Source organism: Lathyrus oleraceus, chromosome 4 (assembly GCF_024323335.1).
Source record: "Lathyrus oleraceus cultivar Zhongwan6 chromosome 4, CAAS_Psat_ZW6_1.0, whole genome shotgun sequence".
Taxonomy (NCBI): Eukaryota; Viridiplantae; Streptophyta; class Magnoliopsida; order Fabales; family Fabaceae; genus Lathyrus; species Lathyrus oleraceus.
Window position 1 is genome coordinate 320,583,016 of NC_066582.1, and position 72,089 is coordinate 320,655,104.

The window sequence follows — 72,089 nt, forward strand, 5'->3', positions numbered from 1 at the left end:
AGATTGTTCAAGTCACTCTTCTTGAAGAGTAATTTTCTTTGTTTATTCATGCATATCCAAGTCTTACGCTCCACCCAGGGCGTAACGACTCATTGTAGGGCCCGTCTATGTGACACTTGCATTTTTTTATCATAAATAAAAGACGTCTTTTCGCATTCAAATATTTCGTTCCTTGTCTTTCTATTTTTGCAGTTTTTCAAAGAAAAAAAAATAATAATAAAAAAAAATGGCAATGTTTTGTTTAGTTTCCATATTTTTTTCACACTCATAAGCACATACCATCACTCATGCAGATGCACATCACCGGATCCTATTGATAACGGTTCTGCTATGGCTCGCTTCGACTTTGAAAATCCAATCTTTCAAGCTGAAGAAGAGGATGATGAAGATTGTGAACTCCCTGAAGAACTTGCCAGGTTGTTGAAACAAGAGGAAAGGGTTATTCAACCGCATCAAGAGTTTGTTGAAGTGATTAATCTCGGCACCGAAGACGCCAAGAGAGAAATCAAGATAGGGGCTGCTTTAGAAGACAATGTGAAGAAAGGGCTGATTGAATTGCTGCAAGAATACATTGACATCTTCGCCTGGTCTTATCAGGACATGCCTGGGCTGGACACAGACATCGTGGTACACCGCTTGCCTCTCAAAGAAGGTTGTCCTCCGGTCAAGCAGAAGCTCAGAAGAACAAGACCAGAGATGGCTGTCAAGATAAAGGAAGAAGTGCAAAAGCAGTTGGATGCAGGGTTTCTAGCAGTCACCAATTATCCGCCATGGGTTGCAAACATCGTCCCAGTACCTAAGAAGGATGGAAAGGTACGGATGTGTGTCGACTACCGGGATCTGAACAGAGCTAGCCCTAAAGATGATTTCCCATTACCTCACATCGACGTTTTGGTGGATAATACAGCTCAGTTCTCGGTATTCTCCTTCATGGATGGCTTTTCTGGCTATAACCAAATCAAGATGGCACCAGAAGACATGGAAAAGACAACTTTCATAACCCCGTGGGGCACCTTCTGCTACAAGGTGATGCCGTTTGGTCTGAAAAATGCCGGAGCAACATATCAACGAGCTATGGTAACTCTGTTCCATGATATGATTCATCATGAAATCGAGGTTTATGTTGATGATATGATTGCCAAATCTCAGACAGAAGAAGAACATTTGTTGAATTTGCAGAAACTGTTTGAGCGTTTGAGGAAATTCAAACTGAGACTTAATCCGAACAAGTGCACTTTCGGGGTGAGATCGGGAAAATTGCTGGGTTTTATTGTTAGCGAAAAAGGGATTGAGGTGGATCCCGACAAAGTAAAAGCGATACAGGAAATGCCTGAGCCAAGAACAGAGAAGCAAGTCCGTAGTTTCTTAGGGAGGTTGAACTACATTGCAAGGTTCATCTCTCACCTAACAACCACGTGTGAGCCAATTTTCAAATTGCTGAGGAAAGATCAGGCTATCGGGTGGAATGAAGATTGTCAAAGGGCTTTTGAGAAGATAAAAGAGTATTTACAGAAACCTCCAATCCTTATACCTCCAATTCCTGGGAGACCTCTGATAATGTACCTATCAGTGACTGAGAACTCGATGGGGTGTGTATTGGGACAGCATGACGAGTCTGGTCGAAAAGAGCATGCCATATACTACCTTAGCAAAAAGTTTACCGACTGTGAAATCAAATATTCGCAGCTTGAGAAAACTTGCTGTGCTTTGGCCTGGGCTGCTCGCCGACTGAGGCAGTATATGTTGAACCATACTACCTTGTTGATTTCTAAGATGGATCCAGTGAAATACATATTCGAGAAGCCAGCTCTCACCGGAAGGGTCGCTCGTTGGCAAATGATTTTAACAGAGTATGATATTCAGTACACGTCACAGAAGGCCATCAAAGGGAGTATTCTGTCAGACTACCTTGCCGAGCAACCGATTGATGATTATGAGCCAATGAAGTTTGAATTCCCTGATGAAGACATCATGTTCCTCAAGATGAAAGACTGTGAAGAGCCAGTTGTTGAGGAGGGACCTGATCCAAACGAAAAGTGGACTTTGTTGTTTGATGGGGCTGTCAATACTAGAGGAAGTGGAATTGGTGCTGTCATTACAACTCCGAAAGGTGCCCACATACCTTTCACCGCTCGTTTGACTTTTGAGTGCACAAATAATGAAGCTGAGTACGAGGCCTGTATCTTGGGCATTGAGCAAGCCATTGATCTGAGAATCAAGACTCTGGACATCTTCGGAGATTCAGCTCTGGTGATTAATCAAGTGAATGGTGATTGGAATACTCTCCAGCCCACTCTGGTCCCCTACAGAGATTACACGAGAAGACTGTTGACTTTCTTCACAACGGTAAAATTGTATCATATACCTCGTGATGAGAACCAGATGGCAGACGCACTTGCTACTCTATCCTCCATGATCAAGGTAATTCGTTGGAACCATGCTCCCAGGATCGATGTGATGCGCCTTGACAGGGCCGCGTATGTGTTTGCTGCTGAACTGGTAGTCGATGACAAGCCCTGGTATCACGATATCAAGTGCTTTCTGAAGAATCAAGAGTACCCTGCAGGGGCATCCAACAATGACAGAAAGACTTTGAGAAGATTGGCAGGCAGTTTCTTCTTGAACAAAGACGATGTGTTGTATAAGAGGAACTTCGACATGGTTTTGCTCAGATGTGTGGACAGACACGAGGCGGACATGTTAATGCAGGAAGTTCATGAAGGTTCCTTCGGTACTCATGCCGGTGGACATGCGATGGCTAAGAAATTGTTGAGAGCGGGTTATTATTGGATGACCATGGAATCAGATTGTTTCAAGTATGCTCGGAAGTGTCATAAATGCCAGATTTATGCTGATAAGGTGCATGTACCGCCGAATCCTCTGAATGTGATGTCTTCGCCGTGGCCGTTTGCCATGTGGGGTATTGACATGATTGGAAAGATTGAGCCGACTGCTTCCAATGGGCATCGCTTCATCCTTGTTGCCATCGACTATTTCACCAAATGGGTCGAAGCAGCGTCATTTGCGAATGTCACCAGACATGTGGTTGCCCGTTTCATCAAGAAAGAAATTATTTGTCGCTATGGGATTCCCGAAAGAATCATTACTGATAATGGTTCTAATCTCAACAACAAAATGATGAAGGAGTTGTGTCAGAACTTCAACATTCAGCATCACAATTCTTCCCCTTACCGCCCTAAGATGAACGGCGCTGTTGAGGCGGCAAATAAGAACATAAAGAAGATTGTGCAGAAGATGGTCGTTACGTACAGAGATTGGCATGAGATGCTACCCTTCGCCTTGCATGGGTACCGCACTTCAGTACGTACATCGACAGGGGCAACCCCTTACTCCCTTGTGTATGGTATGGAAGCGGTCCTACCTGTTGAAGTGGAGATTCCTTCTCTAAGAGTCCTGTTGGATGTCAAGTTAGATGAAGCTGAATGGATTCGGACAAGGTTCAATGAGTTGAGTCTTATCGAAGAGAAGCGAATGGCAGCCATTTGTCATGGGCAGTTGTATCAGAGTCGGATGAAGAGAGCTTTTGATCAGAAGGTGCGTCCTCGTTGTTTCCAAGTCGGAGATTTAGTGTTGAAAAGGATCCTTCCTCCTCAGACAGATCACAGGGGCAAGTGGACTCCTAACTACGATGGACCGTATATTGTCACCAAGGTTTTTGATGGTGGGGCCCTAATGCTTGCAACTATGGAGGGCGAAGACTTCGCTTCCCCTGTGAACTCAGACGCAGTTAAAAAATACTTCGCATAAAATAGACCCGCTGGACAGTAAAAAGAATAGTCCAGGCAAAAATGGGCATCCCGGCGAACCAAGAAAATGGAAAGGTTCGGGCAAAAATTAGGGACAAAAATAAAAAAAAGATTGTACACCCGGTAAGTTGAAAACCTGAAAAGGCAACTTAGGCAAAAATGGGTATCCCGGTGGATCGAAAACCCGAAAAGGGCGATCCAGGCAAAAGTTAGGGATTAAGCGAATGACTGCGTTCTGAGTAGCTCTGAATCTCATCTCGTGCCAATGACTGGAAATTTTTGAAGGATAGGAAACAGTCCAATCACTCTTTCAGAAAGCTGATCATCTGGAGGATCTTGAAGACGGGCAAGTCATAGCAGAATTGGAACCCAATAGAAATCCACTTCACATTGCCATTAGATTAATTTTTGTTTTATCTATTGTGCGATTACCTCTTTCCAGGGATTGCTTCTTAATGTAAATGCCTATTTAGAGGCCATTCAATCAATAAAATCATGTTATTCAGTATATCTCTGTTTTCATTTTCATTTTACTGTTTTGTTTGCGAAAATGACGTCCGAATTTTTGATAAACATTGCATCATGACACATAAGGGCTTTACAGGTACATGCTCAGTAAACATTTAAAATTGCTGTAAATTTTGAGTGCTTTGGATCGTCTATTCAGAACAGATACCCTCGGGGCATTTCCTTAAAATCCCCTTGCAGACGATCGTGAATATCTTCCCCAGTGAAGTCGCCAACAGACAAATTCGGTGTCTTATCCCTGCAGAGCTGATCAGAGCGTTGGATTCTTCAATCCCCAGCAGTTTCTCACCACCGTACTTCCCCAAGCGGTTGTTTCAGGACATACACTCCCCAGTAGAGTTGACAGTGCCAGACTATATATCCCCAGCGGAGTTGACAGCGCCAGACTGTATCTTTCCAGCAGAAGTGGCTGCTCCTTAGAGTTCGATGCCAGATCGATAGTCCCAATGCCAGATCCATGGGTTCTTTTCTTGAAGCAGAACCTCGGTACCGTATCAGTGTTTGCTCCCCCTGCTGAGTCATCTCTCGCAAATCGTGGTTGCCAAAACCATTGTAGCTTTCCTCAGCAGCAGGCTTCCAATGCCATTCTTTCCCCGATCAGAGTCTCGGTATGGCCAGAACACCGCATGGCTAGTCATCTCCCCACAGAGTTCTTTGCGCTGTGCATCTCCAACAGCCTTGCCAGAGCCCAGAAGATGGTGATCGTTTCCCCAGCAGATCCCCTTGCCTCGGCTTGGCATTCTACCCAGCATTTCGCATCCCTGCATGTAGAATCATATTGCATTGCATCCTTCCAAATCGCGTAGCATTTCCATTTTCATGGAGCATTACGCCATTGAAAAATTCAAACATATGCATGTAAACATAAAACATTCTCGGTATCCCAAGTGATAAGCTAGAAGTTGTTTCCAGTACTCAGACTGAAGATTGTTCATGACTTAACTTTGTGTCATTGGCCCAGGCGCCGCCTCTATTATCATTCCCTATTTCTGCCGATGCTGACAGGCATGAAGTTTTCCGGTATCCAGACCGAAGTGGCGTTCAGGCCAGTTTTCCGGTATCCAGACCGAAGTGGCGTTCAGGCCAGTTTTCCGGTATCCAGACCGAAGTGGCGTTCAGGCCAGTTTTCCGGTATCCAGACCGAAGTGGCGTTCAGGCCAGTTTTCCGGTGTCCAGACCGAAGTGGCATTCAGGCCAGTTTTCCGGTATCCAGACCGAAGTGGCGTTCAGGCCAGTTTTCCGGTGTCCAGACCGAAGTGGCGTTCAGGCCAGTTTTCCGGTATCCAGACCGAAGTGGCATTCAGGTCAGTTTTCCGATATTCAGATCGAAGTCCTTTCCAGTATTCAGACTGATGAGCGACATTCCGGCCATGGTTATTTCTGTGTTACCATTTATTTTGGTATGCAAGTTAGCATTCTTTATTCAGACTGACTCTCACCGTACCAGACGGATTCTTCTTTCAAGACCACCTCTTTGCCGATTCTGACAGACATTGTTACTTCATTTCACTTCAGTGCAAATTTTTTGGGCTTTTATTGTATTCAATCCCTTGATACCTCGAAAGCACGAAAGCAGCTGTCATCTTCCTTCCGGGTCTCCAGTTGATTGAATAGGGGCAGCTGTAATACCCCAAAATTTACCCTTCAGTTTTTCCAAAAAAAAAAAGAAAAAAAGAAAAAATAAATAAATAATTAAAATATAACAAATTTTGGGTCTCCCTCATTCCAAGCCCACAAGTCCACGAAAATCAGCTATAAATATAAGAGTTTCAGTAGGGTTTCAGACACTTGGAAATTCCCTGAGAAATAGACTTGGAGTTCACGTGGAGTTTCAAACCTAGGAACTACTCTGCAGCAACCTTCGGGCAGCCCTGAGAAGTTCATTCCGCCTCGCGCAAACCCTAAACGTTACTTCGCCAATCCGGCCTTGCCTTCCAATTTTAACAGGTCTCTCATCAGGTATGCCTCTGTTCCTATTACTCTATGCCTCGGGTTGAATACTGAATATATGAGGTAACCTCAGGCTTGGCCCTCAGGGTTATATTTGTGTATGAATATGTGATTTATGCCTTGACTGTTTAACAATTTCGTTTATGAGGTGAATGCCATAGGATCTGGAATCTTTAACATCGTGCAGGTACCAATGGAAAATCCAAATCCCGCAGGTGCTCGCTAGCCGCTTCGCTAGGCGAGCACGCAGCGAAGCTTCGTTAGGCTTTCGCTAGGCGAAGCAGTCGCGAATGTGACAGTATCTGCTTTTATTCCGTTTTGTTCTAACCTGTTCTTTGTGTTGCCATGGCCTTGTTATCTTTTGATTTCATCCTGCTTGCCTAACCCCTTTTGTTGAGTTTTTGTGAGGGCTCACATATTCTCGCAGGGATACCCTCCGGAGGTTTATTCCGATTTCCCGTACTGATTGGTTTTCTTTGATGGCATCAGCTTGGGAGAATCTCAGGGTCGCTTATCCTTTAATTGCTGTAACTTCGGATCTTGATCCGTGTGGTATTTTACTTCTTCCCTTTTATTTCTACTGTTTCTTAGCTGGAAGACCTCGATAGGAGGCAATGTTTGAGCCCCTTGGTGGCATTTTTTCTATTTCAAGATATATGTTTTGTGTGATGTGATTGTTTCCCCATAGGATGTGAGGCTTCGCATAGTCTCCCGTTTGCAATGCCAATTTAGGTAGCACTGTTCCTCCGCCTAGGACTTCCTCTTTGCATGCGCGTTCCTACAACGCAAACAAAACCTAAAACCCAAAGCAACACGTTTACTCCTTCTACTACAGGCGAGTAAGTCTCCAAAGGTCGAGCATCCGGTAGATTGCGTAGTAACGTTGTTCATCCCGTAACATAATCCATAACCCCGTAGTTAGTCGAACTACGGCTTGCTCTGATTCTCATTCCAGATGAGATACGTAGGCATAAGACGCGATGTCTTAGCGAGCACAATTACCCCCAACCCATAGGTCAGCCGAGCTACGAAGACTCTGATTCTCATATTCAGATGAGATACGTATGCAGTGGATGCGACATCCGCGCGAGTCATTTCTCTTAACCTTTTAGTAAACAGCACAAGATAAACTCACACCCTTTAGACAAGAACTACAAAAGTGGATCCCGTAGAGTACTACGGATGCGTAGGGGTGCTAATACCTTCCCTTCGCATAACCGACTCCCGAACCCAAGATTTGGTTGCGAGACCTTGTCTTTTTCTTTCCTATTTTCAGGTTTACTTCGAGCGTTTCCTTTCCCTCCTTTGGGATAAATAACGCACGGTGGCGACTCTCCTGTCTTTTTTCTTCGCCGGTTGTCTTTTTTCGCACTGTATTTTTTCAGGTTGCGACAAGTATAAAGTTATGTTATATTATTATATATATTATTGATATTATTGTATTAAATTTATAATAAATTTTTAAATTATTTATTTTAATAAGTTGTAAATATATTATGTGACCTATATAAAATTTGATTTTATATTATTAATTTATTTAATCAACAGTTCAATCATAGGTTTTACCAATTTGAATTTTAAACCGAATATATTTCATCGGTTCGATCTCCGATCCAACTTTTTAAAACATTGATATAAACAATTATTTCTTCATCACTATTTTTTGAAATGGGGTGATTTATAATGGTGTTTGATCATAAAAATTTTAAATTTCTATTTTATTTTTTATTTGCTATGATAACTATTTATTTGTAGTTTGATATTAGTTTTTTTTTGTGTATTTAACTTTATTGCACAATTTTGTATCAGTCCCCATTTGAATTCTACGTTACTTCTTTTCCTCTGAAACATAGTCATTGAATAACCAAACAAATGTATTAGTCCTTATTTAACTTTTATAAACATCTTTTTATCTAATAACAAACAAACAAATATTAAAATGTATATCATAAAAAATTAACCTTACCTCAAATTTGATGCACAAGTCTCAGATAGCTGGGATGCCTACTTACTTCTTGATCTTGAATTTCAGCCTTATCTCCAATCTGATGCACAAGTATAGGCCTTCGACAACTCCTAAAGCTTCCGCATACTTCACAAAACTCCCGGCCTTGCTCCATCTCTTTAAAAAATTCAAAAACAAATCACAATGGTGTGTATAACCACATGAGAACTCAGTCAAAAGAAGAAGTTTAATAGATGACGAAGATCTAGTAAAAAACGCAGCTTAACCGACTCCCTTTTTTTACCAGCACTTAGTACTCCAAGACATAAAAATATATGAAATGAGATAATTTAACGCCGCTTTGGCCTTCTCTTACCAGTGGCATTTTAAAGATGTCTGTTGAATCACATTCTATGACAATACCAAATAAACATCAGTTAACACCCAAGGATAAGCCATGAAACTAAATGAAGAACTAGGCCAACCATGAAGTAAGGCTCTTGCCTAATATATGATCAGGGGTAATGTCGTTTACTGAACAGAGCTCAATTTAGCAGAGGAGATTCTTACAAAAATCACATATAGTAATAGCTCCCGATGAAATCCTGTCACAACAAGCTATCCAAAATCTTTCATCTTGAATAAACATAAACCCCAAAGCTTCCAAAGACCATATATTCTGCTAATAATATTAGTTAACAAAGGCAGTTCACAACGATTAGCTCAAGAGAAGGTCGTCCGTTTCTTACATGAAGCTACAAGTGTAATTCTCCAAACCAAATGACAGGTTGCAGGAATAAAGTGATTTCACCAAGCTATTCCAAATTCCTCCACCTACAGAAAATCATGCCCATAATGCTGAGAAAATAGAACAGTAGCCATTTGCATCATTATGAAATACAACAGTAGCCGTTTGCAGATATTATGTGTTATATGCAAGAAAAAAATCCCATGTTTTATCACAAAGCAGACTGCAAAGTATCTAACAAAAGTAGAGGCTATTATGCCTACCACGGGTTCAAAGCTAACTGTAGAGAATGTGTGATTGGGCCTAACTCAACCCTATAAAACCGGTTGGTAAAATGAGGATTGCCTCCATTTATAAACACATGTTCAGGCCATATATTTTCCGATGTGGGACTCTTAACACACCCCCTCACGCCCAGGACTGGACATCTGGAGCGTGGAAATAAATGGTGGGTGGCCCGATAGCGGAAACCATAGAAGGTGGTCCACCGGATCTTAAACCAGGCTCTGATACCATGTAGAGAATGTGTGATTGGGCCTAACTCAACCCTACAAAACCGGTTGGTAGAGTGAGGACTGCCTCCATTTATAAACACATGTTCAGGCCATATATTGTCCGATGTGGGACTCTTAACACTAACCTACATTTCTAGGTTATCGCCGCTGTAACACCCACAGATGAAAACTCAAAGGATCTAACAAAAGTAGAGGCTAAGTATCAAATCAAACAAAGACTGAAATGTAAAGAGTCTTCGTAGATATGACAAAATTAATGCATAGCAACAATAGGGAGTATGCACCACAACCTACAAAAAGATGATGATTCATTGGAACAAATTTCCCATACAATTTGCAATGACATGTACTCATATGAAATGACACAATTTCGGCCTCCACTAAATATAAAGGAGTCCTTCGGCCGGCCAACTGTAACGAAGAGGATAACTTCTTAGGAGGAGTATCATAATCATAAATAAATAAATAAATAAATAAACACAAAAAGAAGAATATAGCAAAACAGACACATCTTAGTCAAGAAAGAGATGGACATTTCTTCAAAACACTTGCATAGGATGCCTATGTTCCAAATCAAGTGTATATTTAACAACAAGAAAATGACCAGTTATCTTGCAAAGGTTCAAATTCCACGAAATTCATAGCCTTTCTCCAATGAATCAAGCAAAATGTTCAAGACATTCATCTAGTTCCCACAGTACATATTCCAAGTCACGCCTACCAGAAACTCATCAAGAAATAGATAAAACAAGATTTTAATATATATAAGTAAACATGAAGAAGCGATAGTCATAGTAGAGATCACCAGATGAAAGTACAATAACAACGACAATAACCAATCGCAACTCAACTAGGCTCCCCTTTAAGTCATGTTCTTGTTCCAGTTGCAGACTCTTAAAGGGATACCCATATGGGAGAGATGATTTTTAGTTTCATAGCTTATCTCCCATGAAACATCCAGTAGAATGTCCGCGACAATCATCTACAACGACGATAGCGAGAAAACAAGACCTTAATATATACAAAGAAACATGAAGAATTAATAGTCATAGTAGAGATCACTAAATGAAAGTACAACAACAACAACAACAACCAATTGCAACCTCTTGTGCTCAATTAAGCTCCACTTATGCCAAGTTCTTACACCAATTGCAGATTCTGTGAGGGACACCCATATGGAAGAAAAGTTCAGTTTGAGCCATTTATATCAGATATGACAAAACTAAAAATGAATAAGAAAAAAAGAAATTATAACAAAAAAAGTGGCCAAATTAAAGCATAAAAACATAGTCTGCAAACCTTCCATCCAGCCTACAAGATCTTGTACTCAATATGAAACATCACAAATAAAGTTCAAGCTAATATAGAAGAGCTTTAACATCACAATTATTTGCTAAGTATCAACAAAAAAGACTGAAATATGAAGTCATTCTTAGTAGAGAGCTGACCAAATAAAAGCATAAGAACACAATCTGCAAAACTTCCATCCCATCTACAAGGTCTTGTATTCAATATGCAACCTAATTTAGAAGAGCCGTTAGGCTAGTGTAACGAAGAGTATGTCATTTGAAGAGTATAAATGCAAAAGAATATCATTTTACCTAACCAACTTGTCCCAATCATCAAAACAAACAACTCCTAACCAAGTTCTCCATTTTTATCGGAACTATGCTTTCTTCTCCATTGCATTAAACCAAACAGAGCACAAAAATAAAAATAGTGAAGGCTGAATCATTGAAGATATTTGATTAAAACGAACTCTCCTTTCTTCTCCATTGCATCAAGTATCTCCAAACATTTTATGCAAACTTCATTGTGCAAAACTCTAAACATTCTAGACATTCATACTTCACTCTACAAAACAAACGCACGTCTCAATTATCCACGAGAGAGCGAACATGACTAATTAATCCAATGTTTTAAACTAAAGCATCTCCTTCATAATGTTAACCATAACTTTCAAATACCACGGTACATTCATAGCATCTCTCACCTGTAAAACAAAAAGCAAAATGTCCTTGATAAATCTGGCCACAGCTTCCACAATATATATCGCCCTGTGACACGAAAAAGGAAGTCATGAAGAAATCAAGAAAACTAGATTTTGAATAAAGAAATCATGGAGAAACGTAAAGAATTTATGGCCAAAGTAGAGATCACCAGATGAAATACAACAGTAGCCATTTGGAGATTATGTGTTATACGCAGGAAAGAAATTGCATGTTTTATCACAAAGCAGAATGCAAAGTATGTGAACCTAGTATGCCTAACACATGTTCCAAAGCTAACCTACATTTATAGGCCATCTCCGCTGTAACATCCACTGATGAAAACTCAAAGGATCTGACAAAAGTAGAGGCTAACTATCAAATCAAACAAAGACTGAAATGTAAAGAGTCTTCGGATGATGATTCATTGGAACAAATTTCCCATCCATTTTGTAATGTCATGTACTCATATGAAATGACACAAATTTGGCCGCCTCCAAAAATAAAGAAGTCCTTCGGGAGCCAACTGTAACAAAGAGGCTATCTTCTTTGGAGTATCATAATCATAAATAAAAAATAACAACAAAAACACAACAAAAAAAAGAATATAGCAAAACAGACACATCTTAGTCAAGAAAGAGTTGAACATGTACTACATAACAACAAATACTAAAGCACCCCTAATACTGGCATTGCTTCTGCAATACACAAAAATCAACATTCAATCATTACACTCGCATAGGACAACTATATTTCGAATCAAGTGTACATTTAACGAAAAAATGACCTGTTAAACGCAAATATTAAAATTCCACGAAATACAGAGCCTTTCTCCAATGAATCAAGCAAAATGTCTATGACAATCACCTAAGCAGTTCTCAATGTACATATTCCATGTGACCCCTATCAACTCATCAAGAAAACGAGAAAGCAAGATCTTAATATATACAAGTAAACATGAAGAATCAATAGTCGTATTAGAGATCACCAGATGAAAGTACAATCACAACGACAAAAACCAATTGCAACATCTTCTGCTCAACTAGGCTCCACTTTAAGTCAAGTTCTTGCTCCAGTTGCAGACTCTTTGAGGGATACCCATATGGGAGAATTGATTTTTAGTTTCATAAATAATCATGTATGCTAAGGTTCCTCAAGTTCCTCAGATACATGTGTGTAAAAAAGATTATCTCTGGTTGATATGGTAAGGGACTCTTCCAGCATAACCAGAAGTCCTCTTTTGAACCCGGACCTAAGCATGCAGCAGCATTAAATCCCCTAGCCCTAGACATGCAGCAGTGTTTATTCTCTTGAAGGAGAGCTTTGCAGCATAATGGTCCTCCTTGGCTCGTGGGTTAGTTTTACATAAAAAAGTTATCCCCGGGATGAGTGAGAAAGTCTGAAAATCTAAGGACAAACTTTCATAGAAGAATTAGAAGGAATGATACAAAATTGTTCAAATTTGCTGAGTATCAATAAAAAATACTGAAATATGAAGTCATTCTAAGTAGAGAGCTGACCAAATTAAAGCATAAGAACACAGCCTGCAAAACTACCATCGAGTCTATAAGATCCAGTACTCAATATGAAACATCACAATTTAAGCTTCAACCTAATATAGAAAAGTTTTAATATCACAATTTTTTGCTGAGTATCAACAAAAAAGAATGAAATATGAAGTCATTAGTAGACAACTGACCAAATTAAAGCATAAGAACACAGTCTGCAAAACTTCCATTCCGTCTACAAGATCTTGTACTCAATATGAAACATGCTGCAAAACAGATTGAATATGTCTCTCAATTATCAAAATCATGAAACATATCCAAAAAAAAGTGATACAAATAATCTTGTATGCTAAGTCAGACTATAACTTAGGTTCCTCAAGTTCCTCAGATACATGTATGTAAAAAAGATTATCCCTAGTTGATATGGTAAGGGACTCTGCCAGCTTAACCAGAAGTCCTCGTTTGAACCCGGCCATAAGCATGCAGCAGTGTTAAATCTCTTGAAGGAAAGCTTTGCAGCATAATGGTACTCCCCGGCTCGTGGGTTAATTCTACCAAAAAACTTTATCCACAGGATAAATGAGAAAGTCTGAAAATCTAAGGACAAACTTTCATAGAAGAATTAGAAGGAATGATACAAAAACGTTCAAATTACAGCTCAGTCGGCCAAACATGATGATTCACGTCTCCTTGGCACCCCCGTCATCTCCAATATATCCAAATTCAGGCTGCAATCCAAACACATGCATTAATCAACCCCAAATGATAAATGTATAGATATAAATTTTACTGTGACTAATACTAAAAAATAAAGACGTTTGATTTATCTATCCTGGAGTTTTTCTTAGTTTGTGTCCATAATCCACAAAGATGGAAGGAAGTAAGAAAGTAATGTCTATGATTCATCTATGAATGTTTTGTTATCATTACAAAAACTGAACGCTGAAATTAATGTCATATAAAGATGGAAGAATGGATAACATCTCAATGTTACCACCAGAGTGGTTGCCAAAGCTCCGAGGAATATAAATGTACATCTTCTCTTTTCTTAAGGATTTCTTATAGCTAATGCTCTTCCCTTTCAGTACATTTGTCTTCGTCATCATCAACGAACATCTTGTTCACGTGTGCAAGAAAGTCTCTGATAGTTGGGATGCCTACTTCTTCATTTTGAATATTAGCCTTAATACTTTGCAGCAACCTTCAAAAAACTCTAGACGCCTTGCTTCAACTTCAAAGGTTCCATCTCTTTAAAAAAAATCAAAAACAAATCACAATGGTATGTATAACCACATAATAGAAGACGAGAACTAGGAAAAAAAGCAGTTTAATAGACGGACAGATATCTAGTAAAAAAAAGGCAGCTTAATCAAATCTCATTTTTTACCAGCACTTAATACTCCACTAAGACATAAAAATATATGAAATGAGATAATTTTGACCTTTTCCCTTACCAATGGCATTTTAAAGACGGCCAATTGCTGTAGATTCACATTAAATGAAATTACCAAATAAGTATATGTTAACACTCTAGGAACTAAATGAAGAACTAAGTCAACCATGACAAAAGGCTCGTCACGCTGTTTACTTAACAGAGCTCAATTTAGCAAAGGAGATTCTTACAAACATCACACACCGTAATAGCTCCTCCTGGTGAAATCATGTCGCAAAGAGCTATCAAAAATCTTTCAGCTTGAATAGGGAATGCTTATATAAATCCCAAAGCTCCCAAACACCATATATACTGCTAATAGCATTGTAAGTAACCACAAAGAGAAATCACAGTGAACAAACATGTGCATGATAACATGAGTTAACAAAGGCAGTTTTAGCTACAGAGCAAAGTTCGTACCAAGCTCGATGCATTGTAAGTAAGCACAAAGAGAAATTATTTTTAAATAAAGATAGAAATTAAGTAAACAGTTATGTTATATTATTATATATATTATTGATATTATTGTACTAAATTTATAATAAATTTTTAAATTATTTATTTTAATAAGTTGTAAATATATTATGTGACATATATAAAATTTGATTTCATATTATTAATTTATTTAATAAACGGCTTGATCATAGATTTTACCAATTTGAATTTTAAACCGAATATATTTCACCGGTTCGATCTCCGATCCAACTTTTTAAAACATTGATATAAACAATTCTTTCTTCATCACTATTTTTTGAAATGATGTGATTTTTTATGGTGTTTGTTCATAAAAAATTTAAATTTCTATTTTTTTTTATTTTCTATGATAACTATTTATTTGTAGTTTGATACTGATTTTTTTTGTGTATTTAACTTTATTGAACAATTTTGTATCAGTCATCATTTGAATTCTCCGTTACTTCTTTTCCACTGAAACATAGTCATTGAATAAACCAAACAAATGTATTAGTCCTTATTTAACTTTTATAAACATTTTTTTATCTAATAACAAACAAACAAATATGAAAATGTATATCATAAAATTTAACCTTACCTCAAATTTGATGCACAAGTCTCAGATAGCTGGCATGCCTACTTACTTCTTGATCTTGAATTTTAGCTTTATCTCCAATTTGATGGACAAGTATAGGCCTTCAACAACTCTTAAAACTTCCGCATACTTCACAAAACTCCAGGCCTTGCTCCATCTCTTTACAAAAATTCAAAAATAAATCACAATGGTGTGTATAACCACATGAGAACTCAGTCAAAAAAAGCAGTTTAATAAATGACGGAGATCTAGTAAAAAACGCAGCTTAACCGACTCCCTTTTTTTACCAGCACTTAGTACTCCAAGACATAAAAATATATGAAATGAGATGATATAGAAATGAGATAATTTAACGCCGCTTTGGCCTTCCCTTACCAGTGGCATTTTAAAGATGTCTGTTGAATCACATTCTATGACAATACCAAATAAACATCAGTTAACACTCTAAAATAAGCCATGAAACTAAATGAAGAACTAGGCCAACCATGAAGTAAGGCTCTTGCCTAATATATGATCAGGGGTAATGCCGTTTACTGAACATGCTCAATTTAGCAGAGGAGATTCTTACCAAAATCACATAGAGTAATAGCTCCTGATGAAATCATCTCACAACAAGCTATCCAAAATCTTTCATCTTGAATAGACATAAACCCCAAAGCTTCCAAAGACCATATACTATGCTAATAACATTAGTTAACAAAGGCTGTTCACAACGATTAGCTCAATAGAAGGTCGTCCGTTTCTTACATGAAGCTACAAGTGTAATTCTCCAAACCAAATGACAGGTCGCAGGAATAAAGTGATTTCACCAAGCTATTCCAAATTCCTCCATCTACAAAAATCATGCTCATTATGCTGAGAAAATAGAACAGTAGCCATTTGCATTATTATGAAATACAACAGTAACCATTTGCAGATATTATTAGTTATCTGCAAGAAAGAAATCCCATGTTTTATCACAAAGCAGAATGCAAAGTATGTGAACCTATTATGCCTACCACGGGTTCCAAAGCTAACCTACATTTCTAGGCTATCGCCGCTGTAACATCCACAATGAAAACCCAAAGAATCTGACAAAAGTAGAGGCTAAGTATCAAATCAAACAAGGACTGAAATGTAAAGAGTCTTCGTAGATATGACAAAATTAATGCAGAGCAACAGTAGGGAGAATGCACCACGACCTACAAAAAGATAATGATTCATTGGAACAAATTTCCCATCCAATTTGCAATGACATGTACTATGAAATGACACAATTCCGGCCTCCTCTAAATATAAAGGAGTCCTTCGGCCGGCCAACTGTAACGAAGAGGATAACTTCTTAGGAGGAGTATCATAATCATAAATAAAAAATAAATAAAAAAACACAACAGAAAAAGAAGAATATAGCAAAACAGACACATCTTAGACAAGAAAGAGATGGACGTTTCTTCAAAACACTTGCATAGGATGCCTAGTTCCAAATCAAGTGTATATTTAACAAAAAAAATGACCTGTTATCTTGCAAAGGTTCAAATTCCACGAAATTCATAGCCTTTCTCCAATGAATCAAGCAAAATGTCCAAGACATTCATCTAAGCAGTTCCCACAGTACATATTCCATGTGACGCCTACCAGAAACTCACCAAGAAATAGAGAAACAAGATCTTAATATATACAAGTAAACATGAAGAATCGATAGTCATAGTAGAGATCACCATATGAAAGTACAATAACAACGACATAACCAATCGCAGCTCAACTAGGCCCCCCTTTAAGTCATGTTCTTGCTCCAATTACAGACTCTTTGAGGGATACCCATATGGGAGAGATTATTATTAGTTTCATAGCTTATCTCCCATGAAACATCCAGTAGAATGTCCGCGACAATCATCTACAACGACGATAGCGAAAAAAAAGACCTTAATATATACAAAGAAACATGAAAAATTAATAGTCATAGTAGAGATCACTAAATGAAAGTACAACAACAACAACAACCAATTGCAACCTCTTGTGCTTAATTAGGCTCCACTTATGCCGAGTTCTTACACCAATTGCAGATTCTGTGAGGGACACACATATGGAAGAAAAGTTCAGTTTTAGCCTTTTATATCAGATATGACAAGAATAAAAATGAATAAGAAAAAAAGAAATTATAACAAAAAAAGTGGCAAATCAACAAAACAAAAAGGTGCAAAAATACTGCAGAATTCCTTATCCTCGAGATAGAATTGTATTCTAGAATATGGCATGGTTTCTTGTATGCCTCCATCTAAAACAAGACACACCATTAGAGGACCTCTCTGCCTGCAGCTATAATGTGAACCTACCCCTGCCACATTTGTAAACATCTAGAGTCCAGACACAAAAGACTAAGGATCTGACAAAAGGAGATGTTGTGTATCAAAGTCAAATTAAGATTGTAATGTGAATAGTATTAGTAGAGATGACCAAAATAGGGTGTAGCAACAAAGTATAAACATTGCCAACAAAAGATGAGGATTCATTAGAACAAATTTCCATCTAACTCGAGAGATCATGTAATGATAATTATGGTTTCATCCTAAGACAGAAGAGTCTTTGGGCCACTGCAATGTATCATAATCATCATTAATCACAAATAAAAACATCATAACAGAACAACATAGAAAACATCTCCCACAAAAGTTAATTTCTCCCCAACCAACCAATCAACATAACAAACACTTATCTTGTAATAAAATCCTCAACTTGGGAAAAGAAAAAAAGTAATTCCATAGTCTTGTATGCTAAGTCAGACTATAACTCAAGTTCCTCGTGTATAGACACGTACAAAAGCTGCGTTACGTGAAGAAATACAAAAATCAACATCATCTTGAAAGAAAAAAAAAAAGATTAACCCCAAGATGAAGGAGAGAGTATAAAAATTTAAGCACAAACTTGCATAATAGAAGAATTAGAAGGAATGATGCAGAAATGTTCAAACTTATGTTTAGATCACCAAATTAAGGATAACAGCATAATATTCAGTCAGCCAAACATGATGCCTTGTTAATTAGTTCACACCGCAGAGGCACTCATCTCCAATATCTCCAAATTCAAACTGCAAACCAAATGCGTGCATTTCTGAACACCAAATGATACATATATAGATATATTTGCTGTGACATATACTAAAAGATAAAGACTTAATAAAGAATTTTGATTTATCTATCCTGGAGTTGTTCTCTGTTCATGTCCATTGTATAAGACTCATGGAAGAAATTTGATTCGTCAATCAGGAGACTCTAATAATCAAGACCTCTAAACTAACTGCAAAACGGAGTGGATGTGTCTCAATCATCAAAATAATTATGTAAAAATTCTCATGGATCCTTAAAGAAGATTAAAGAGAGGTGATTGTGTGAAGTACTTGATGTCTACACTTTGAGAAAAGCAGACGTCTCAATTTAGCCAAGAAAGAGGTTCAGATGTACTAAATAAGCATAAATGCTGAAGCTCTCCTAATACCTGTATTCCTTCTGCAAAATACAAAAAAACAGCATTACCTCATTACTCTCTCCCTGAATCATCAAATGTACAAAATACAATATTCTAATCAGTTTTCACAGTAAATATTCTATATGACGTCTACAAGGAACTCGAAAAGAAATTAGAAAACTAGACCTTAGTAGATATTTTGTGAGGGATACCCATGTATGGGATAGATGATTTATAGTTTCATAATTTCTCTTCTATGAAACATCAACCAAAATGTCCTCCATAAATATCTAAGAAGTTTTCATAATACATATTCCATGGGACGCGTAAACTCACGAAGAAACCGAGAAAACAAGACCATAATATATTCAAGGAAACATGAAGAATTAATAGTAGAGTAGAGTTCACCATATGAAAGTACAACAACACAACCAATTGCAATCTCTTCTGCTCAAATAGGCTCCCCTTATGCCAAGTTCTTGCACCAGTTGCAGATTCACTGAGGGATACCCATATAGGAGACGAATTTTAGTTTTAGTCTTATATATCACAAATGCAAAGAATAAAAATGAAAAAAGATAAAAGAAATTACAACAAAGGAAGTGGAAAATCAACAAAACAAAAAATATGCAAAACATAAACTACAGAATTCCTTATACTTGGGATAGAGATTTCTCTAGAATTAGGTAAGGTTTTTGTATATGCCTCCAACTAAAACAGGACACACCATTAGAGGTCCAGTATCCCAAATACCAAAATATATTATATGTAACTAATATATTCAATGTTCTTTCCGAAAGCTCATCAAAATCAAATAAAGATTGAAATTAACGATCTGAGAACAGGTGTCGATAAAGAGAGTATATGGCCTACAAAACATGAGGATCCATTGGAACAAGTTTCTATTCAACTCACAGAGATAATGTAATGATAATTTGGGTTTCATCCTAATACAGAAGACAAGTCTTTGGGCCACTTAAACAGAGAGGATATCCTTTTAGGAGTATGAATCATAATCATAATCATCATAAATCACAAATAAAAACATCATAACAAAAGATTATAGAAAACCTATCCAAACAAAGTTAAGTTCTCCCGACCAACCACTCATCATAACAAACAACACATATCTTGTAAAAAACTCCTGAACTTGGGAAGGGAAAAAAGCAATTCCATAATCTTGTATGCTAAGTCAGACTGTAACATCATGCTCCTCGTGTAGACACACACAAAAGCTTCATTACCTGAAGAAACACTAGCACGTAAGTAAAAAAAAAAAATTTTCTCCAGGATGAATGAGAAAGTGTGAAAATCTAAGCACAAGCTTGCAAAGAAGAATCAGAAGGAATGATGCAAAAATATTCAAATCTAAGTTTAGATCACCAAATTAAGCACAGCAACAGAATATACAACCCAGCCAGAGAATATACAACCCAGCCAGCCAAACGTGATGCTTCAGGTTTCCTTGACACCTTGTTAATTAGTTCAAGCAGAGGCACTCATCTCCAATATCTCCAAATTCAGACTGCAAACCAAACACATGCATTACTTGTACTCATACCAAATGAGACATGTACATTACATATATATTTTACCGTAACATATACTAAAAAAATAAGACAAAGAAGAATATTGGTTTATCTATCCTGGAGTTGTTCTCTGTCCTTGTCCATTGTATCAAGAGTCATGAAAGAAATTTGATTTGTCTAATGGGTAAACTCTAATTCCTCTTAACATGCTGCAAAATAGATTAAATGTGTCTCTCAGTTACCAAAATCATGAAACACATCCAAAAATAATGATACAAATAATCTTGTATGCTAAGTCAGAATATAACTCAGGTTCCTCAAGTTCCTCAGACACATTTATGTAAAAAAGATTATCCCTGGTTGATATGGTAATGGACTCTTCCAGCTTAACCAGAAGTCCTCGATTGAACCCGGCCCTAAGCATGCAACAATGTTGAATCTCCCAGTCCTAGACATGCAGAGTGATAAATTTCTTGAAGGAGAGCTTTGCAGCATAATGGTCCTCCCCGGCTCGTGGGTTTGTTCTAACAAAAAAAGTTATCCCCAGGATGAATGAGAAAATCTGAAAATCTAAGGACAAACTTTGAGAGAAGAATTAGAAGGAATGATACATGTATAGATATAAATTTTACTGTGACAAATACTACAAAATAAAGACGTTTAATTTATCTATCCTGGAGTGGTTCTCAGTTCGTGTCCATAATCCACAAAGATGCAAGGAAATAAGCAAGTAATATCTATGATTCAACTATAAATGTTCTGTAATCATTAAAAATATTGAACACTGAAATTAATGTTATATAAAGATGGAAGAATGGATAACATCTCAATCTTACCACCAGAGTGGCAGCCAAAGCTCCCAGGAATATAAATGTACATCTTTTCTTTTCTTAAGAAAGATTTATTATAGCTAATGCTCTTCTCTTTTAGTTTGTCATCAATTTTAGTACATTTGTCTTCGTCATCGTCAACGAACATCTTGATCACACCATGCAAGAAAGTCTCTAATAGTTGGGATGCCTACTTCTTGATCTTGAATTTTAGCCTTAAAGCTCTAGACGCCTTGCTTCAACTTCAAAGGTTCCATCTCATTAAAAAAAATCAAAAACAAATTACAATGGTGTGTATAACCACATAATAGAAGACGAGAACTAGGAAAAAAAGCAGTTTAATAGACGGACAGGTATCTAGTAAGAAAAAAGGCAGCTTAATAGACTCTCATTTTTTACCAGCACTTAGACAAAAATATATGAAATGAGATAATATATATATGAGATAATTTTGACCTTTTCCCTTACCAATGGCATTTTAAAGACGGGCGACTGCTGTTGAATCACATTATATGACATAACCAAATAAGTATCAGTTAACAATGTCAGAACTAAATGAAGAACTAAGTCAACCATGATGAAAGGCTCGTCACGCCGTTTACTAAACAGAGCTCAATTTGGCAGAGGAGATTCTTACAAAAATCACAAACTGCAATACTACCTGTTCCTGGTACAAAAAACACAAACTCCAATGCTAACAGGAAGAGGACAAATATTCCCAATCCCAAAACAAACACATTGTAAGAAAGCGACTCGATTTATCCCAAGGTTGAACAGAAAGTATGCTAACCTCTGCTTACCCCAGGCCACAGAACACCACAAATACATAGACTCTCCTCTGTAACACACACCAAGAAAATTCAAAGGATCGTATTTACATATTTGCTAAGTATCAATAAAAAAGACTGAAATATGAAGTCATTCTTAGTAGAGAGCTGACCAAATTAAAGCATAAGAACACAATCAATTAGACTTCCATCCAATCTACAAGATCTTGTACTTAATATGAAATGTCACAATTTAAGCTTCAACCTAATATAGAAGAGCCGTTAGGCCAGTGTAACGAAGAGGATGTCATTTTAATTATAAATGCAAAAGAATATTATTTTACCTAACCAACTTGTCCCAATCACCGAAACAAACAACTCCTAAAATTTCCTCATTTTAGGAAGGACAGAGTTTCCCTAGAATCTTGTATGCTCTAAACCAGAGTAAAATTCATGTTACGAATATGGTGAAACAAAAATACAAAACTGGAAGAATTGTGTATCATAGAAAATGCATAATTTTATCCCAAAGATGATAGGAATGTGTATGATGAAACAAAAATACTGAACCCTAAAGAGTTCCTAATCTGAGTAGAGTCATCAAACTAAAACACATCGACATATCATTATGGCTCACATGTCCTTGCCCATGTAACATTTACTCTGCCAACAACATCAAAAAATTAAACAAATAATCTCTTCTGCAATAACAAAGGAAAATAACAAATCAAGAAAAGTAAGCTCTCATAACCAATATAGAAATACTAAAACAAGAAGAATTTACTATAGGTCATCAAATCAAAGACAAGGCTCTATGCCAAGAAGAACAAATGCGGCATAAAATTAGGTTTGCAATTCAGTTTGTGTTCTATAAACAGAGCCCAAAAATAAAAATAGTAAAGGATAGATCATTGAAGAAATCTGACATATCAGGACTCTCTTGTCCATCGTATGAAGTATATCCCCAAGCATTTGTTCAATGATCCAAGAAAGAGATTGAGATGTACTGCAAAAAAACGACAGTCAAATTCTAAACACAAAAATTAACGTTCTCAAATTACACTAGAAGAAAAAAGACCCGCATTAAATACAAAGGCTAGAAAGCATGTCTTTAATCATGTTTGTGATAGCTTTCAAATCCCATGGTACATTCAAAGCCTCTCAGCCCAGTAACACAAGGAAAACCATGTCTATGATAATCTCTGCCACAGCCTTCACAGTATGGGTTCTTGTGTGAAGTCCACGGGGAACTTATGATAGGTGGACATGTAATATAGAACCATAAAGAATCTGTGGTCAAAGTAGAGATCACCAGATGAAATACAACGGTAGCCATTTAAAGATTGTGTTACATATGCAGGAAAGGAATCCCATGTTTTATCACAAAGAAGAATGCAAAGTATGTGAACCTATTATGCCTACCACGGTTTCCAAAGCTAACCTACATTTATAGGCTCTCACCGCTGTAACATCCATAGATGAAAACTCAAAGGATCTGAAAAAAGTAGAGGCTAAGTATCAAATCAAACAAAGACTAAAATGTAAAGAGTCTTCGTAAATAATGTAAAGAGCCTTTGTAGATATAACCAAATTAATGCACAGCAACAGTAGAGAGAATGCACCACAACCTACAAAAGATGATGATTCATTGGAACAAATTTCCCATCCAATTTGTAATGATATGTACTCATTTATGAAATGACACAATTTCGGCCTCCTCTAAATATAAAGGAGTCCTTCGGCAGGCCAACTGTAACAAAGTGGATATCTTCTTAGGAGATCACAATCATAAATAAAAAATAACAATAAAACACAACAGAAAAAGAAGAATATAGCAAAACAGACGCATCTTAGTCAAGAAAGAGTTGGACATGTACTACATAACCACAAATACTAAAGCACTCCTAGTACTTGCATTCCTTCCGCAAAACACAAATATCAACATTTCTTCATTACACTCGCATACGACACCTATATTCCAAATCAAGTGTACATTTAACGAAAAAATGACCTGTTCAATGCAAAGGTTCAAACTCCACGAAATGCAAAGGTTCAAACTCCACGAAAAAATGACCTGTTCAACCCAGAATGATACACGTATAGATATCAAGATACATGTATAGATATAAATTCTACTGTGACAAATACTAAAAAAAATGAAGACGTTTGATTTATCTATCCTGGAGTTGTTCTCAGTTCGTGTCCATTGTATCAAGAGAAGATTAAAGAGAGGTGTGATTCTCTGAAGTTCTTGAAGTCACATTGAGAAAGGTAGACACGTCTCAATTTAGCCAAGAAAGAGGTGCAGAACGAAATGAATCCTAGAAATGAGTATAAGGTAGGAAGGGTAATTTACTCACATGCAAGCCATGCCCAGCCTGAACCAAATTGTGTTGCAGCAGCAAGCTTGAACTGCTCGGCAATTTTTCAAATGAACCAAAATCTCTTTCAATCAGTTTTAGAAGTTCCCCCGATGGCTTTCCGCCACCACCAGGTTTCATGGACTCCCAAAAGAAATCATGGTTCCATACCTGAAATAGATTGGTCAAGATTACAAAACCTGTGGTTCAGAAACATGAATTAGAAACATGAAAGCTGGAAGAATGTCGCCGTTATTGTACGCTATAACTATAGTTTCCTCTAGTGACTTCCCATCTAGATTTGTTTCATCAATTTGCTTGTTCAAGTTATCTACATAAGCTCTGTGGTGCTTTCCCCAATGGTACTCAAATGTATCCTGGCTCATAAATGGCTCCAAAGCATCCTGAGAATTTTCATTGCAGAAATATTGGTTAATCATGGATTATCAGCCGAAAGCAAAAATAACAGCATGTGCACGGCATGTGTTTATATAATTTCAAGAACGACATGAATCTCGTTTAAATTATGCCATATATGGTTAACAACAGAAAGATAAGCAAACATCCAATATCTAAATACAAAAAATATATATTATAAGTTTCTATTTTATTTTCTAATTATTAGAATACTTAAATCAAATAAGGGTTAGTAATTCCTTGTGTAGGACACACTCCTTCATTTGTTTTATTTGCTCTCCAATTTCAGTTACTTGAAAAATCGTAAACTCAATTACGCATCAAAATTTGATTCTACTACATTAGGTTATAATGATTGAACAGGCCAATACTTTAATTGTTGGTTGGACTTAATTTAGCTAAAGCTGTGGTGTGAAAAAACAGGTTTAGCTGATGTTGTATGACATTGAAAGATATACCCGTTAAAAGCTCTCCTAATACTTGTATTCCTTCTGCAAAATACAAACACAGCATTACCTCATTACTCTCCCATGAATCATCAAATGTACAAAAATGCAAAGTATAAAAATCAAATGTACATTCAAGGAAAAAATGACCAGTTAAACGCAAAGGTTCAAATTTCACATATGACTTCTACGAGGAACTCGCAAAGAAATGAGAAAAAAAGACCTTAGAAGAGATCATCAGATAAAAGTACAACAACCAACTGCAGCCTCTTGTACTCATCAATTAGGCTCCCTTTTTGCCAAGTTCCTCCATCTGTTGCAGATTATGTGAGGGATACCCATATATGGGAGAGATGATTTAGAGTTTTATAGTCTCTCTTCTATGAAACATCAAGCAAAATGTCCTCCATAAATATCTGAGAAGTTTTCATAGTACATATTCCATGTGACACGTACAGGGAACTCGCAAAGAAATCGAGAAAACAAGATTGTAATATGTACAAGGAAACATGAAGAATTAATAGTAGAGTAGAGATCACCATATGAAACACAACCATTGCGATCTCTTCTGCACAATTAGGCTCCCCTTATGCCAAGTTCTTGCACCAGTAGCAGATTCACTGAGGGATTCCCATATAGGACAGGATTTTTAGTTTTAGTACAACAAATGCAAAGAGTAAAAATGAAAAAAGATAAAAGAAATTACAACAAAGAAAGTGGCAAATGAACAAAACAAAAAATATGCAAAAAAAAAAACTGCAGAATTCCTTATCCTTGGGATAGAGATGTTCTCTAGAATTAGGTAAGTTTCTTGTATATGCCTCCAACTAAAACAGGACACACCATTAGAGGACAATTATCCAAAATGCCAAAATAAATACATTATATGTAACTAATAAAAATGTTCATCTTCTCTTTTCTTAAGAAAGATTTCTTATAGCTAATACTCTTCTCTTTTAGTACATTTGTCTTCGTAATCGTCAACGAACATCTTGTTCACCAGTGCAAGAAAGCCTCAGATAGTTGGGATGCCTACTTTATCTTGAATTTTAGCCTTAAAACTTTGCAGCATACTTCAAAAACCTCTAGTCGCCTACTTGATCTTGAATTTTAGCCTGAAAACTTGGCAGCATACTTCAACAACCTCTAGACCTACTTGATCTTGAATTTTAGCCTGAAAACTTTGCAGCATACTTCAACAACCTCTAGACGCTTACTTGATCTTGAATTTTAGCCTTAAAAGTTTGCAGCATACTTCAAAAAACTCTAAACGAAAACTCTAGACGCCTTGCTTCAACTTCAAAGGTTCCATCTCTTCAAAAATTTCCAAAACAAATCACAATGGTGTGTATAGAAGACGAGAAACTAGCAAAAAGAGCAGTTTAATAGATGGACAAATATCTAGTAAAAAAAAGGCAGCTTAATCGACTATCATTTATTACCAGCACTTAATACTCCACTAAGACACAAAAATATAAGAAATGACACAAAAAAAATGGCATTTTAAAGACGACCGACTGCTGTTGAATCACATTATATGACATTACCAAATAAGTATCAGTTAACACTCTTGGAACTAAATGAAGAACTAAGTCAACCATGACGAAAGGTTCGTCACACCGTTTACTAAACAGAGCTCAATTTAGTAGAGGAGATTCTTACAAAAATCACACACAGTAATAGCTCCTCCTGGTGAAATCATGTCGCAAAGAGCTATCCAAAATCTTTCATCTTGAATAGAGAATGCTTATATAATCCCAAAGCTTCCAAAGACCATATATCCTGCTAATAGCATTGTAAGTAAGCACAAAGAGTGTTAACTGAATAGTGAAGGATGAATCATTGAAGATTTTTGATTAATACAGACTCTACTTTATTCTCCATTGCAATAAGTATCTCCAAACATTGATATCCAAACTTCACTCTGCAAAACTCTAAACATTCTAGACATTCATACTTCACTCTGCAAAACAAACGCATGTCTAAATTATCCAAGAGGTGGACATGTAATATAGAACCATAAATACTGAACACACATAAACACGAAATTCTAAGGACAAAAATCAGTAATGCTACTTTGCACATCTTAGGACACCGCAGAACAAGTACATCCCCGAGAGAGCAAACATGATTCATTAATCCAAAGGTTTAAACTAAAGTATCTCCTTCATAATGTCAACCATAACTTTCAAATACCACGGTACATTCATAGCATCTCTCGCCTGTAAAACAAATAGCAAAATGACCGTGATAAATCTGGCCACAGCTTCCACAATATTTATCCCCCTGTGACACCAACAAGGAACTCGTGAAGAAATCAAGAAAACTAGATCTTGAATAAAGAAATCATGGAGAAACGTAAAGAATTTGTGGTCAAAGTAGAGATCACCAGATGAAATACAACAGTAGCCATTTGAAGATTGTGTTATATATGCAGGACAGAAATCCCATGTTTTATCAGAAAGCTGAAAGCAAAGTATGTGAACCTATTATGCTTACCAGGGGTTTCAAAGCTATCTCCGCTGTAACATCCACAGATGAAAACACAAAGGATCTGACAAAAGTAGAGGCTAAGTATCAAATCAAACAAAGACTGAAATGTAAAGATTCTTCGTAGATAATGTAAAAAGTCTTTGTAGATATGACCAAATTAATGCATAGCAACAGTAGAGAGGATGCACCACAACCTACAAAAGATGACGATTCATTGGAACAAATTTTGCATCCAATTTGTAATGACATGTAACATCCAACGAAGGAGTCCCTCGGCCGGCCAACTGTAACTAAGAGGATATCTTCTTAGGAGATCATAATCATAAATAAAAAATAACAATAGAAACACAACAGAAAAACAAGAATATAGCAAAACAGATGCATCTTAGTCAAGAAAGAGTTGGACATGTACTACATAACCACAAATACTAAAACACTCATAATACTTGCATTCCTTCTGCAAAACACAAAAATCAACATTTCTTCATTACACTCGCATAGGACACCTATATTCCAAATCAAGTGTACATGCAAAGGTTCAAACTCCACGAAATTCATAGCCTCTCTCCAATGAATCAAGAAAAATGTCCATGACAATCGTCTATCAGTTCTCACAGCACATATTCCATGTGACTCGTATCGGAAAAGATCTTAATATATACAAGTAAACATGAAGAATAAATAGTCGTAGTAGAGATCACCAGATGAAAGTACAATAACAACGACAATAACCAATTGTAGCGTCTTCTGCTCAACTAGGCTCCCCCATTAAGTCAATTTCTTGCTCCAGTTGCTGACTCTTTGAGGGATACCGGTATGGGAGAGATGATTTTAAGTTTCATAGCCTCTCTCCCATGAAACATCAAGTAGAATGTCCATGACAATCATCTAAGCAGTCTTCACAGTACATATTCCATGTGACGCCTACAGGGAACTCACGAAGAAATCGAGAAAACAAGACCTTAATATTACACAAAGAAACACACAGAATTAATAGTTATAGTAGAGATCACAAAATGAAAGTACAACAACAACAACCAATTGCAGCCTCTTGTGCTCAATTAGGCTCCACTTATGCCAAGTCCTCAAACCCATTGCAGATTCTGTAAGGCACACCCATATGGAAGAGAAGTTCAGTTTTAGCCTTATATCAGATATGACAAGAATAAAAATGAAAAAAGAAAAAAGAAATTATAACAAAGAAAATGGCAAATCAACAATACAAAAAGGTGCAAAAAACTGCAGATTCCTTATCTGCGAGATAGAAATGTACTCTAGAATATGGTATGGTTTCTTGTATGCCTGCAAAACAGGACCCGCCATTAGAGGACAACTACCCCAAAGCCGAAAATTGAATGTTCTTTGCCAAAGCTATAAACAGAAATAGTGTGAACCTTTGCCTGCAGCTATAATGTGAACCTACGCCTGCCACACATGTTAACATCCAAACACAAAAGACTAAGGATCTGACAAAAGGAGATGTTAAGTATCAAAATCAAATCAAGATTGAAATGTGAATAGTATTAGTAGAGATGACCAAACTAGGACGTAGCAATAAAGTATACAACATTGCCAACAAAAGATGAGGATTCATTTGACAATTTTCCATCCAACTAGAGAGATCATGTAATGATAATTTTGGTTTCATCCTAATACATCAGTGTCTTTGGGCCAATGCAAAATCTTCAGTACGTGAAGAAAGTGTCAATCTAAGCACAAACTTGAATAGAAGAATTAGAAGGAATGATGCAGAAATGTTCAAATCTATGTTTAGATCACCAAATTAAGGATAACAACTGAATATTCAGCCATCCAAACATGAGGCCTTGTTAATTAGTTCACACCGCAGAGGCACCCATCTCCAATATCTCCAAATTCAGACTTCAAACCAATGGCGTGCATTACTCAACACCAAATGATACATGTATAGATATATTTGCTGTGACATATACTAAAAGATAAAGACTTAATAAAGAATTTTGATTTATCTATCCAGGAGTTGTTCTCTGTTCATGTCCATTGTATAAGACTCATGGAAGAAATTTGATTCGTCAATCAGGAGACTCTAATAATCAAGACCTCTAAACTAACTGCAAAACGGATTGGATGTGTCTCAATCATCAAAATAATGAATCATAACCAAATTGACTATGTAAAAATTCTCACGAATCCTTAAGAGAAGATTAAAGAGACGTGTGATTGTGTGAAGTTCTTGATGTCTACACTTTGAGAAAAGCAGACGCGTCTCAATTTAGCCAAGGAAGAGGTGCAGATGTACTACATAAACATAAACACTGAAGCTCTCCTAATACTTGTATTCCTTCTGCAAAATACAAAAAACAGTGTTACCTTGTTACTCTCTCCAATGCATCATCAAATGTACAAAATGCAAAATACAAATTCAAATGTACATTCAAGGAAAAAATGACCAGTTAAATGCAAAGGTTCAAATTCCACTATACATTCATAGCCTCTCTACCATGAATCATCAAGCAAAGTGTCCATGACAATCATCTAATCAATTTTCATAGTAATATGACGTCTACAAGGAACTCGCAAAGAAATGAGAAAACAAGACCTTAGAAGAGATCATCAAATGAAAGTACAACAACCAACTGCAGCCTTTTGTACTCAATTAGGCTCCCCTTTTGCAAAGTTCTTGCATCAATTGCAGATTATGTGAGGGATACCATATTTGGGAGAGATGATTTATAGTTCTATAGTCTCTCTTCTATGAAACATCAAGGAAAATGTCCTCCATAAATATCTATGAAGCTTTCATAATACATATTCCATGTGACGCGTACAGGGAACTCACAAAGAAATCGAGAAAACAAGACCGTTATATATACAAGGAAACATGAAGAACTAATAGTAGAGTAGAGATCACCATATGAAAGTACAACAGCATAACCAATTGCAATCTCTTCTGCTCGATTAGGCTCCCCTTATGCCAAATTCTTGCAAAGAATAAAAATGAAAAAAGATAAAATAAATTACAACGAAGGAAGTGGAAAATCAACAAAACAAAAAATATGCAAAAAAAAATTACAGAATTCCTTATCCTTGGGATAGGAGATGTTCTCTAGAATTAGGTAAGGTTTCTTGCATATGCCTCCAACTAAAACAGGACACACCATTAGAAGACAATTATGCCAAATATGAAAATAAATACACCATATGTAACTAATATATTGAACGTTCTTTCCCAAAGCCATAAACAGAAAGAATGTGAACCTTTGACGGCAGCTATATAAACAGAACGTCAAACTCAAACTGCCACAGATTCCACAGAAAATGAGACATTTATACAGGTTATCTCCTGTGTAACATCCATACACAAAAGACTAAGGATCTGACAAAACTAGATGTTGAGCATCAGAATCAAATAAAGTTTGAAATTAATGGCAACTAAGATCTGAGAAAAGGTGTCCATAGAGAGAGTATATAGCCTACAAAATATGAGGATTCATTGGAACAAGTTTCTATCCAACTCAGAGATCATGTAATGATAATGTTGGTTTCATCCTAATACAGAAGACAAGACATTTATACAGGTTATCTCCTGTGTAACATCCATACACAAAAGACTAAGGATCTCACAAAACTAGATGTTGAGCATCAGAATCAAATAAAGTTTGAAATTAATGGCAACTACGGTCTGAGAAAAGGTGTCCATAGAGAGAGTATATAGCCTACAAAATATGAGGATTCATTGGAACAAGTTTCTATCCAACTCAGAGATCATGTAATGATAATGTTGGTTTCATCCTAATACAGAAGACAAGAGTCTTTGGGCCACTGAAACAGAGAGGATGTCCTTTTAGGAGTATTAATCATAATCATAATCATCATACATCACAAATAAAAACATCATAACAAAAGATTACAGAAAACCTATCCAAACAAAGTTAAGTTCTCCCAACCAACCAATCATCATAACAAACAGCACATATTTTGTAAAAAACTCCTCAAAACTTTGGGAAGGGAAAAAAGTAATTCCATAATCTTGTATGCTAAGTCAGACTATAACATCAGGTTCCTCGTGTAGACACGCACAAAAGCTTCATTACCTGAAAAAACACTAGCATGTAAGTAAAAATATATATTATCTCCAGGATGAATGAGAAAGTGTGAAAATCTAAGAACAAGCTTGCATAGAAGAATCCGAAGGAATGATGCAAAAATATTCAAATCTAAGTTCAAATCACCAAATTAAGCACAGCAACAAAATATACAACCCAGCCAACCAAACGTGATAACTCAGGTCTCCTTGACACCTTGTTAATTAGTTCAAGCAGAGGCACTCATCTCCAATATCTACAAATTCAGACTGCAAACCAAACACATGCATCACTTGTACTCATACCAAATGAGACGGACATATATATTTTACCATGACAAATACTAAAAAAATAAGACAGAAGAATATTGGTTTATTTATTCTGGAGTCGTTCTCTGTCCATGTCCATTGTATCAAAACTCATGAAAGAAATTTGATTTGTCTATGGGTAAACTCTAATTCCTCTTAACTTGCTGCAAAACGGATTAAATATGTCTCTCAATTATCAAAATCCTGAAACATATCCACACAAAAAATGATACAAATAATATTGGATGCTAGGGTTCCTCAAGTTCCTCAGATACATGTATGTAAAAGAGATTATCCTTGGTTGATAGGGTAAGGGACTCTTCCAGCATAACCTGAAGTCCCTATACGAACCCGGACCTATGCATGCAGCAGTGTTATAAATCTCTTGAAGGAGAACTTTGCAGCATAACGGTCCTCCCCAACTTGTGGGTTAGTTCTACCAAAATATTATAAGGACAAACATTCATAGAAGAATTAGAAAGAAAGGTACAAAAATGTTCAAATTACAGCTCCGCCAGCCAAACATGGTGATTCAGGTCTCCTTGGCACCTCTGTCATCTCCAATATATCCAAATTCATACTGCAATTCAAACACATGGATTACTCAACCCAGCATGATACATGTATGGATATAAAGATACATGTGTAGATATAAATTCTACTGTGACAAATACTAAAAAAAATGAAGACGTTTGATTTATCTATCCTGGAGTTGTTCTCAGTTCATGTCCATTGTATCAAGAGAAGATTAAAAAGAGGTGTGATTCTGTGAAGTTCTTGATGTCACATTGAGAAAGGCAGACACGTCTCAATTTAGCCAAGAAAGAGGTGCAGAACGAAATGAATCCTAGAAATGAGTATAAGGTAGGAAGGGTAATTTACTCACATGCAAGCCATGCCCAGCCTGAACCAAATTGTGTTGCAGCAGCAAGCTTGAACTGCTCAACAAATTTTTCAAATGAACCAAAATCTCTTTCAATCAGTTTTAGAAGTCATGGTTCCATACCTGAAATAGATTGGTCAAGATTACAGAACCTGTGGTACAGAAACATGAATTAGACTTCATTATGGTTATAGGTATATATGCATGCCTCTGCTGCATTGTTGAAAGTTGGAAGAATGTCGCCGTTGTTGTACGCTATAACTATAGTTTCCTCAAGTGACTTCCCATCTAGATCTGTTTCATCAATTTGCTTGTTCAAGTTATCTACATAAGCTCTGTGGTGCTTTCCCCAATGGTACTCAAATGAATCCTGGCTCATAATTGGCTCCAAAGCATCCTGAGAATTTTCATTGCAGAAATATTGGTTAATCATGTATTATCAGCCGAAAGCGAAAATAACAGCATGTGCACGACATGTGTTTAGATAATTTCGAGAACGACATGAATCTCGTTTAAATTATGCCATATATGGTTAACAATAGAAAGATAAGCAAACATCCAATATCTAAATACAAAAAATATATATTATAAGTTTCTATTTTATTTTCTAATTATTAGAATACTTAAATCAAATTAAGGGTTAGTTATTCCTTGTGTAGGGCACACTCCTTCATTTGTTTTATTTGCTCTCCAATTTCAGTTACCTTAAATCGTAAACTCAATTACGCATCAAAATTTGATTCTACTACATTAGGTTATAATGATTGAACAGACCAATACTTTAATTGTTGGTTGGACTTAATTTAGCTAAAGCTGTGGTGTGAAATAACAGGTTTAGCTGATGTATGACATTGAAAGATATACAGCATTACCTCATTACTCTCTCCCATGAATCATCAAATGTACAAAAATGCAAAGTATAAAAATCAAATGTACATTCAAGGAAAAAATGACCTGTTAAAAGTAAAGGTTCAAATTCCAAATATGACATCTACGAGGAACTCGCAAAGATATGAGAAAAAAAGACCTTAGAAGAGATCATCAGATAAAAGTACAACAACCAACTGCAGCCTCTTGTACTCATCAATTAGGCTCCCTCTTAAAAGTTTGCAGCATACTTCAAAAAACTCTAAACGAAAACTCTAGACGCCTTGCTTCAACTTCAAAGGTTCCATCTCTTCAAAAATTTCCAAAACAAATCACAATGGTGTGTATAGAAGACGAGAAACTAGCAAAAAGAGCAGTTTAATAGATGGACAAATATCTAGTAAAAAAAAGGCAGCTTAATCGACTATCATTTATTACCAGCACTTAATACTCCACTAAGACACAAAAATATAAGAAATGACACAAAAAAAATGGCATTTTAAAGACGACCGACTGCTGTTGAATCACATTATATGACATTACCAAATAAGTATCAGTTAACACTCTTGGAACTAAATGAAGAACTAAGTCAACCATGACGAAAGGTTCGTCACACCGTTTACTAAACAGAGCTCAATTTAGTAGAGGAGATTCTTACAAAAATCACACACAGTAATAGCTCCTCCTGGTGAAATCATGTCGCAAAGAGCTATCCAAAATCTTTCATCTTGAATAGAGAATGCTTATATAATCCCAAAGCTTCCAAAGACCATATATCCTGCTAATAGCATTGTAAGTAAGCACAAAGAGTGTTAACTGAATAGTGAAGGATGAATCATTGAAGATTTTTGATTAATACAGACTCTACTTTATTCTCCATTGCAATAAGTATCTCCAAACATTGATATCCAAACTTCACTCTGCAAAACTCTAAACATTCTAGACATTCATACTTCACTCTGCAAAACAAACGCATGTCTAAATTATCCAAGAGGTGGACATGTAATATAGAACCATAAATACTGAACACACATAAACACGAAATTCTAAGGACAAAAATCAGTAATGCTACTTTGCACATCTTAGGACACCGCAGAACAAGTACATCCCCGAGAGAGCAAACATGATTCATTAATCCAAAGGTTTAAACTAAAGTATCTCCTTCATAATGTCAACCATAACTTTCAAATACCACGGTACATTCATAGCATCTCTCGCCTGTAAAACAAATAGCAAAATGACCGTGATAAATCTGGCCACAGCTTCCACAATATTTATCCCCCTGTGACACCAACAAGGAACTCGTGAAGAAATCAAGAAAACTAGATCTTGAATAAAGAAATCATGGAGAAACGTAAAGAATTTGTGGTCAAAGTAGAGATCACCAGATGAAATACAACAGTAGCCATTTGAAGATTGTGTTATATATGCAGGACAGAAATCCCATGTTTTATCAGAAAGCAGAATGCAAAGTATGTGAACCTATTATGCTTACCAGGGGTTTCAAAGCTATCTCCGCTGTAACATCCACAGATGAAAACACAAAGGATCTGACAAAAGTAGAGGCTAAGTATCAAATCAAACAAAGACTGAAATGTAAAGATTCTTCGTAGATAATGTAAAAAGTCTTTGTAGATATGACCAAATTAATGCATAGCAACAGTAGAGAGGATGCACCACAACCTACAAAAGATGACGATTCATTGGAACAAATTTTGCATCCAATTTGTAATGACATGTAACATCCAACGAAGGAGTCCCTCGGCCGGCCAACTGTAACTAAGAGGATATCTTCTTAGGAGATCATAATCATAAATAAAAAATAACAATAAAAACACAACAGAAAAACAAGAATATAGCAAAACAGATGCATCTTAGTCAAGAAAGAGTTGGACATGTACTACATAACCACAAATACTAAAACACTCATAATACTTGCATTCCTTCTGCAAAACACAAAAATCAACATTTCTTCATTACACTCGCATAGGACACCTATATTCCAAATCAAGTGTACATGCAAAGGTTCAAACTCCACGAAATTCATAGCCTCTCTCCAATGAATCAAGAAAAATGTCCATGACAATCGTCTATCAGTTCTCACAGCACATATTCCATGTGACTCGTATCGGAAAAGATCTTAATATATACAAGTAAACATGAAGAATAAATAGTCGTAGTAGAGATCACCAGATGAAAGTACAATAACAACGACAATAACCAATTGTAGCGTCTTCTGCTCAACTAGGCTCCCCCATTAAGTCAATTTCTTGCTCCAGTTGCTGACTCTTTGAGGGATACCGGTATGGGAGAGATGATTTTAAGTTTCATAGCCTCTCTCCCATGAAACATCAAGTAGAATGTCCATGACAATCATCTAAGCAGTCTTCACAGTACATATTCCATGTGACGCCTACAGGGAACTCACGAAGAAATCGAGAAAACAAGACCTTAATATTACACAAAGAAACACACAGAATTAATAGTTATAGTAGAGATCACAAAATGAAAGTACAACAACAACAACCAATTGCAGCCTCTTGTGCTCAATTAGGCTCCACTTATGCCAAGTCCTCAAACCCATTGCAGATTCTGTAAGGCACACCCATATGGAAGAGAAGTTCAGTTTTAGCCTTATATCAGATATGACAAGAATAAAAATGAAAAAAGAAAAAAGAAATTATAACAAAGAAAATGGCAAATCAACAATACAAAAAGGTGCAAAAAACTGCAGATTCCTTATCTGCGAGATAGAAATGTACTCTAGAATATGGTATGGTTTCTTGTATGCCTGCAAAACAGGACCCACCATTAGAGGACAACTACCCCAAAGCCGAAAATTGAATGTTCTTTGCCAAAGCTATAAACAGAAATAGTGTGAACCTTTGCCTGCAGCTATAATGTGAACCTACGCCTGCCACACATGTTAACATCCAAACACAAAAGACTAAGGATCTGACAAAAGGAGATGTTAAGTATCAAAATCAAATCAAGATTGAAATGTGAATAGTATTAGTAGAGATGACCAAACTAGGACGTAGCAATAAAGTATACAACATTGCCAACAAAAGATGAGGATTCATTTGACAATTTTCCATCCAACTAGAGAGATCATGTAATGATAATTTTGGTTTCATCCTAATACATCAGTGTCTTTGGGCCAATGCAAAATCTTCAGTACGTGAAGAAAGTGTCAATCTAAGCACAAACTTGAATAGAAGAATTAGAAGGAATGATGCAGAAATGTTCAAATCTATGTTTAGATCACCAAATTAAGGATAACAACTGAATATTCAGCCATCCAAACATGAGGCCTTGTTAATTAGTTCACACCGCAGAGGCACCCATCTCCAATATCTCCAAATTCAGACTTCAAACCAATGGCGTGCATTACTCAACACCAAATGATACATGTATAGATATATTTGCTGTGACATATACTAAAAGATAAAGACTTAATAAAGAATTTTGATTTATCTATCCAGGAGTTGTTCTCTGTTCATGTCCATTGTATAAGACTCATGGAAGAAATTTGATTCGTCAATCAGGAGACTCTAATAATCAAGACCTCTAAACTAACTGCAAAACGGATTGGATGTGTCTCAATCATCAAAATAATGAATCATAACCAAATTGACTATGTAAAAATTCTCACGAATCCTTAAGAGAAGATTAAAGAGACGTGTGATTGTGTGAAGTTCTTGATGTCTACACTTTGAGAAAAGCAGACGCGTCTCAATTTAGCCAAGGAAGAGGTGCAGATGTACTACATAAACATAAACACTGAAGCTCTCCTAATACTTGTATTCCTTCTGCAAAATACAAAAAACAGTGTTACCTTGTTACTCTCTCCAATGCATCATCAAATGTACAAAATGCAAAATACAAATTCAAATGTACATTCAAGGAAAAAATGACCAGTTAAATGCAAAGGTTCAAATTCCACTATACATTCATAGCCTCTCTACCATGAATCATCAAGCAAAGTGTCCATGACAATCATCTAATCAATTTTCATAGTAATATGACGTCTACAAGGAACTCGCAAAGAAATGAGAAAACAAGACCTTAGAAGAGATCATCAAATGAAAGTACAACAACCAACTGCAGCCTTTTGTACTCAATTAGGCTCCCCTTTTGCAAAGTTCTTGCATCAATTGCAGATTATGTGAGGGATACCATATTTGGGAGAGATGATTTATAGTTCTATAGTCTCTCTTCTATGAAACATCAAGGAAAATGTCCTCCATAAATATCTATGAAGCTTTCATAATACATATTCCATGTGACGCGTACAGGGAACTCACAAAGAAATCGAGAAAACAAGACCGTTATATATACAAGGAAACATGAAGAACTAATAGTAGAGTAGAGATCACCATATGAAAGTACAACAGCATAACCAATTGCAATCTCTTCTGCTCGATTAGGCTCCCCTTATGCCAAATTCTTGCAAAGAATAAAAATGAAAAAAGATAAAATAAATTACAACGAAGGAAGTGGAAAATCAACAAAACAAAAAATATGCAAAAAAAAATTACAGAATTCCTTATCCTTGGGATAGGAGATGTTCTCTAGAATTAGGTAAGGTTTCTTGCATATGCCTCCAACTAAAACAGGACACACCATTAGAAGACAATTATGCCAAATATGAAAATAAATACACCATATGTAACTAATATATTGAACGTTCTTTCCCAAAGCCATAAACAGAAAGAATGTGAACCTTTGACGGCAGCTATATAAACAGAACGTCAAACTCAAACTGCCACAGATTCCACAGAAAATGAGACATTTATACAGGTTATCTCCTGTGTAACATCCATACACAAAAGACTAAGGATCTGACAAAACTAGATGTTGAGCATCAGAATCAAATAAAGTTTGAAATTAATGGCAACTAAGATCTGAGAAAAGGTGTCCATAGAGAGAGTATATAGCCTACAAAATATGAGGATTCATTGGAACAAGTTTCTATCCAACTCAGAGATCATGTAATGATAATGTTGGTTTCATCCTAATACAGAAGACAAGACATTTATACAGGTTATCTCCTGTGTAACATCCATACACAAAAGACTAAGGATCTCACAAAACTAGATGTTGAGCATCAGAATCAAATAAAGTTTGAAATTAATGGCAACTACGGTCTGAGAAAAGGTGTCCATAGAGAGAGTATATAGCCTACAAAATATGAGGATTCATTGGAACAAGTTTCTATCCAACTCAGAGATCATGTAATGATAATGTTGGTTTCATCCTAATACAGAAGACAAGAGTCTTTGGGCCACTGAAACAGAGAGGATGTCCTTTTAGGAGTATTAATCATAATCATAATCATCATACATCACAAATAAAAACATCATAACAAAAGATTACAGAAAACCTATCCAAACAAAGTTAAGTTCTCCCAACCAACCAATCATCATAACAAACAGCACATATTTTGTAAAAAACTCCTCAAAACTTTGGGAAGGGAAAAAAGTAATTCCATAATCTTGTATGCTAAGTCAGACTATAACATCAGGTTCCTCGTGTAGACACGCACAAAAGCTTCATTACCTGAAAAAACACTAGCATGTAAGTAAAAAATATATATTATCTCCAGGATGAATGAGAAAGTGTGAAAATCTAAGAACAAGCTTGCATAGAAGAATCCGAAGGAATGATGCAAAAATATTCAAATCTAAGTTCAAATCACCAAATTAAGCACAGCAACAAAATATACAACCCAGCCAACCAAACGTGATAACTCAGGTCTCCTTGACACCTTGTTAATTAGTTCAAGCAGAGGCACTCATCTCCAATATCTACAAATTCAGACTGCAAACCAAACACATGCATCACTTGTACTCATACCAAATGAGACGGACATATATATTTTACCATGACAAATACTAAAAAAATAAGACAGAAGAATATTGGTTTATTTATTCTGGAGTCGTTCTCTGTCCATGTCCATTGTATCAAAACTCATGAAAGAAATTTGATTTGTCTATGGGTAAACTCTAATTCCTCTTAACTTGCTGCAAAACGGATTAAATATGTCTCTCAATTATCAAAATCCTGAAACATATCCACACAAAAAATGATACAAATAATATTGGATGCTAGGGTTCCTCAAGTTCCTCAGATACATGTATGTAAAAGAGATTATCCTTGGTTGATAGGGTAAGGGACTCTTCCAGCATAACCTGAAGTCCCTATACGAACCCGGACCTATGCATGCAGCAGTGTTATAAATCTCTTGAAGGAGAACTTTGCAGCATAACGGTCCTCCCCAACTTGTGGGTTAGTTCTACCAAAATATTATAAGGACAAACATTCATAGAAGAATTAGAAAGAAAGGTACAAAAATGTTCAAATTACAGCTCCGCCAGCCAAACATGGTGATTCAGGTCTCCTTGGCACCTCTGTCATCTCCAATATATCCAAATTCATACTGCAATTCAAACACATGGATTACTCAACCCAGCATGATACATGTATGGATATAAAGATACATGTGTAGATATAAATTCTACTGTGACAAATACTAAAAAAAATGAAGACGTTTGATTTATCTATCCTGGAGTTGTTCTCAGTTCATGTCCATTGTATCAAGAGAAGATTAAAAAGAGGTGTGATTCTGTGAAGTTCTTGATGTCACATTGAGAAAGGCAGACACGTCTCAATTTAGCCAAGAAAGAGGTGCAGAACGAAATGAATCCTAGAAATGAGTATAAGGTAGGAAGGGTAATTTACTCACATGCAAGCCATGCCCAGCCTGAACCAAATTGTGTTGCAGCAGCAAGCTTGAACTGCTCAACAAATTTTTCAAATGAACCAAAATCTCTTTCAATCAGTTTTAGAAGTCATGGTTCCATACCTGAAATAGATTGGTCAAGATTACAGAACCTGTGGTACAGAAACATGAATTAGACTTCATTATGGTTATAGGTATATATGCATGCCTCTGCTGCATTGTTGAAAGTTGGAAGAATGTCGCCGTTGTTGTACGCTATAACTATAGTTTCCTCAAGTGACTTCCCATCTAGATCTGTTTCATCAATTTGCTTGTTCAAGTTATCTACATAAGCTCTGTGGTGCTTTCCCCAATGGTACTCAAATGAATCCTGGCTCATAATTGGCTCCAAAGCATCCTGAGAATTTTCATTGCAGAAATATTGGTTAATCATGTATTATCAGCCGAAAGCGAAAATAACAGCATGTGCACGACATGTGTTTAGATAATTTCGAGAACGACATGAATCTCGTTTAAATTATGCCATATATGGTTAACAATAGAAAGATAAGCAAACATCCAATATCTAAATACAAAAAATATATATTATAAGTTTCTATTTTATTTTCTAATTATTAGAATACTTAAATCAAATTAAGGGTTAGTTATTCCTTGTGTAGGGCACACTCCTTCATTTGTTTTATTTGCTCTCCAATTTCAGTTACCTTAAATCGTAAACTCAATTACGCATCAAAATTTGATTCTACTACATTAGGTTATAATGATTGAACAGACCAATACTTTAATTGTTGGTTGGACTTAATTTAGCTAAAGCTGTGGTGTGAAATAACAGGTTTAGCTGATGTATGACATTGAAAGATATACAGCATTACCTCATTACTCTCTCCCATGAATCATCAAATGTACAAAAATGCAAAGTATAAAAATCAAATGTACATTCAAGGAAAAAATGACCTGTTAAACGCAAAGGTTCAAATTCCACATATGACATCTACGAGGAACTCGCAAAGAAATGAGAAAAAAAGACCTTAGAAGAGATCATCAGATAAAAGTACAACAACCAACTGCAGCCTCTTGTACTCATCAATTAGGCTCCCTTTTTGCCAAGTTTCTCCATCTGTTGCAGATTATTTGAGGGATACCCATATATGGGAGAGATGATTTACAGTTTTATAGTCTCTCTTCTATGAAACATCAAGAAAAATGTCCTCCATAAATATATGAGAAGCTTTCAAAGTAGATATTCCATGTGACACGTACAGGGAACTCGCAAAGAAATCGAGAAAACAAGACTGTAATATATACAAGGAAACATGAAGAATTAATAGTAGAGTAGAGATCACCATATGAAACACAACCATTGCAATCTCTTCTGCACAATTAGGCTCCCCTTATGCCAAGTTCTTGCACCAATAGCAGATTCACTGAGGGATTCCCATATAGGACAGGATTTTTAGTTTTAGTACAACAAATGCAAAGAGTAAAAATGAAAAAAGATAAAAGAAATTACAACAAAGAAAGTGGCAAATGAACAAAAAAAAATATGCAAAAAAAAACTGCAGAATTCCTTATCCTTGGGATAGAGATGTTCTCTAGAATTAGGTAGGGTTTCTTGTATATGCCTCCAACTAAAACAGGACACACCATTAGAGGACAATTATCCAAAATGCCAAAATAAATACATTATATGTAACTAATATAAATGTCCATCTTCTCTTTTCTTAAGAAAGATTTCTTATAGCTAATACTCTTCTCTTTTAGTACATTTGTCTTCGTAATCGTCAACGAACGTCTTGTTCACCAGTGCAAGAAAGCCTCAGATAGTTGGGATGCCTACTTGATCTTGAATTTTAGCCTTAAAACTTTGCAGCATACTTCAAAAACCTCAAGACGCCTACTTGATCTTGAATTTTAGCCTGAAAACTTTGCAGCATACTTCAACAACCTCTAGACCTACTTGATCTTGAAATTTAGCCTGAAAACTTTGCAGCATACTTCGACAACCTCTAGACGTCTACTTGATCTTGAATTTTAGCCTTAAAACTTTGCAGCATACTTCAAAAACCTCTAAACGAAAAATCTAGACGCCTTGCTTCAACTTCAATGGTTCCATCTCTTTAAAAAATATACAAAACAAATCACAATGGTGTGTATAACCACATAATAGAAGACGAGAACTAGGAAAAAAAGCAGTTTAATAGACGGACAGATATCTAGTAAAAAAAAAGGCAGTTTAATAGACTCTCATTTTTTACCAGCACTTAATACTCCACTAAGACATAAAAATATATGAAATGAGATAATATAGATATGAGATAATTTTGACCTTTTCCTTTACCAATGGCATTTTAAAGACGGGAGACTGCTGTTGAATCACATTATATGACATAACCAAATAAGTATCACATTATATGACATTATATGAAAAAAAGCAGTTTAATAGACGGACAGATATCTAGTAAAAAAAAAGGCAGCTTAATAGACTCTCATTTTTTACCAGCACTTAGACATAAAAATATATGAAATGAGATAATATAGATATGAGATAATTTTGACCTTTTCCTTTACCAATGGCATTTTAAAGACGGGAGACTGCTGTTGAATCACATTATATGACATAACCAAATAAGTATCAGTTAACAATCTCGGAACTAAATGAAGAACTAAGTCAACCATGACGAAAGGCTCGTCACGCCGTTTACTAAACAGGGCTCAATTTAGCAGAGGAGATTCTTACAAAAATCACAAACTGCAATACTACCGGTTCCTGGTACAAAAAACACAAACTCCAATACTAACAGGAAGAGGACAAATATTCCCAATCCCAAAACAAACACATTGTAAGAAAGCGACTCGATTTATCCCAAGGTTCAATGGACAGTATGCTAACCTCTGCTTCTTACCCCAGGCCACAGAACACCGCAAATTCATAGACTCTCCCCTGTAACACACACCAAGAAAATTCAAAGGATCGTATTTACATATTTGCTGAGTATCAATAAAAAAGACTGAAATATGAAGTCATTCTTAGGAGAGAGCTGACCAAATTAAAGCATAAGAACACAATCTGCAAAACTTCCATCCAGTCTACAAGATCTTGTACTTAATATGAAATGTCACAATTTAAGCTTTAACCTAATATAGAAGAGCCGTTAGGCCAGTGTAACGAAGAGGATGTCATTTTAATTATAAATGCAAAAGAATATTATTTTACCTAACCAACTTGTCCCAATCACCGAAACAAACAACTCCTAAAATTTCCTTATTTTAGGATGGACAGAGTTTCCCTAGAATCTTGTATGCTCTAAACCAGAGTAAAATTCATGTTTCGAATACAGAAACACAAAACTGGAAGAATTGTGTATCATAGAAAATGCATAATTTTATCCCAAAGATGATAGGAATGTGTATGATGAAACAAAAATACTGAACCGTAAAGAGTTCCTAATCTGAGTAGAGTCACCAAACTAAAACACATCGACATATCATTATGGTCCACATGTCCTTATCCATGTAACACTTACTCTGCCAACAACATCAAAAAATTAAACAAATAATCTAAAAGAATTGAAAATTTATATTTAAGCATAAACCTATAACCAAGGAAAAAAGAGGAAGATAAAACCAAGGAAAATACCTCTTTTACAATAACAAAGGAAAATAACAAATCAAGAAATATAAGCTCTCATAACCAATATAGAAATACTAAAACAAGAAGAATTTACTACTAAAACAAGAAGAAATAATGCGGCAGAAAATTAGGTTTGCATTTCAGTTTGTGCTTTATGAACAGAGCCCAAAAATAAAAATAGTAAAGGATAGATCATTGAAGAAATCTGACATATCAGGACTCTCTTGTCCATCGTATGAAGTATATCCCCAAGCATTTGTTCAATGATCCAAGAAAGAGATTGAGGTGTACTGCAAAAAAATCGACAGTCAAATTCTAAACACAAAAATTAACGTTGTCAAATTACACTAGAAGAAAAAAGACCCGCATTAAATCCAAGGCTAGAAAGCATGTCTTTAAATTTTTGTGATAGCTTACAAATCCCATGGTACATTCATAGCCTCTCAGCCCATTAACACAAGGAAAACCATGTCTATGATAATCTCTGCCACAGCCTTCACAGTATGCGTTCTTGTGTGAAGTCCACGGGGAACTTATGATAGAGTCGAGGAAACTAGATAGTCAATAGCAATGTGGAGTCTAAACTATACAGGAATGTAAAGTGTATAGATGCTGAAAAAAATTCAGGAATGTAAAGTGTATAGATGCTGAAAAAAATACAGGAATGTAAAGTGTATATAATCTAAATACAGATCACCAAATCAATGTCTAGAAACACAACCAGCAGAAAATCATGGTTCATGTGTCCTTTTTTATTCAGTCAGAGATTTGTAGTACAAAGCATTGTGATTGAGAAAAAAGGAAGCTTTTTGAATACACCAAACTCATGTAACAGGCTTGCCAGAAATGTGTGAACTTTTTTATTGTCAGATTATAGATATATTTGTTCCAATATCTCCAAATTCAGACTGCAAACCAAATGCGTGCATTACTGAACACCAAATGATACATGTATAGATATATTTGCTGTGACATATACTAAAAGATAAAGACTTAATAAAGAATTTTGATTTATCTATCCTGGAGTTGTTCTCTGTTCATGTCCATTGTATAAGACTCATGGAAGAAATTTGATTCGTCAATCGGGAGACTCTAATAATCAAGACCTCTAAACTAACTGCAAAACGGATTGGATGTGTCTCAATCATCAAAATAATTATGTAAAAATTCTCATGGATCCTTAAAGAAGATTAAAGAGAGGTGATTGTGTGAAGTACTTGATGTCTACCCTTTGAGAAAAGCAGACGTCTCAATTTAGCCAAGAAAGAGGTTCAGATGTACTAAATAAGCATAAATGTTGAAGCTCTCCTAATACCTGTATTTCTTCTGCAAAATACAAAAAAAAACAGCATTACCTCATTACTCTCTCCCTGAATCATCAAATGTACAAAATACAATATTCTAATCAGTTTTCACAGTAAATATTCTATATGACGTCTACAAGGAACTCGAAAAGAAATTAGAAAACAAGACCTTAGTAGAGATTATGTGAGGGATACCCATGTATGGGATAGATGATTTATAGTTTCAAAGTTTCTCTTCTATGAAACATCAAGCAAAATGTCCTCCATAAATATCTAAGAAGTTTTCATAGTACATATTCCATGTGACGCGTAAACTCACGAAGAAACCGAGAAAACAAGAGCATAATATATACAAGGAAACAAGAAGAACTAATAGTAGAGTAGAGATCACCAAATGAAAGTACAACAACACAACCAATTGCAATCTCTTCTGCTCAATTAGGCTCCCCTTATGCCAAGTTGTTGCACCAGTTGCAGATTCACTGAGGGATACCCATATAGGAGACGAATTTTAGTTTTAGTCTTATATATCACAAATGCAAAGAATAAAAATGAAAAAAGATAAAAGAAATTACAACAAAGAAAGTGGAAAATCAACAAAACAAAAAATATGCAAAACATAAACTACATAATTCCTTATACTTTGGGATAGAGATGTTCTCTAGAATTAGGTAAGGTTTTTGTATATGCCTCCAACTAAAACAGGACACACCATTAGAGGTCAAGTATCCCAAATACCAAAATATATTATATGTAACTAATATATTGAATGTTCTTTCTGAAAGCTCATCAAAATCAAATAAAGATTGAAATTAACGATCTGAGAAAAGGTGTCGATAGAGAGAGTATATGGCCTACAAAACATGAGGATCCATTGGAACAAGTTTCTATTCAACTCACAGAGATAATGTAATGATAATTTTGGTTTCATCCTAATACAGAAGACAAGTCTTTGGGCCACTTAAACAGAGAGGATATTCTTTTAGGAGTATGAATCATAATCATAATCATCATAAATCACAAATAAAAACATCATAACAAAAGATTATAGAAAACCTATCCAAACAAAGTTAAGTTCTCCCAACCAACCACTCGTCATAACAAACAACACATATCTTGTAAAAAACTCCTGAACTTGGGAAGGGAAAAAAGCAATTCCATAATCTTGTATGCTAAGTCAGACTGTAACATCATGCTCCTCGTGTAGACACACAAAAGCTTCATTACCTGAAGAAACACTAGCACGTAAGTAAAAAAAAAAAATTCTCTGGGACGAAGGAGAAAGTGTGAAAATCTAAGCACAAGCTTGCAAAGAAGAATCAGAAGGAATGATGCAAAAATATTCAAATCTAAGTTTAGATCACCAAATTAAGCACAACAACAGAATATACAACCCAGCCAGAGAATATACAATCCAGTCAGCCAAACGTGATGCTTCAGGTCTCCTTGACACCTTGTTAATTAGTTCAAGCAGAGGCACTCATCTCCAATATCTCCAAATTCAGACTGCAAACCAAACACATGCATTACTTGTACTCATACCAAATGAGACATGTACATTACATATATATTTTACCGAAACAAATACTAAAAAAATAAGACAAAGAAGAATATTGGTTTATCTATCCTGGAGTTGTTCTCTGTCCTTGTCCATTGTATCAAGAGTCATGAAAGAAATTTGATTTGTCTAATGGGTAAACTCTAATTCCTCTTAACATGCTGCAAAACAGATTAAATGTGTCTCTCAATTACCAAAATCATGAAACACGTCCAAAAAAAAATGATACAAATAATCTTGTATGCTAAGTCAGAATATAACTCAGGTTCCTCAAGTTCCTCAGATACATTTATGTAAAAAAGATTATCCCTGGTTGATATGGTAATGGACTCTTCCAGCTTAACCAGAAGTCCTCGATTGAACCCGGCCCTAAGCATGCAGCAGTGTTAAATCTCCCAGTCCTAGACATGCAGAGTGATAAATTTCTTGAAGGAGAGCTTTGCAGCATAATGGTCTTCCCCGGCTCGTGGGTTAGTTCTAACAAAAAAAGTTATTCCCAGGAAGAATGAGAGAGTCTGAAAATCTAAGGACAAACTTTCAGAGAAGAATTAGAAGAAGGAATGATACATGTATAGATATAAATTTTACTGTGAAAAATACTACAAAATAAAGACGTTTGATTTATCTATCCTGGAGTTGTTCTCAGTTCGTGTCCATAATCCACAAAGATGCAAGGAAATAAGCAAGTAATATCTATGATTCAACTATAAATGTTTTGTTATCATTACAAAAATTGGTCACTGAAATTAATGTCATATAAAGATGGAAGAATGGATAACATCTCAATCTTACCACCAGAGTGGTTGCCAAAGCTCCCAGGAATATAAATGTACATCTTTTCTTTTCTTAAGAAAGATTTATTATAGCTAATGCTCTTATCTTTTAGTTGTTCTTCTCTTTTAGTACATCCGTCTTCGTCATCGTCAACGAACATCTTGATCACACCGTGCAAGAAAGTCTCTAATAGTTGGGATGCCTACTTCTTGATCTTGAATTTTAGCGTAAAAGCTGTAGACGCCTTGCTTCAACTTCAAAGGTTCCATCTCTTTAAAAAAAATCAAAAACAAATTACAATGGTGTGTATAACCACATAATAGAAGACGAGAACTAGGAAAAAAAGCAGTTTAATAGACGGACAGATATCTAGTAAAAAAAAAGGCAGCTTAATAGACTCTCATTTTTTACCAGCACTTAGACATAAAAATATATGAAATGAGATAATATAGATATGAGATAATTTTGACCTTTTCCTTTACCAATGGCATTTTAAAGACGGGAGACTGCTGTTGAATCACATTATATGACATAACCAAATAAGTATCAGTTAACAATCTCGGAACTAAATGAAGAACTAAGTCAACCATGACGAAAGGCTCGTCACGCCGTTTACTAAACAGGGCTCAATTTAGCAGAGGAGATTCTTACAAAAATCACAAACTGCAATACTACCGGTTCCTGGTACAAAAAACACAAACTCCAATACTAACAGGAAGAGGACAAATATTCCCAATCCCAAAACAAACACATTGTAAGAAAGCGACTCGATTTATCCCAAGGTTCAATGGACAGTATGCTAACCTCTGCTTCTTACCCCAGGCCACAGAACACCGCAAATTCATAGACTCTCCCCTGTAACACACACCAAGAAAATTCAAAGGATCGTATTTACATATTTGCTGAGTATCAATAAAAAAGACTGAAATATGAAGTCATTCTTAGGAGAGAGCTGACCAAATTAAAGCATAAGAACACAATCTGCAAAACTTCCATCCAGTCTACAAGATCTTGTACTTAATATGAAATGTCACAATTTAAGCTTTAACCTAATATAGAAGAGCCGTTAGGCCAGTGTAACGAAGAGGATGTCATTTTAATTATAAATGCAAAAGAATATTATTTTACCTAACCAACTTGTCCCAATCACCGAAACAAACAACTCCTAAAATTTCCTTATTTTAGGATGGACAGAGTTTCCCTAGAATCTTGTATGCTCTAAACCAGAGTAAAATTCATGTTTCGAATACAGAAACACAAAACTGGAAGAATTGTGTATCATAGAAAATGCATAATTTTATCCCAAAGATGATAGGAATGTGTATGATGAAACAAAAATACTGAACCGTAAAGAGTTCCTAATCTGAGTAGAGTCACCAAACTAAAACACATCGACATATCATTATGGTCCACATGTCCTTATCCATGTAACACTTACTCTGCCAACAACATCAAAAAATTAAACAAATAATCTAAAAGAATTGAAAATTTATATTTAAGCATAAACCTATAACCAAGGAAAAAAGAGGAAGATAAAACCAAGGAAAATACCTCTTTTACAATAACAAAGGAAAATAACAAATCAAGAAATATAAGCTCTCATAACCAATATAGAAATACTAAAACAAGAAGAATTTACTACTAAAACAAGAAGAAATAATGCGGCAGAAAATTAGGTTTGCATTTCAGTTTGTGCTTTATGAACAGAGCCCAAAAATAAAAATAGTAAAGGATAGATCATTGAAGAAATCTGACATATCAGGACTCTCTTGTCCATCGTATGAAGTATATCCCCAAGCATTTGTTCAATGATCCAAGAAAGAGATTGAGGTGTACTGCAAAAAAATCGACAGTCAAATTCTAAACACAAAAATTAACGTTGTCAAATTACACTAGAAGAAAAAAGACCCGCATTAAATCCAAGGCTAGAAAGCATGTCTTTAAATTTTTGTGATAGCTTACAAATCCCATGGTACATTCATAGCCTCTCAGCCCATTAACACAAGGAAAACCATGTCTATGATAATCTCTGCCACAGCCTTCACAGTATGCGTTCTTGTGTGAAGTCCACGGGGAACTTATGATAGAGTCGAGGAAACTAGATAGTCAATAGCAATGTGGAGTCTAAACTATACAGGAATGTAAAGTGTATAGATGCTGAAAAAAATTCAGGAATGTAAAGTGTATAGATGCTGAAAAAAATACAGGAATGTAAAGTGTATATAATCTAAATACAGATCACCAAATCAATGTCTAGAAACACAACCAGCAGAAAATCATGGTTCATGTGTCCTTTTTTATTCAGTCAGAGATTTGTAGTACAAAGCATTGTGATTGAGAAAAAAGGAAGCTTTTTGAATACACCAAACTCATGTAACAGGCTTGCCAGAAATGTGTGAACTTTTTTATTGTCAGATTATAGATATATTTGTTCCAATATCTCCAAATTCAGACTGCAAACCAAATGCGTGCATTACTGAACACCAAATGATACATGTATAGATATATTTGCTGTGACATATACTAAAAGATAAAGACTTAATAAAGAATTTTGATTTATCTATCCTGGAGTTGTTCTCTGTTCATGTCCATTGTATAAGACTCATGGAAGAAATTTGATTCGTCAATCGGGAGACTCTAATAATCAAGACCTCTAAACTAACTGCAAAACGGATTGGATGTGTCTCAATCATCAAAATAATTATGTAAAAATTCTCATGGATCCTTAAAGAAGATTAAAGAGAGGTGATTGTGTGAAGTACTTGATGTCTACCCTTTGAGAAAAGCAGACGTCTCAATTTAGCCAAGAAAGAGGTTCAGATGTACTAAATAAGCATAAATGTTGAAGCTCTCCTAATACCTGTATTTCTTCTGCAAAATACAAAAAAAAACAGCATTACCTCATTACTCTCTCCCTGAATCATCAAATGTACAAAATACAATATTCTAATCAGTTTTCACAGTAAATATTCTATATGACGTCTACAAGGAACTCGAAAAGAAATTAGAAAACAAGACCTTAGTAGAGATTATGTGAGGGATACCCATGTATGGGATAGATGATTTATAGTTTCAAAGTTTCTCTTCTATGAAACATCAAGCAAAATGTCCTCCATAAATATCTAAGAAGTTTTCATAGTACATATTCCATGTGACGCGTAAACTCACGAAGAAACCGAGAAAACAAGAGCATAATATATACAAGGAAACAAGAAGAACTAATAGTAGAGTAGAGATCACCAAATGAAAGTACAACAACACAACCAATTGCAATCTCTTCTGCTCAATTAGGCTCCCCTTATGCCAAGTTGTTGCACCAGTTGCAGATTCACTGAGGGATACCCATATAGGAGACGAATTTTAGTTTTAGTCTTATATATCACAAATGCAAAGAATAAAAATGAAAAAAGATAAAAGAAATTACAACAAAGAAAGTGGAAAATCAACAAAACAAAAAATATGCAAAACATAAACTACATAATTCCTTATACTTTGGGATAGAGATGTTCTCTAGAATTAGGTAAGGTTTTTGTATATGCCTCCAACTAAAACAGGACACACCATTAGAGGTCAAGTATCCCAAATACCAAAATATATTATATGTAACTAATATATTGAATGTTCTTTCTGAAAGCTCATCAAAATCAAATAAAGATTGAAATTAACGATCTGAGAAAAGGTGTCGATAGAGAGAGTATATGGCCTACAAAACATGAGGATCCATTGGAACAAGTTTCTATTCAACTCACAGAGATAATGTAATGATAATTTTGGTTTCATCCTAATACAGAAGACAAGTCTTTGGGCCACTTAAACAGAGAGGATATTCTTTTAGGAGTATGAATCATAATCATAATCATCATAAATCACAAATAAAAACATCATAACAAAAGATTATAGAAAACCTATCCAAACAAAGTTAAGTTCTCCCAACCAACCACTCGTCATAACAAACAACACATATCTTGTAAAAAACTCCTGAACTTGGGAAGGGAAAAAAGCAATTCCATAATCTTGTATGCTAAGTCAGACTGTAACATCATGCTCCTCGTGTAGACACACAAAAGCTTCATTACCTGAAGAAACACTAGCACGTAAGTAAAAAAAAAAAATTCTCTGGGACGAAGGAGAAAGTGTGAAAATCTAAGCACAAGCTTGCAAAGAAGAATCAGAAGGAATGATGCAAAAATATTCAAATCTAAGTTTAGATCACCAAATTAAGCACAACAACAGAATATACAACCCAGCCAGAGAATATACAATCCAGTCAGCCAAACGTGATGCTTCAGGTCTCCTTGACACCTTGTTAATTAGTTCAAGCAGAGGCACTCATCTCCAATATCTCCAAATTCAGACTGCAAACCAAACACATGCATTACTTGTACTCATACCAAATGAGACATGTACATTACATATATATTTTACCGAAACAAATACTAAAAAATAAGACAAAGAAGAATATTGGTTTATCTATCCTGGAGTTGTTCTCTGTCCTTGTCCATTGTATCAAGAGTCATGAAAGAAATTTGATTTGTCTAATGGGTAAACTCTAATTCCTCTTAACATGCTGCAAAACAGATTAAATGTGTCTCTCAATTACCAAAATCATGAAACACGTCCAAAAAAAAATGATACAAATAATCTTGTATGCTAAGTCAGAATATAACTCAGGTTCCTCAAGTTCCTCAGATACATTTATGTAAAAAAGATTATCCCTGGTTGATATGGTAATGGACTCTTCCAGCTTAACCAGAAGTCCTCGATTGAACCCGGCCCTAAGCATGCAGCAGTGTTAAATCTCCCAGTCCTAGACATGCAGAGTGATAAATTTCTTGAAGGAGAGCTTTGCAGCATAATGGTCTTCCCCGGCTCGTGGGTTAGTTCTAACAAAAAAAGTTATTCCCAGGAAGAATGAGAGAGTCTGAAAATCTAAGGACAAACTTTCAGAGAAGAATTAGAAGAAGGAATGATACATGTATAGATATAAATTTTACTGTGAAAAATACTACAAAATAAAGACGTTTGATTTATCTATCCTGGAGTTGTTCTCAGTTCGTGTCCATAATCCACAAAGATGCAAGGAAATAAGCAAGTAATATCTATGATTCAACTATAAATGTTTTGTTATCATTACAAAATTGGTCACTGAAATTAATGTCATATAAAGATGGAAGAATGGATAACATCTCAATCTTACCACCAGAGTGGTTGCCAAAGCTCCCAGGAATATAAATGTACATCTTTTCTTTTCTTAAGAAAGATTTATTATAGCTAATGCTCTTATCTTTTAGTTGTTCTTCTCTTTTAGTACATCCGTCTTCGTCATCGTCAACGAACATCTTGATCACACCGTGCAAGAAAGTCTCTAATAGTTGGGATGCCTACTTCTTGATCTTGAATTTTAGCGTAAAAGCTGTAGACGCCTTGCTTCAACTTCAAAGGTTCCATCTCTTTAAAAAAAATCAAAAACAAATTACAATGGTGTGTATAACCACATAATAGAAGACGAGAACTAGGAAAAAAAGCAGTTTAATAGACGGACAGATATCTAGTAAAAAAAAAGGCAGCTTAATAGACTCTCATTTTTTACCAGCACTTAGACATAAAAATATATGAAATGAGATAATATAGATATGAGATAATTTTGACCTTTTCCTTTACCAATGGCATTTTAAAGACGGGAGACTGCTGTTGAATCACATTATATGACATAACCAAATAAGTATCAGTTAACAATCTCGGAACTAAATGAAGAACTAAGTCAACCATGACGAAAGGCTCGTCACGCCGTTTACTAAACAGGGCTCAATTTAGCAGAGGAGATTCTTACAAAAATCACAAACTGCAATACTACCAATTCCTGGTACAAAAAACCCAAACTCCAATACTAACAGGAAGAGGACAAATATTCCCAATCCCAAAACAAACACATTGTAAGAAAGCGACTCGATTTATCCCAAGGTTGAACGGAAAGTATGCTAACCTCTGCTTACCCCAGGCCACAGAACACCGCAAATTCATAGACTCTCCCCTGTAACACACCAAGAAAATTCAAAGGATCGTATTTACATATTTGCTAAGTATCAATAAAAAAGACTGAAATATGAAGTCATTCTTAGTAGAGAGCTGACCAAATTAAAGCATAAGAACACAATCAATTAGACTTCCATCCAATCTACAAGATCTTGTACTTAATATGAAATGTCACAATTTAAGCTTCAACCTAATATAGAAGAGCCGTTAGGCCAGTGTAACGAAGAGGATGTCATTTTAATTATAAATGCAAAAGAATATTATTTTACCTAACCAACTTGTCCCAATCACCGAAACAAACAACTCCTAAAATTTCCTCATTTTAGGAAGGACAGAGTTTCCCTAGAATCTTGTATGCTCTAAACCAGAGTAAAATTCATGTTACGAATATGGTGAAACAAAAATACAAAACTGGAAGAATTGTGTATCATAGAAAATGCATAATTTTATCCCAAAGATGATAGGAATGTGTATGATGAAACAAAAATACAAAACTGGAAGAATTGTGTATCATAGAAAATGCATAATTTTATCCCAAAGATGATAGGAATGTGTATGATGAAAACAAAAATACTGAACCGTAAAGAGTTCCTAATCTGAGTAGAGTCACCAAACTAAAACACATCGACATATCATTATGGTTCACATGTCCTTGCCCATGTAACATTTACTCTGCCAACAACATCAAAAATGTTAAACAAATAATCTAAAAGAATTGAAAATTTATATTTAAGCATAAACTTATAACCAAGGAAAAAAGAGGAAGACAAAACCAAGGAAAATACCTCTTCTGCAATAACAAAGGAAAATAACAAATCAAGAAAAGTAAGCTCTCATAACCAATATAGAAATACTAAAACAAGAAGAATTTACTACTAAAACAAGAAGAATTTACTATAGGTCATCAAATCAAAGACGAGGCTCTATGCCAAGAAGAACAAATGCGGCAGAAAATTAGGTTTGCAATTCAGTTTGTGTTCTATAAACAGAGCCCAAAAATAAAAATAGTAAAGGATAGATCATTGAAGAAATCTGACATATCAGGACTCTCTTGTCCATCGTATGAAGTATATCCCCAAGCATTTGTTCAATGATCCAAGAAAGAGATTGAGATGTACTGCAAAAAAACGACAGTCAAATTCTAAACACAAAAATTAACGTTGTCAAATTACACTAGAAGAAAAAAGACCCGCATTAAATCCAAAGGCTAGAAAGCATGTCTTTAATAATGTTTGTGATAGCTTTCAAATCCCATGGTACATTCAAAGCCTCTCAGCCTAGTAACACAAGGAAAACCATGTCTATGATAATCTCTGCCACAGCCTTCACAGTATGGGTTCTTGTGTGAAGTCCACGGGGAACTTATGATAGGTGGACATGTAATATAGAACCATAAATACTGAACACACATAAACACGAAATTCTAAATACAAAAATCAGTAATGCTACTTTGCACATCTTAGGACACCGTAAAACAAGTACATCCACGAGAGAGTGAACATGACTCATTAATCCAAAGCTTTACACTAAAGCATCTCCTTCTTAATGTCAACCATAACTTTCAACTACCACGGTACATTCATGGCATCTCTCGCCTGTAAAACCAAAAGCAAAATGTCCGTGATAAATCTGGCCACAGCTTCTACAATATATATCCCCCTGTGACACCAACAAAGAACTCGTGAAGAAATCAAGAAAACTAGATCTTGAAAAAAGAAATCATGGAGAAACGTAAAGAATCTGTGGTCAAAGTAGAGATCACCAGATGAAATACAACCATAGCCGTTTGAAGATTGTTATATATGCAGGAAAGGAATCCCATGTTTTATCACAAAGAAGAATGCAAAGTATGTGAACCTATTATGCCTACCACGGTTTCCAAAGCTAACCTACATTTATAGGCTCTCACCGCTGTAACATCCATAGATGAAAACTACAAATTTGACATATAAACCAAATGTTGACTTTGGTCAACATTTGCCTTTTTGGTCAACTTTGACCAAAGTCGAGCACCCAATTCCCAACCTGAACTATTATCTATAATTCATTACCATGTAGTCCATTTCGACCATGATTCATTCTAAACCAATTTAGACCATTTCCATTCTAATTCCCAAAGTCAATCATTTCATACTACTATTTTACGGCATTCCATTTACAAATTGCATTACATTTCCAAACTCACAAATTCATGGTATAACAATCACAATTTTCCAATATGATCCGAGTTTATACCTCATGGAAATTACAACCCAAGCATTACAATCTCTACATTCCCATATATAATGATAAACCATGGTTCATTCACAAGTTACAACCATTTAACTCCATTACGAACATAGCTACTACATTCAATAAAATCCAATCCAATTACAACAGCATAATGGCTCCATGATAAATCCAAGACTCCATACTAAGCAAGCTCAAATTCATTCGAAGCATTGTCCAAGAGAACATCTTTCCACAATAAAAAACCACTTGATCCACCTGCACCACAAAAAAGGGAATGTAAACAATTTCACAAGAGAAACTAATTTCTAAACATTTTGTTCTCAATTCAAAACAACTCTCTTTTCATGTGAACCTTTGAAATTCTCATAACTAAGTCGGTTTTGTTTCTTAAACAAGAGTCACCCTAAAAGAAATGGCCATAACAGAAACCAGTTAAAAAGGAATTTAACTTCTAACATTAAAATTCTAAATGTTTTTGTTTTTCAAGTACAACAACATAACCTAACACATTTCATCTAACCTACCATAACCACCTCTCCAAAAACAGAATGGTATAAAACTGATACAACAAAACTAAACTCCATCAAAACCTTCAACCGAGGCTCACAACAATATATAGAAACGACTTCTCCAAAAAAAACAATAAGAGAAACCAAAACAGGTTATCAATAAACCTCCACTCCCCAACTGCCATGACCTCAACCGAAATCCAAAGACTTCCAACTTCTCCCTAACCAACTTCCAACCGGTAACCAAAAACCCCAAAACAGACTAATAGAACTTAACAATCTCCAACAGATTTTTCTAACGGAATAACCGTTTCCTAATTCCTCCAATAAACTCTCAAACTAACTCCTCAATTTAAGACCGAACTGAATTTTCCCCAACCTCATTATAATAACCCTTCTCACCCTATCCAAAACTTTTTAACCGAACTCATACATAACCTGCAAAAGACTTCTAACCAACTGTAACAACAGAATTCATTCCTCTCTACCCTCTTCTTCAACCATCCTCCATCACACCTTGCACCATTCTTCTCCTTAACCACCAACCATTCCTCTTCACTTTTTTCACCCTCTTCACCCTCAACCTTCCAAGAGCAACCCTCACCCCGATCATAACCAGAAAAACGGAAACAGAAACAGAGAAGAAGAAGATAATCATGACGTAAAAGAAGAAGAAATCTCAACGGAAGATCAGAAATAGAAACAAGAAGATAATCATGACGTAGAAGAAGAAGAAATCTCAACGGAAGATCAGAAATAGAAACAGAAGAAGATAACGGAAATTGAAATTTGAAGATGTTCACCTTTTAATCGCGAGTTGAAGAATAACGATTGGGACGACTCAATTCTTCGTCGTTCATCGACAGCGTTTTACCATGAGAGAACTCCCGGATTCTTCAACGCCAACACTTCATTATCAATCATCGATTGACGTGTCTTCAACTTCGTCTCCACGCGACGACAATAATAATCTGACTTTCATCAACCGCCATGCAATGATCCGAAATCGAACAACGACAACAATGAACACGGAAGCGTAACGCATGATGATGGAGATCTGAACTTAGGATTTTCGCGACGAACGCCAAACCGGTAATCTCCCTCGCTTCATATTCATTCCGCTTTCTTTAATTCGACGCACACAAGAAAGTGAAAGGCGGGGAATTTCACTTTGTTGAGGTTGGACGAAGCCGATTTGATTAGTAGTGACCGCAGATTCGATCAGGCTTTGATCCGTCGTGTGAGAGAGGAAAACGTTTCACGCACCACAAGTGTGTTATCTGTTTTCTTTTTGATCTAAAATTAGAATATGGGGAATGATAGTTGAGCTGATTCATGGTCGCATTTTGAAACTGAAGGCGTTTTCTTGGTTCTTCATGGAAGCCAGTTTTAGGTTTGGAAACATGGGCCTTTGGCCCAAGAAAATTCGTGTTCGTACACCTCACTCCCTTCCTGTTTTCTCACCCCGTTATCCCATAATTAATCTTTGTTTAGCAATTTTAAATTATGTTAACTTCAGAATTTTTTGTTTGATTAATTTTGATTCTGATTGTTAGCTTAGACTACATTTTTTGGGAAAATACTAGAGTTAGCTTAGGTTGATTTTAGATTTTAGACATTAAGATGGAATGTCTCAAAACTAGATTGGATCATGTCATTTTAAACAAGTTCTCTTGATAGTGCATAAAAACCAATAGTGCAACCTTGAAGTAGTTGTGGACCTATAATTTGAATGCATTTAGAAAAATCAATTTCTATACTTTAAAATTCAATTTTATATGACTTGAACGTATTTTATACTTTAAAATTCTATTTTATATGACTTGAATGTGTTTAGAAAAGAAAACAATTTCTATACATAAAAATTCTATTTTATATGACTTGAATGTGTTTAGAAAAGAAAACAATGTATATACTTTATCACCCAAACAACACTAATGTATACAGTGCTATAATATTCAAACGCAGATCAGAGAAAACAATGCAAGCCAAAGCAACAAAATCAATAACACCAAATTCAAAAATATACAAACTGCAAAATAGAGATTTCAAACCAAAACGTTGACCATAACACGACGTCAACATTCTATACACCAAGTTGAAACACGAAATTGCAGCAGCAGTAACACCAATTAATGAACAAATCAGTATTCACAAATTCACAAAGTTGCAGTTGACTGATACAAAATTGACATTCACAATTCAGTCAACGCGCACACAATATAACCAAATAAAAATCGAAACAAATATTAGAGCATAATACAATAGCGATACAAAATCAAAATATTAAACAAGTTTGAATTTACAATAATATTCTCAGTTCAAAATGTCACCAAAAGTCATCAATATCGCAACATAGTCGGACCGACATCTATATACACCACAAATTCAACAAACAATTAACAATATCAGTTAAAATAAACAATATTAAGATAATTAATTAAAACAAAATACCAGTTAGAATAAACAATACTAAGATAATTAATTAAAATAAAATACCAATTAGAACTAATAATATAAAAGTTTGAAAAATAAAAAGAAATGAGTTACAAGAATCAACCCAAACATGATTAAGCCAGGACAATTCACAATGCTCATGAAACAACAACATGATGTATAAAAATGGTTAGGCCATGAACGAACACAGTTAACCATTAATAATCCAATATGCAGAATGATCATGAACTCAATGAAGTATAAAAAATTGCATCCTCTAAACTCAGCACAAGCAAAGTGTATTTGGATAACTATCGATAACCGACAAATGCATATCAAACATAAGTATAAAATGGAAACACACACCTCCAGGTAATGAATTTTTTTATTTAAAAAAAGGCAAGGCAACTATACATATTTATAATATACTGCAACATCCTAAAAACAAAACTCAAAGAAATCTAAAATCATAATCACAACACCAATTAATTTTGTTAACAACACAACACTAGGGGAAGTACGAAGCAAAACATTACCATAATGTTGAACCGTTACCGTTGTTTACATTAGCATTGTTGTTATCAAAATTGTGAATCAAAGCAGAGTCATTCGTGAAGCAGGATGTTGTTGCCGCTGCTGGGAGAAAGAGCATCGTATACTGCTTCATAGCGTATTATTGCTGCTGACAACGGCGAGCTTGTTGGAGTGTAGGCGGAAAACACAGTGTTGAGTTAATGGTGTGTTTGACGTGGCAGGCTCCATTCCTCTTTACGTCAAGTGATCTGCATTGAAACTACCTAAAAATAAGAAATAACCATAACAACTCAAAAACTTTCACGGTGATGATTTCTTGTGTCGTCGACGAGTACAAATGATGGTTACAAGCGGAGCTCTGAGTCTGTGGCACGGTGGTGATTTTTTCATGATAACAGAGGGTGTTCGAAGATGAGCAAGGCGATGAGTGAGCCAGAGATTATGGAGTAGTTGGACAAGGCAAGTGGAAACATTTTGAGGTAAAGGAAATGATCAGTTGGTTTTTTATTTGCAGAAGGAAATCCCCTTCTTTCTCCATGTCCAAGCGTGAGGTGAGTGATCTGGATAAAAGGTGAATTTGTATTTTCTTTGAGTATGCCACATTTGGCTGGTCTTATAGGATAGAAAACCTTTTCTCCATTTTTCCATCATAAACATGTGGCGCTAACTAATTGGTGAGGGGGAAATATTTTGTGCCAGCAAAACAAATAGAAGGGTCACGTGTGCTATCAACCAAGAAAATGGGGGGAATTTTCCCACACTTTTTCCTTCAATTCATTTTTTATTATCATTTTCTTAAATTCATTTTCTTATTAAATATTTGATATTTAAAATTTAATTTTAACAAAATAAAACCAATTTTAAAATAAAAAACATAACATAATTAATAAAACCAAAAAGTAAATTATATTTAAAACATAATTAATTCTACTAATTAAATTGAATAAAAAATAAAAATAACTAAAATAAAACTTGGATGCAAAAGTTTCTGAAAAACTAAACTGAATGCGCCAAAATTATCAGCGCATAATAAATTTCTCGAAAACATATAGGTTTTTAATCAAATTTTGAAATAAAAAATGGCCGGTTAGAAGGCTCAGACTGATTAAAAGGTGATTGAAAAAGTAGTCAAAAAATTAAAACGAGCACGCCAAGTTGAACTACGTGAACCGTATAATAATAAAACTGACTTCTGTAAGCTCAATTTTGAAATTTTTTGCCCACTAATTTGATGTACAGTTGAGAAACAATTCGACCGATATGTCTGTAGATCCGAAAAATTTATCTAGCTGATGTTTCTGGCATTATGCGGAATAAAATGCATGTTCTGACAAGTATGAAATGAAAATGTCTTGTAAATTAACTAAATTGTTGACTGAATAAACGTGAATGGGCAATCAAATGCAAATGAAATTCTCTTTGACCATTTGCTCTTGATTCTCAAACACAAACAAAAATCTACAAAGATTAAGATGACGATAATACTCTTGATTATCACCTTCTGAACCCTTGAAACAAGATGTAATGGATCTGAACAGTGCATTGATATTAAGAAATCAAGTCTTTTGACTTCTTAATCAACAGATGAATGAATGAATGTCATCAAAACCAGATAGTGTGCCAGAGCTCCTGACTTTTCATCTAAATTCTGATGAGTGCTTTTACCTGGTAAAATACACGACAAAATGGATAGATTATGTTATGTTGATGCAAGTAAAAAACTTAGGGTAAATTTTAGGGTATGACACCAATGTTGTATCTTTTCGATCCATAGGCAGGATTACTTTCCACACTAAGTCTTCAGGCGATAAAGTTTTAAGTTTAACCTTTTAATTGTAAGATTTCTCTACTCTCTTTTTCTACCTCTTTAATAACTCTAAGGCTTTTAACCTTTCTTCGTCTAAATTAACTAACTCGTCCAACATCATATTCCAATAGGATTGACATGGAATCTCATTTTGCCTTTGGACTCTAGTTGATTAAAGATAAATTTTGACTGGCAACACTACGTCGTGACCATACGTCAGTCGAAGGGCGTAGTATTTGTAGCCACTTTAGGGGAGGTTCGACATGCCCATAAAATCTGGTCTAATGTCTTATGCCAATTCATTGGCTTCTTCCCCACATGTTTTTTAATCAATCTAGTAACTACCTTATTTGTTGCTTCGACTTGACCATTTTCCTGAGCATAATAAGGTGAATGTGTCAATAGCTTAAACCCCATTTCTTTAGTAAACTCCTAAACCTTTCGACTAGTGAAAATTGATCCTTGGTCAGTTGCAATGGTTTTTGGAATTCTAACCTATAAATGATGTGCCTTTTGATGAATTCGATCATTGTTTCTTAATCAACATTCACCAAAGGTATAACCTCGACCCGCTTAGTGAAATAATCTATATCCACCAAAATGTACCTTTGACTCTTGGATGTTGTTGTTCGAATTTCTCCAACCAGATCCAACGCCTAACCTCTAAAATGTCAAGGTTTCACAATGGAGTGTAGTTCGCTTGCAGAGACATGTTGTATGCATGCATGTGTCTGGCACTCTTGGCACCCTTTAGCGAATTCAATACAATCCTTAAGCATGGTAGGCCAATACATCCCTTGTCGAAACAACAACCATTTCATCTTATGGCCTACCTGATGCGCCCCACATGCCCCACTATGGACACTAAAGAGAGCTAAATATGCATCAGATACACCAAGGCATTTGAGTAAGACTCCTTATGGAGTCTTTTTAAATAATTTGTTTCTCATAAGAATATAACTTAAAGCGTGGTACTTGATTTTCTGTTCAGCATATGTTTTTGGATTTTGTAAATATTGTACAATTGATTTTCTCCAATATTCATCTGCCAATCTATCTATAGCTAGTATTTCAAAACTTTATTCGTCTGTGTATTCTAACTTTGTTGTTTCCAAATCTGTTGGGGATAATCTAGTCGACACAACTCTTCCTCTGACTTCGATTGTATCTTGTAATTTTTCTTTTGAAATCTTATATCCAGAAGTAATTTGGGCCAAGTCATTGACCTCTTGATTCTCAAGTCAAGGTATGTGTCGAATGCTTATCATTTCGAACCTTTGTAATAGTCTATTGGCTATCACAAAGTACATTATAATATTTTATTTAACACATTTATACTCTTTGATAATTTGCTTTATGACTAACTCTGAGTCACCCATTATTTCGACTCGAGTTGCCCCCAATTCCAACAATATCTCAAGTCCGACTATTAAAGCCTCATATTCAGCCTCATTGTTTGAACAAAGGTGTCGCATCCGCGAAAAACAACCGGCGGGCTAAAACAAAACAAACAGAGCCGCCACCCTGCGTTATTTATCCCAAAGAGGGAAAGGAAACGCTCGAAGTAAACCTGGAAAAGACATGGTCTCCCGACCAAAGAGAGATGGGATCGGGAGTCGGTTATGCGAAGGGAAGGTATTAGCACCCCTACGCATCTGTCGTACTCGACGGGATCCACGCTCAAAAGGAAAGAAAAAGGTTGCTGAAACTGCTCGCAAACATCACACACACACACACTGGAAACAACACAGGTGGGAGAAGAGAGGAAAGGGCTCGCTAGGATATCGCATCCTATGCCTACGTATCTCATCTGGAATGAGAATCAGAGCTACCGTAGTTTGGCTCACGCACGCCGAAACAAAACACACGTAAACAGGCAAACATGGAAACCGAATGCCAATCGTTGGACTTACATCAGCCTCCGAACCAATCAAACCCACACTAGAAACCAAATGCCAATTGCTGGACTTATATCGGACTCCAAGCACACAACAACAGGATACGGAATGCCAATCGCTGGGCTTACATCCATCTCCTACACACACAAGAAGGATGACAAACAACAAGTTAATAGGGAGTCTGGAACTCGAGCCTAATAACTGTCAAACAAACACACACAAAAAGAAAAAAGGGTGCCCTGAGAGATCTCGTACGACCTCCTGCCTACGTACCTCATCTGGTATGAGGATCAGGGCAACGTAGTTCCCCTTAACAGGGGAGAAACTTTCTCCTAACCAGAGACTGGGAAATGACCAACTAGAAGGGAGACTAACTCGAGCCTAATAGTTATCATGTATTCCACAATGGTCCTAGGTTGAGTTTTCTATCTAACTTGCACAGGCAGCAAGCTATCTTAAACAGGCAGAGCAAAACAAAGCAAACATACACAATTAGCACACACTATATACACACAGATGCGGGCTCACACAAGGTTAGGCTGCAAAAGCAAGCCAGCTGTAATCGGGTGATGTTAGCTCTTAACCCTAACATTGAGAGTTAGGGTGAAGCAGATGAAATAGGAAGTGAGGGGTGTGCCTCACAGCTCTTATCCCTGGCCTGGGAGAGCTTCAGACAAATGAAAGTATGGGTTCAGAAAGTTGGAACCCTTCTACACTTATGACTGACTCAACTGAGATCTTGGGTTAATATCCACAATGCATCAACACCAGTTGTGTGAGCAAAGGGATGACTCAACTGAATAGCAGGAGATGGATTGCACATCTCTTGTATCTGCCAATTGCCTTATCAAAGGACTTTTCCTGCTTGGCACAAACATAAACAAACACAAGCATTGCCTCTTAATGAGGACTTCAGACAGGTGCCTGACCAAATAACAGGCCAGGTCTTCCAGACTACATGAAGTCAGTGAGTTCTACCTCAATTGGTTAAGCAACCAAGCAACAGCAAAAGTAAGTTCAAAAGAACTTAAGCAACTAATGTACCTGAAAACAATCTAACTCAGTTAGTATTCAACTCAAAAAAGTCAAACAGACAGTTAATAGTCAACAGTCAATTGTACAAACAAACAAACATCAATGCACCAAGGCAAAGCACAAGCTCAACTCAAAGGAGCTAATTCACCTACAAAACAACTTAATGTTAATCAACATCAACCAAATATCAATCCAAATGAGCAAATGAATCAAACTCCTCAAGGCCATATGCTTCTTGTCCTGAAAACACAACTCAAACATAAGCACTAACCACTAGGACAAGGCCTAGGGTCAAAGAGGGAGAAATAATTCAAAACAGAACATGAAAATTGGCATGAATCAAGCTTAATCAAATAAGAACAATATCCAAGTGGTCTCATGTCCATATCATCAACCAATTTCATTTTACAAAGCATCTAAGGCAAGGCATGCAATTTCAAAGCTCATTGAAGCAAACAGAATGAACCAATCCACATCCACTCAAAAATAGTTCAATAAATCGCAAGAAAAATCATGGCTAAACAGAGCACATCACATTATCATCATACCAAAATTCAAGGCATTTGGACAAGTGGAAGCATGTCAAATAAATTCCATAAGACAAGGCAAGGCAAAACAAGCTCAAATGAGGCACAATTTCATACATCAACTTCACACAAGCCTAAAACAGAATCCATACATGATAAATGCATCCAATCAAAGCCACAATAAACTTCAAAGTGTCTAAAATCAATGTGCAAAATTTCAAGCTCATAGGATAAACATCAAGCATTTCACAAATCAATGAAGTTCAACACTCATCAAAAGTCCAAATATGACAAGCCATAAGAGAAAACCTCAAACAAATCCAAATTGAATCCAAAAATTCCATAAAACTTCACAAGCAATCCTAACATCCAGAGGTAGCATCATGCAAAAATTCACATTATTTGGCATTCAATTGGCATGGTAAATAAAATCCACAAGTCAAGCAAGCAAAGGTGTGACACACATTGTCACACCTACATTAATCACATCATATCTCAACAACCAGAAATGAGAAAAATGCAAACTCTATACCAAAATGACCATCAAGGTGTCTATTTTAAGCATGCAAAATTTCAAGAGTGTTAGATAAAATCTCATCATTTCACAATCAAAATGGCAAGGTATGTCAAGAAAACACATGTACACACAATCCCTAGCCAAAATTAAAATCCATGCGTGCACAATTTCTGGAAAAATCATCAAAAAATAGTAGAAATCATAAGGAACATTATGCAAAAAATCCCAGGCCAATTGGATTATTAATCAATGAGTTATGATTTTTTTGGAATGGAAGAGAAAAATAAAAAATGCATGGAAGCTTGTACATGAATATGGATAGCATAATGAAATAAAAAAGCAAAAGCATGGTTTGAAAATGTTTCAGCGGAGGATCGAAGGGAGTTGCATTTCAAACTGAGCGCGCTCATAACGTGAAACGCTGCGTTTCACTTAAGGTCCAGGACACGTGGTCCAATAGATGAAGAATAAACACGGAAACGCATGCAGGCAATGCTAAAATGGATCAAACGCGTTCTGGATTCAAAAAAACCTAAGTTCATGCCATCTTCATACGTGTTCATCATCTCAAGAACACTTTCGTCCAGAATTTCACAAAAACCACACCATTGGAATCATCTTTCAACAAGCAACATGAATCTAAGCTTATTTTAACCTAATTCGACCTAGGTTCAAAGATTCGAACCATGGAAGTTTCACTCATCAAACTTAAAATCAATGTAACTTTCTCATTTTAGCATGGATTTCAACGATTTAAATTGCAGATTGATCACCAATGAAAGACCTACCACATGCATCTATCAATTTCATGAATCATTAAAGTCGAATTCTAACCTCAATTGAATGGCAGAAGTGAAATATGTGTATTCAAGCCTTTAGAAGTCCAAACAGAAGTTCCCTAGCTCTCATATGATGATTTGGATGAAGGCTTGAGTGTTAATTGTGCACGATTTAGCTGGAAAATCAAATTGCCATTGATGAACACATGCTTCAACAGTCCTCGAATCTTGAAGAAATCCCTTGGATCTTGCTTCAAACAACTCCAATTATGCTAGTAGATGATGATTGGATCAAGAACCAAACAAAGTTGATGCAAAAAATTGGAGAAAAGTGAGAGAGAAAAAATGAAGAGTTTTTGGATCTAGATCTAGATTTCAGAATTCTGTTATGCTAATGAAGAAAACAGTTATGATTAGCCTCTTATATGTTCTGTTAATGATGTTGCTAATCACAATTAGCCAAAATGCAAAAGATTAAGCAAAAACCAAGTTTTATGACCAATTTTGCAATTCACCCTCATGTGCATATACTAATGGAACAGTGCAAGTTTTAGGCTTCAATTCACTTCAAAATGTTGTGCAGAAACCAAGGCAAGTGTTAGGGAGTGAATTCAATGAATAATTTTTGAACTTGACTTTTCCCTCCAAATTTCAAATGAAAAGTCAATTTTTTTTGCAATGGAAATTCATGGATTATGATGCTTGAATTGGATAGAGCATGTCAAAACAAGAATGTGGCAAAAAATCCCACTCCATTTGGCCTTTTGGTTCAAAAGTTATGCACTTTTGAAGTTCAAATTATCTTGACCAAGATTTGACCATATCTTGCCAACCACACATGGTAAATTCATATTCTTGGACTTTTTGGAAATGAGAGAACAAGATCTACAACTTTCATGTTGGACAAAATTTCATTTGAAGCATTTTTGATGATGTAATCTTGAGGAGAAAACCTTTCCATTTTTGGCAATTTTGAATTACAAGTCACTTTCTATTTTTGGAAAGTTTTCATCTTACTTTATTTTCTTCAATGTTGATGTTTGAAATGTAAAATGAAACTTATTTGGACATGAATGAAGTGTTTCTAACCCTCTCCCACCTCCAAATCCATCAGTTGACTTTTGGTTGACTTTTTCAGTTGATAGATGAATTTCAACTTGACTGTTGAGCTTGAGCCTCAATCTCCTGATGAAATGGCTCCAAGGATGAAACCCTAGCCTCCACAAGCTCAATATAACCATATGATGATCCCTCTCTCAACGAAGACCTCATCACCTTGACAAAACCCTGATTGGCACAAGACAGATGATTAGGGTTGACCAGAGGTCAAAACCCTAATCTTAAGGAACTGATCATGAATAATGAACCTCTTGGTGATGATAAGACCATGATGATGATGATGATGTACCATTTTAACCAAGATAAAGATCAACCTCCTTGAGGAACCAATAAACCCTAATTGAAGCACAAACCCTCAAATGATTAGTGATCTATTCTTGAGACCCTCAGGCTTGAATCTTTTAAACCTCTTTATCTTCTGATCAAGACTTAGAAGGTTGACTTACTCATTGTCTCCACATGATATGCAAATATGCAATGACTAATGACCTACAAAATGAGATGCAATATGCTAAGCTAGTGCCAAGAGAGGAGGGCAAATTTTGAGGTGTTACAGCTGCCCCTATTCAATCCATTGTGAACCTGTCGATATGAATAGCCTCGGCTTTCAGATGATCAGGGTGAAGAGTGATGTAATACCAAGAACAGATGAACAATTTGCACTCTGATGGGAAATAATTAACAGTGCCTGTCAGAATCGGCGAAAAAACAATCTCGAAAGAAGAATCCGTCTGGCACGGAGAAAAGTCGGCCTGAATACCGCAACAGAAATATTGGACCGGACACCAAAATAAATGGTATCCCAGGAATATCATGGCCTGAACGCCGCTCGTCAGCCTGAATACTGAACCTCGGAATATGAGAGTATTGATATCGGTCTGACCACCGAGAGATTGGCCTGAATACCAAGAACTGGCCGGAATGCCGCATCGGTCTGAACACCATTTCGGTCTGAACACCATTTCGGTCTGGACACCACTTCGGTCTGGATACCGGGGAATTGGCCTGAACGCCGCAAGCTGCATCAATCTGAAATTCGGAAGCTTCTTCGATCTGAAGATCGGAAATTGACCTGAATGCCATAAGTTCTTCGACCTGATCGTCGGAAACTTCTTCGATCTGGAAATCGGAAACTGGCCTGAGTGCCGCATCGGTCTGAACACCCGCCTCGGTCTGAACACCGGATAACTGGCCTGAATGCCACAAGTACTTCAACCTGACTGTTGGAAACTTCTTCGATATGAAAATCGGAAACTGGCCTGAGTGCCGCAAGTACTTCAACCTGATCGTTGGAAACTTCTTCGATCTGAAAATCGGAAACTGGCCTGAGAGCCACATCGGTCTGAACACCACTTCGGTCTGATCACCGGAGAACTGGTCTGAATACCACCTCGGTCTGAACACCGGAAGCTTCTCGTCTTGCCTGTCAGCATCGGTAGAAAGGAATAGTGATAAATGAGACGGCACGCGTGCCAACGACCCATGTTGGGGATAACAAGCCACTAACCGGCTATTCTCTATTCAACCCTAGCCAACGAACACTTTATACTCCGCTGGGGATTATTCTCTTTCTTTCTTCTTTACTTTTTGGACCCCGAAACTTCCTGGATTATCACTCCGTCTCCGCCTGACAGAAACCCTTCCTCCAATATCGCACTACTGGGGAATACTGTTGATTCGAAAAATCCCGAGGCTAAACTCCTCGGAGTAACACCTTCACCTTCGGGCAAAACCACCTCTCAAACGATAACCACGGTTCGAGACTAGCTTATGCTTGCAATAATGATGCATGATTGATTTTTCAGCGTAATGCTCCATAATCATGGAAATGCTACGCGATTTATTATTTTATATGCTATGCTTATTCTACATGATGAATGCATGAAAAGTATCCCCCTCAAGGGACTCTTCTGGGGAGCTCGAGGCACTCTGCTGAGGAACTCGCCAACACTCTAATCTCCACCCTGCTGGGGAATAGCAATGTTGTTGGGCAAAAGGCAACCCTTGCTGGGGAAACCTCCTCTGCACCCGATCCGCTTGGGGCATCGATGGGGAATAAACTGCCAACGCACTCTGTGTGGATACAACGGTTTTTGACTTGCTGGGGGATATAACAATCCTGACTCTGCTTGGGAAACCACCACCCGCAGATACCTCCGCTGGGGAAACAGTAACCTTAAGGCCTGGCTGCTGAGGGAACATCGATCTCAAACCTGCTGGGGAGATAACCATCCCGACCCTGCTAGGGAAACCACAGACCTTGAATCTGCTGGGGGATCAGTCATCCTGACTCTGCTTGGGGAGACGAGGAAAGTCAGGTACTGAACACCCGTCGACTCGTCGACCCCTGATATTCACCGTCCAAATCCATTATCAACTTTCCAATTTTGAGAACTCCCAGACTCGTCTGGACTTTTCTGATTCATCACCTTGTATTCCCAACCGCTCCGTACTCGACGGAGAACGAACTCCTTAGATTTATACCAACTTTTTAATCTTCAGACTTTGAAGAGTCTTCTTGATTAAAAATCCAGGATCGTCGTACGTCTCTCGCCGTCTTTTCACCATTCTTCCATTCATTCATCCCTGATTGGACTTCATGGGGATTATTTGTCAAAAGCTTCCACATCACAGCCTGCAAGTGAGTGAAAATACCTAACTGTAAGACCCCAATTTTGTCCCTAAGATCCCTCATGGCATCATATCATATCATATCATTGCCTCAAGGATCATTGTGCACCTTGCCTCCTTCCTGTGGATGGGTTATCTTTTGAGTGTGGTTCTTGATCACCAAGCATGTCTTGCATATGTATATCATTGCTTTCCATTTGTTTACTAACCAAAAGTACAAAAATATGTCATCTAACCTTGTTACTTGCAGATGAAGCAACATTAGGTCAAGTCAGTCAAAGGCATTCATTGAGCCATAGATGGTGGCCATTCTGAAGAATTTGGGCACCATGATCATTCATAAGGAGTTCATATGAACCATGATATCATTTTGAATCAAGATCTCAGGTGGTAGAGGCTTGGATTTCATCTAATCACAGCTAGGTCAACTGAAACCCTAGAAAAGTCAACACAAGTCAACTGTGCATTCAATCATGGATTTGGAGGTGTGAGATGGTTAGAGAGGCCTCATTCATGTCCATACAAGTCTCATATAACATTTCAAACATCAACATTGAAGAATTTGAGGTCAGATGAAAAGTTTCCAAAAATAGTAAGTGACCTGTAATTTCAAACTGCCAAAAATTGAAAGGTCTTCTCCTCAAGTTTACATCATCAACCAAGCTTCAAATGAAATTTTTCCCAACATGAAAGTTGAAGATCTTGCTCTCACCTTTCCAAAAAGTCCAAAAACATGAATTTCTCATGTGTGGTTGAAGAATTATGATCAAATCATTGTCAATGGATTTTGAACTTCAAGCTTGCATAACTTTTGCACCAAAAGGCCAAAATGAATGGTTCTTTTTGTGACATTTCCATCTTGATATGCTCTATCATAATCATGCATCACATTTCTGGCATTATGCGGAATAAAATGCATGTTCTGACAAGTATGAAATGAAAATGTCTTGTAAATTAACTAAATTGTTGACTGAATAAACGTGAATGGGCAATCAAATGCAAATGAAATTCTCTTTGACCATTTGCTCTTGATTCTCAAACACAAACAAAAATCTACAAAGATTAAGATGACGATAATACTCTTGATTATCACCTTCTGAACCCTTGAAACAAGATGTAATGGATCTGAACAGTGCATTGATATTAAGAAATCAAGTCTTTTGACTTCTTAATCAACAGATGAATGAATGAATGTCATCAAAACCAGATAGTGTGCCAGAGCTCCTGACTTTTCATCTAAATTCTGATGAGTGCTTTTACCTGGTATCGCATCCTATGCCTACGTATCTCATCTGGAATGAGAATCAGAGCTACCGTAGTTTGGCTCACGCACGCCGAAACAAAACACACGTAAACAGGCAAACATGGAAACCGAATGCCAATCGCTGGACTTACATCAGCCTCCGAACCAAACAAACCCACACTAGAAACCAAATGCCAATTGCTGGACTTATATCGGACTCCAAGCACACAACAACAGGATACGGAATGCCAATCACTGGGCTTACATCCATCTCCTACACACACAAGAAGGATGACAAACAACAAGTTAATAGGGAGTCTGGAACTCGAGCCTAATAACTGTCAAACAAACACACACAAAAAGAAAAAAGGGTGCCCGGAGAGATCTCGTACGACCTCCTGCCTACGTACCTCATCTGGTATGAGGATCAGGGCAACGTAGTTCCCCTTAACAGGGGAGAAACTTTCTCCTAACCAGAGATTGGGAAATGAACAACTAGAAGGGAGACTGACTCGAGCCTAATAGTTATCATGTATTCCACAATGGTCCTAGGTTGAGTTTTCTATCTAACTTGCACAGGCAGCAAGCTATCTTAAACAGGCAGAGCAAAACAAAGCAAACATACACAATTAGCACACACTATATACACACAGATGCGGGCTCACACAAGGTTAGGCTGCAAAAGCAAGCCAGCTGTAATCGGGTGATGTTAGCTCTTAACCCTAACATTGAGAGTTAGGGTGAAGCAGATGAAATAGGAAGTGAGGGGTGTGCCTCACAGCTCTTATCCCTGGCCTGGGAGAGCTTCAGACAAATGAAAGTGTGGGTTCAGAAAGTTGGAACCCTTCTACACTTATGACTGACTCAACTGAGATCTTGGGTTAATATCCACAATGCATCAACACCAGTTGTGTGAGCAAAGGGATGACTCAACTGAATAGCA

The 72,089-nt window shown here is 36.2% G+C and overlaps 1 long non-coding RNA gene across 3 annotated transcripts; it reads right to left on the reverse strand.

Moving 5' to 3' along the window:
* Window positions 1–42,713: 42,713 nt before the first annotated feature.
* Window positions 42,714–58,123, reverse strand: LOC127075301 (uncharacterized). Of its 3 annotated transcripts, XR_007786365.1 has the most exons (6): window positions 57,424–57,992; window positions 56,115–56,366; window positions 54,149–55,538; window positions 53,978–54,069; window positions 43,470–43,520; window positions 42,715–43,346 (listed from the first exon to the last, which is right to left on the reverse strand). It is a non-coding gene; the product is annotated as an uncharacterized LOC127075301 (long non-coding RNA). The 3 variants fall into 3 exon arrangements; XR_007786364.1 differs by having other exon boundaries at window positions 42,714–43,520; XR_007786363.1 differs by lacking the exons at window positions 42,715–43,346; window positions 43,470–43,520; window positions 53,978–54,069; window positions 54,149–55,538 and having other exon boundaries at window positions 56,034–56,366; window positions 57,424–58,123.
* Window positions 58,124–72,089: the final 13,966 nt, after the last annotated feature.